This window comes from Onychostoma macrolepis, chromosome 05 (genome assembly GCF_012432095.1).
Source record: "Onychostoma macrolepis isolate SWU-2019 chromosome 05, ASM1243209v1, whole genome shotgun sequence".
Taxonomy (NCBI): Eukaryota; Metazoa; Chordata; class Actinopteri; order Cypriniformes; family Cyprinidae; genus Onychostoma; species Onychostoma macrolepis.
Genome location: NC_081159.1, coordinates 1,072,904 through 1,144,992, shown reverse-complemented (window position 1 = coordinate 1,144,992; position 72,089 = coordinate 1,072,904). Strand labels below are relative to the sequence as shown.

Sequence of the window (72,089 nt, the reverse complement as noted above, 5' to 3'; positions counted from 1 at the left end):
ATGGTGTAAAAAATAAATAAATACAAACTAAAGTACTAAAAAAAGTATAATTTTCATAATTCACAATGAATGAATATGGTGCCACAATAAATAAATAAATTCATTAATAATTGTTTGCAATTCAATTCACATTTATTTGCACTTTTCATGATACACTGCTGCGAAGCAGCTTCACAGAAAATGAACATTTCCACAGTACATTTAGTAGTTTACAGCACTTTTAATAATAAAAAAAATTGCACAGATTAATCTGTGATACCAAACAGGAACCCAGATATGACATGAACAAACTAAAAATGAGCTACCATGACCTGAATGATCCAGATTTACTAAACCACTGACTACTGCGTAATCTAAAACACCTTCAGCCAGCATCCAGTATAAAACACTCGTGCTTTTAAGCCAAACAGCTTCATATTTTTTTTTTTTTTAACTGACATCTGTAGGCTACATAAGTAGGGGAAAGTGGGGTGAGTTGTGCCAGTTTTTACTCAAAGTGACTGTAAAGTGAGGCCATGACAGTAATGCCTTCAACTTAAGAATGTACATATATTTCAGGATGTGGCGCATCCCTGAGAACAATAACTTTGGATCTGAAATAAATTGTTTCAGAAATATAGCTTTTGGGGAAAAAGTGGTCTTGTGGCACAACTTGCCCCTGGTGTGGGGTAAGTTGTGCCTTTGGGGAGAATACGTTGGGGTAAATTGTGCCAGTGATTTCTGAAGTAAAACAAAATATTTTAATGTTATGAACTGTAATGCTATATGAAAGCAAGACAAATGCAATACAAAATTACTCATTTAAGGTTTATTTAGATATTGTCACCCTATTAAACTGTTTTTGGGAAAACACAAAAAACTTAAATACACAATATATGATATTTGTGAATCATTTCAGGCAAAAGGCTTTGGCAATAGATGCCTGTTGACATACATAGAACGCTGTCTGTCAATTGTATAACATATAAGAATAAAGTTACTAGGCTAATTTCTAAACATCCTATTGTGACATAGGCCACTTAAAAACTGGCACAACTGAACCCAGGGCCAGTATAGACTCATTGTGTAGCCTGCTAAAGCACTAAAACATGTGTGAAATGTTTTCAAACTTGTCTGTAATTGTTCAGACACTACAATCAAAAAACCTTGATCATAGAAATGTTACTTTGAAAGGGCAAAAAAACAGTTTTTTGAGCTAAAATATGCTTATCTCTCATGCCATGTGTCTCCCTTCTTTGGAGGATGAGTAAAATGGATGGCTTTTCAAAATTATGTGGTCACATGACCAATTTCTTCTATGGTTTTCCAGAAACAAGGGGTGGAACTACTTCCCCCCTGGCACAAATCACCCCACTCTCCTCTACTAGCCTATTATCTTCACCATCTCTGATGAAATCGGCTTGACCGGCCTGATCGCAAAAAAAAAATCAATAAAAAAAACATGCTTCTTTTCATTTTTATAATGCAGGTCTATTGTTTTCATTAACATTTACTGATTCATATTAGTAATTATTATTTTATTACTCTGTGCTAGGGTGACCACCTGTCTTCATCAACGGAAAAACCCCACACCCCTAATCCTAACCATTGCGTATCATAAGCACACAAAAGTCCATTTCTGCCTATAAATAGAACGCCAAATACAAACAGAAATTTCTTGTATTGATACGCACTTTCATAACTTACGTTACATTTTAGTTAGATAGATACTTTATTTGTCATTTCTATGCATAGAAACGAAATTGTGTTTCACACGTCCACAGCTTACAGTTGTGTATTATATATATATTTCAATAAAATTATTTAAAATATTAAAACATAAATATTCTAGAATGTGTTAAAAAGAATTAACCACAATAAAGTCACAAACTCTGATTTAATAGCCTAATTGCTGTAAGAAGAAAGCTATTCCTTCTGGTTTTTATACTGCTGTATCTTTTTCCTGACTGCATCAATGTAAACAATCCATAAAATGGATGTGTGCAGTCCTTCAGGATGCTGCCAGCTCTCCGCACATAGTGCTTTGTGTAGATGTCCTGTAGCCGTGGCAGTGAGACACTAATAATTTTCTCTGCTGTTCTGAACCAGGACGAGATACTGTAGGTCAGTCAGCAGGCGCTCTACTGTCCCTCTGTAAAACAGGGTCATGACTGGGATGGGAAATTCCACCTTCTTCAGCATGCAAAGAAAGTGGAGGTGTTGTTGGGCCTTCTTGATAACAGCTGAGGTGTTATCTCTGGTAGTCAGCTTGTCTGTCAGATGGATCCCCAGGAACTTGGTGCTTTGGACCCTCTCCACCTCAGAGCTGTTTATGGTCAGAGGGAGATGGTGATGTTGGCCAGCCCCCCTGACGTCTATGACCATCTCCTTTGTCTTATTGGTGTTGAGGACCAAGTTGTCGTTGTGCATCAGGCTGTGAGTTTCACCACCTCTTTTTTTATCATTGTTGGTCGACAACAGTAGTACAGTATCATCCGCGAATTTGATGACATGGTGGCTGTTAAAACTGGCAGTGCAGTCATATGTTATACTGTAAAAAGTGCTAAGTTGACTTAACTTAAAAAAACTGAGGAAACCTGTTGCCTTAAAATTATTAAGTAAATAATAATAATAAAAAAAAAGTTAAGTGAACTTGACAATTCACTCAACTTATTTTTTAATTATCATTTACTTAAAAATATTAAGGCAACGTGTTTCCTCAATTTTTTTAAGTTAAGTCAACTTATCACTTTTTACAGTGTAGCAGCGTGAACAATAAAGGACTCAGAACACACCCTTGTGGTATACCTGTGATCACAGTTATTGTTTTAGATGTTAAACTGCCAACTCTGACTGTCTGTCGTCTCTCTGTGAGAAGGTTCATAATCCACCTGCACACTCCTGGGGCCTCATTTATAAAGCGTGCGTACGCTCAGATTTGATCTTAGGGTGTGCGTACACTTAAATCCACGCCAACGCTCATATTTGTAAAGACTGTGCTTAGCGTCACATCAGGGTCTGAGCAGACGTATGCACTTTTTTCTTGTCGGAGTATTGCAGGTTTTTGAAAATGTAAGCTGTTCTTGCAGCTCGCTGTTCTAAATTATGATGACTGGCGATCTTTTATATGTTAATGACATTAATTAGAAGTCATTTTCGAGGCAGAGAGCTGAAACCATTAATTTGCGCGCAAGTTCAAGATAATTTTCTATTCATAGATTTCACATCTGAAAGAGTACGCGTGTTTTCTGTACGTATGTTCATTTTATGAATCACACGTACGCATATTCAAGAAATGATCGTAAGATCAATTTTAGGATGGTTTCTGCGCAACATTTTATAAATGAGACCCCAGGTGTGTCAGTGTGAGGTGGAGCAGGGTAGAGATTGCATCCTCAGTAGAGAGGTTCGCTCTATATGCGAACTGAAGAGGGTCCAGATTTGTTGGGAGACAAGACCTGATATGACTCATCACTAGCCTCTCAAAACACTTCATGGCAATGGTGGTCGAGATTCATTTTGTAGAAGTACAATTAAAAATGTTTTCTGATGCCATAATTTCAAGATGACAGAATGCTTATTTTTTTGTGTTGACTATTCATTTAAGCAATATTCCTTTATTTCTTTAAATTAACGGTAAATGCTTCAGTAGAACAGGACACTGTAACAAACTACATTATTTATGTGTCAGGTCAAATCCATAGGCCAAGAGAACATGCAGTGCTCTCATTACGTTAAATGATTAGAGCCCGTTTTTACTTCTATCATTAGAGCAGGCATCTGTCAGCTGGTTTTCATGGTGGATTTGTGGAAATGTATGTATGACTAGAAAAATAGCTATTTACAATAAGATCAAACACCAAATGTCCAAATCCATCTCAAAATCTGAAAAAAAGGAATAAAATACAGAGCAAATATTTGTAGATGCTCTGCCAAATGTAACCATGTCAGTACAGTCTGCCATAGAGGAAAGCTGTAGTTTTGCTAAGCATTTACTAAGCTTTGCTTGGTTCCAGGGAAAAGATTTCCATTGCAAACGAGCTTTGTATTGTAAATGTTAAAAGAATAGTGCGTAAATAGTTCATTTTGTCATTATTTATTCTCCCTCATATCGCCCCACCCTGCATTAACTTCAATTATGACTTGTTTTTTGTTTTTTTTGTTTCCCCCCACCCCTGTGGAATACAGAATGAGAACATCTGAACAAACCAGATTTTTCACTGAAAACTCCCACCTCTGCTTCATTTTCAGATCTCATTCTTCATTTCAACTGGCCAGCCAGTTTTCAATGAAACAATAACAGCATGTGGGCCACCATGGCATGAATTTTTATTTTCAGGTGAACTATCTCTTTAAAACAGCTACAGCAGAGCAGCTTCAGACTTCACTAACTTCACACCCTAAATTTTAATTGCACACAATAATTCTGTAATCAAGGCCGATTCAGACCAAAACCTACTCATGTCAAGTTTGATTAATTGAGCTAGTTTGCCTGATAGCTGTGTTTATCTCTGGAGTGGCTGCTGTTGTGTAACAGATTGGGGGAAAAGCTTTTGTAAGTGCTCTTTTGACTCACCTTTCAACAGGAGAAATGAGAACCTTTTTGATTGCTGAGTGTGGTGCCTTTGTCTTGAACAGCAAGTGTACAGCTTGTGTACCCGTTTGTCAGCAAGGGCTACTGCACACCGAGCAGTTTATCTGACAGAGCGAGCTAAGTGAGAACCATAATCAAACCTGTGACCCCCCATGTAGAGAGACGGACTGAATCTTTAAATATGCTCACACAGCTGTAATGCAAAGGAAATGTGCATGCATACAGTAGTTATTGGAAAACTTTCCTTGTTATTTCTGATGAAAGACACAGTTGAATTAGTTGGAGGAATTCATCCTGAGTGTCTATCAAAAATAAAAATAAGAAGCAAGGTCACTTTGGCTATAGGGCATCTGCTGAAATGATTTTTGTGGCTGTGCTGATCCTTTAAAGCAATGAATCCTGCCAAACAGGCTTTTAGACTTAAGTCTAATACAATCCAATAAGATTTCATTTTAAAAAGGACAAAGAGGAAATTTTGAAGGCACATGGAAGGTGAAAGGTTTGTTCGATTCGTATACAGAGAGGTTTCTAAACAAGTAATTAAAGGGCAGAAAATAATCTGTCTGCAGGGCACACAATGCTTGGGAGCAGCAAGTATAATGAGTAATTTGTGTTATGTGGTGTCATTTGCACGGTAACTTTTTAACAAATGAGCATGCGTGCATTGTAATTTAACAATGTAATGCAAACTTTCAGTAATATTCTGAAACACAGCATACTATGCAGAATGGAACCGAAATAAGTAAAAACTCAAGGATTGCTGTGAAAAAAAAAAATTACAATTCATCCATTCATTCTCCATAGCTTATTCTCTAGAGTCACGGGTGTGAAATTTAGGATTAGAATACCTTACCTGCTTTGAACTTGTTGAGGTAACTCAAATAGACAAGTTGTTCATACAACATCACATTTCAAGTTCACTAAACAACACTTTATTAATTATTATTATTTTTTTTATTTACAGTGGAGCGTTAAATTGATGAATGCAAGAATGTCATAGCTACTTATGTTCAGAGCAAAACGGAAACACCAGAAACGAGTTGACTTATGGTTCAGTAAACCGCTTTGAAAATAAATTCTTCCGCAATGCTAAATTCAAAGGTGTGCAATAAACTAATACTGCTCTTAAACGGCTGTTGAGATAGTACTCTCATTCGTAATGTCTTGGATTTTGAAACAGTGACCAATACTTAACAAGGGCGAAAAATACCAGCAGTGCAGGACAATTGAGGAACAAACGACTCTTATGAATCAGTTCTTTTTAGTGAATCAAACATACAATGCTATCGGTGTAGTCCAATTTCAGAACAAATGACTCTTATGATCCAAACAGATATTTGAATCACAAACTCAATGAACCATCGGAGTGGCTAACCCTCTGGTATTGTTCATTTGGGAGTCACACTTGTGTTGCTTGTGGTCAAAACCGACTGATGTAAAAAAATATATGTAAAAAATATTATATAATTTTTCAATTAATTCAGTATTTAAGTTAAAAATAGAGTAAAAGTGTTTTAAAAAAAATACAGAAAATCATCTGTAATACCATGGTGTAGCCATAAGATGCCTGTATAGCCATATATTTTCAGAGCTGTGTATTCCTTAGTTACTGAGCAGTATTTTCAGGCATAATTGCTTAAGTTTTGTCACCCCTTGAATTTTTTTCTGCATTGTGTCTGATTTGTAGATTGTACACACAAAAACATCTGTGTTGTCATATGGGGGGCTGGGGGGTCACATAGCGACTGCCATAAAGGTCACCAAGTTTCATACCGTTCCAATGAAGCAGCGATTTAAAACATTTACAAACATTTTTTTTTTTTTTTTTTTTTTGGGGCTGAAATTTTTTCAGACCGAACAACACCAGACCAGAGGGTTAATGGACTAAGCTAATCTTTGTCTCACTTATCATTATTATTATTCATACTTAAAATGAACAGTTACTTAAAGCTCTAGCACAGGTCCCTTTCAGTCGGTCACTACGAGTCACGTCGGGTGACCGACGAACTGGGATCTCGCTTAGAGAGACCAATCCACTTCGAGTGTAACTAAACGAGCCAGTGCACATTGGCATGCGATTATTGCATCCAGCTGCCGCTGATCACAGCGTGAGTTTAAGTAGGCAGCAGGTGCAGCGCATATTCAGCTTTTCGCTTCGGAGCCAAGCGGTCTTATCGTTCTGCTCCTGACCTCTACTTACGAGTCAACACTCTCAAGGAAGCTCTTGTGCTGGTGCTACGGCGCTTCAGCGGTGGCGGTTCTTCCGTGTCGAGTGGATTGCACACATCAGGCTGCACTACCCCTTGTTTGTGTTGCAGGCGGCCATCTTCCCTGTGCTCTTCAGCACACTAAAAGAGCGAATTCTAAAAGAGCATTCACAGGTGGAACGTCTTTTTAAAGATGCCTTTCCACCCGTGTGTTTCTGGATGCGGTCATTACCTGGTGCCGGGTGATGGTCATGATCGCTGCCTTTCGTGTCTGGGCGTTAAGCGTACTGAGGTGGCTTTCGTGGACGAGTCATGCTCCCATTGCGGGAAAATGATCGTTGCGGAGTTGCGGACCAGACTCTGTTTCCTGCAAAGGGACAGGGTGCCCCTGCCTCTGCCTACATCTAGGGCTCTCCCTGGTGGCAGCCACCTGGCGTGGAAATCTGTTGCTCCCCTCCCGGGCCTCTAGGCACTCGTCAGCCCTGCTTCCGCCCTACACGCTATGGCATTGTTGCAGGTTCATCAGGCCAAGGCACTGAAGGACCTGCATGAGGGTGGGCACGACCCAGAAGTTCTCAAAGAGCTTCGTAACCGCTACTGACCTCGAGCTACAAGTACCGAAGGTCACTGCGCGGTCTCTGGGCCATGCGATGTCCACCATGGTGGTGCAGGAACGCCATCTCTGGCTGTGTCTGGCCGACATGAGGGAGACTGACAAGATGCAGTTCTTGAATGCCCCTGTGTCCCAGACCGGCCTTTTCGGCGACGCAGTGGAGAATTTCACCCAGCAGTTCTCCGCTGCACAGAAGCAGACTGAGGCCATCAGGCACCTCCTGCAGCTGCTGCCTCCACCCGGCCGCCCCGCTCCAGCGCAGCAAACGCAGCAGCCTCCAGCAAAGCAGCGCCGTGGAGCCGGTCACAGGGTGACCGCCTCGCCTGTCCAGGCCCCTGCCAAACCTGCCAGAACGCAGGTTAGTGTTGCACACACACTGACCCCGCTTCGGACCGGCAACGAAATTTCCACATGTCGATCCTTCCGTGCCACAGGCCATTCCTGTGGTTTGTGTTCAAAGGACAGGCATATCAGTACAGGGTCCGGCCCTTCAGGCTGTCCCTGTCGCCCTGTGTCTTCATGAAAGTTGCGGAGGCAGCCCTTGTTCCCCTGAGAGAACAGGGCGTTCGCATTCTCAACTACCTCGATGACTGGCTCATACTAGCTCAGTCTCAGGACCAGTTGTGCGAACACAGGGACTTGGTGCCAGTCGGGCCTTCGGGTCAATTGGGAAAAGAGTAAACTCTCCCCGAAGCAGAGGATCTCTTTTCTTGGTATGGAGTTGGATTCAGTCAATCAGACAGCATGCCTCACGCAGGAACATGCTCAGTCGGTGTTGAACTGCTTGAATACGTTCAAGAGCAGGACGACGGTCCCACTGAAACAATTTCAGAGGCTCCTGGGGCATATGGCAGCTGCAGCGGCAGTCACGCCGCTGGGGCTGCTTCATATGAGACCGCTTCAACACTGGCTCCATGGCCGAGTCCCGAGATGGGCGTGGCAACGCGGTAGTTGACACCATCACTTCGGCGAGAGCGCCGTCTACGAGACATGCTTATGCCTTGAAGTGGCACCTGTTCGTCGAATGGTGTTCTTCTCACCGAGAAGACCCCCGGAAGTGCCCGATCAGAGTCGTGCTGTCCTTCTTGCAGCAAGGGTTGGAGCGAAGGCTGTCTCCCTCCACCCTTAAAGTCTATGTGGCTGCGATTGCTACCAACCACGACCCCGTGGAAGGGAAAGTCGCTGGGGAAACATGACTTAAATCCTCCACAGCCCCCCTCTATACCCTCTTGGGACCTGTCTCTAGTGCTCAGAGCACTACAGCAGGGCCCAATTGAGCCTTTGCCGACAGTCAAGCTGAAGTGTCTTTCAATGAAGACTCTGGTCCTGCTTGCATTGGCTTCCTTCAAGAGGGTAGGGGACCTGCACACATTTTCGGTCAACGGTTCGTGCCTAGAGTTTGGGCTGGCTGACTCCCAGGTAATCCTGAGGCCCCGGCCCGGCTATGTGCCCAAGGTTCCCACTACTCCCTTCAGGGATCAGGTGGTGAGCCTGCAAGCCAGTGTTAATTTTGACAGCAGATTTTAATTTAGTTTTAGTCATAGTCTTCTGACTAAAATGCAATTTTAGTTTTAGTCATATTTTAGTCATCTGCTTTGTTTTAGTTTTAGTCTAGTTTTAGTCGACTAAATAGCATAAGATTTTAATCGAATAAATCTACTGTAGATTTAGTTGACTAAAATATATTGAGTTTAATTTAAGTGTAATTTAGTTAAACTATTGTAATATGTAAAATATTCCAACTTAAACCAAGTCTCATTAAATATATGGAATATAGCCTTTACATAAAAGATCAAAAATTAGATATGCATTGTTTATAACTTGCATATGACATTCTTCATTCTTTAAGGCAAGGCAAGGCAAGGCAAGGCAAGTTTATTTATATAGCACATTTCATACAAAATGGTAATTCAAAGTGCTTTACATAAAAGGAAGTGAAATAGTCATTAAAAATAATAAGAAATTAAAAATAATAAAAATAATAAGAAATTAAAAATAATAAAAATCAACAATAAAAACAAAGTGATTTAAAAATTGATTTTAAAATAATGTAAAACATTTAAGAATAGAAAGTGATTATACATAGTGCAATCAGTTCGGACGTAGCACAGTGCTCATTCAACAAAAGCACAGCTAAACAGATGAGTTTTGAGTCTGGATTTAAAAGTGGCTAATGTTTTAGCACATCTGATATCTTCTGGAAGCTGGTTCCAACTGCGGGCGGCATAATAGCTAAAAGAAGACTCCCCTTGTTTTGTGTGAACCCTTGGTATTTCTAACTGACTCGATCCTAATGATCTGAGTGGTCTGTTAGGTTTATATTCAGTGAGCATATCTCCAATGTATTTAGGTCCTAGGCCATTTAGAGACTTTAAAACGAGTAAAAGTACTTTAAAATCAATCCTAAATGTAACTGGAAGCCAGTGTAAGGACCTGAGGACTGGTGTAATATGCTCAAATTTTCTGGTTCTAGTCAGAATCCTGGCAGCAGCGTTCTGGATGAGCTGCAGCTGTCTAATGGTCTTCTTTGGAAGGCTGGTGAGGAGACCATTACAATAATCCACCCTGCTGGTGATAAAGGCATGAACCAGTTTCTCCAAGTCTTGACTGGAAACAAAACATCTAATTCTTGCAATGTTTTTGAGATGATAGTATGCTGATTTAGTTATTGCTTTGACATGACTACTAAAACTAAGGTCTGTCTCCAGAAACACCCCAAGATTTTTGACTTGGTTTTTAGTTGATTGACCCCTAGAGTCAAGGTATGCATTCACCTTGATAACTTCATCTTTGTTTCCAAATGCAATGACTTCAGTTTTCTCCTTATTTAACTGAAGAAAGTTCTGGGACATCCAACAGTTTATTTCATCAATGCATTGGCAGAGGGAGTCAATGGGGCTGTAGTCATTTGGAGATAAGGCTAGGTAAATCTGCGTATCATCAGCATAGCTGTGATAGGCAATTTGGTTCTTTCTCATTATTTGACTTAGTGGGAGCATATACAGGCTAAACAAGAGTGGTGCAAGAATTGAGCCTTGTTGGACTCCACATGTCATGGATGTCCACTTAGACTTATGCTCTCCTATACTCACGTAATAACCTCTCCCTTCTAAGTATGACCTGAACCATTTGAGTACCATCCCAGAAAGCCCGATCCAGTTTTCCAGTCTCTCTAGAAGTATGTTATGATCAACAGTGTCACTAAGATCTAGTAGTACCAGAACTGATATTTTGCCTGAATCAGAATTGAAGCGAATATCATTTATTATCTTAATAAGCACTGTCTCTGTGCTATGATGTGCTCGGAAACCAGATTGAAAATTGTCCAGGTATCCATTTAAGTTTAAGTAGTTGTTCAGCTGATTAAAAACTACCTTTTCAATAATCTTACCTATGAACGGAAAATTTGATATTGGTCTATAGTTTTTCAACATTGTGTTATCAAGATTGCACTTTTTCAGAAGGGGCTTAACAACTGCAGATTTCAGGGAGTTTGGAAAAGTCCCAGAAAGAAGTGAAGCGTTCACCACTTCTAAGAGATCTGCTTCCAAACAGTTAAGCACACTTTTGAAAAAAGATGTGGGAAGTGTGTCAAGATAGCAGGTTGATGATTTAAGGTGCTGTACTATTTCTTTCAAAATTTTGCAATCAATTGCTTCAAAAACAGACATAGTCACTTCTTTTTGAAATTGCGGTCGAATCTGTGTGACCTCTGCAAAAGTAGATATGCCAATCTCCTTTCTGATATTATTGATCTTCTCAGAAAAGAAGGAAGCAAACTCATTGCATTTACTGTCGGAGAGCATTTCACTGGGAATCTGACTTGGGGGGTTTGTCAGTCTCTCCACAGTAGCAAAAAGAGTGCGAGAGTTGTTTAAGTTACTGTTTATAAGGTTTGAGAAGTAGGTCTGTCTAGCTGTGGCTAGTTCCACATTGAAAGCATGAAGGCTGTCTTTATAGATGCTATAGTGAATTTCAAGTTTTGTCTTCCGCCACATCCGCTCAGCTTTTCTGCATTGTCTTTTCATACTCTGAACTGCTGTTGATTTTCTCCATGGTGATTTTTGTCTGCCATTCTTCTTGCAGACCCTTGCCGGAGCAATATCATCAATAACATTCTTAACTTTTGAGTTAAAGGAATCCAGGAGAAGATCAACAGAGTCTGCAGAAATGCTTGGTGTTAAAGCTATAGCCTTCATAAATAGCGCACTAGTGTTCTCATTAATGCATCTCTTTCTGACAGAGACAGATCTAGATTTAGTGGTAACAGAGATCAATATATCAAAGAAAATACAGAAGTGATCAGATAGTGCTACATCCTTAATAACAATGGATGAAATGTTTAGACCTCTAATGATGAGTAAATCTAGAGTGTGTCCACGATTGTGTGTGGGTTCATGCACATGCTGAATCAGATCAAAAGTGTTTAAAACAGTAATAATTTCTTTGACAGTTTTGATTTCTGCATTATCTATGTGAATATTAAAATCCCCTGCAATAGTAAAACAGTCAAACTCTGACAAAATCATTGATAACAGTTCTGTGAACTCTTCAACAAAGGCTGGAGAGTATTTTGGAGGCCTGTAAATAATGATAAACAGAATGCGTGGAGCACCTTTCAGCACAATACCTAGGTATTCAAAAGACAAATACTGACCAAATGACACTTGCTTGCATTGATAAACATCTTTAAATAGAGCAGCTACACCTCCACCTCTCCTAACAGTCCTGCAGACACTTGTAAAGTTAAAGTTAGGAGGGCTGTTTCATTGAGGACTGTTGCACTGCAGTTGTCTTCAAGCCATGTTTCATTTAGAAACATAAAATCCAGGTTGTTTGTGGTTATAAAATCATTGATCAGAAATTATTTATTTTTTAGTGAGCGAATGTTTAAAAATGCTAACTTGATGGAATTACATTTTGTCTCTTCAGCAATCTTAGATTGACGCATTACAGGCCGCAGATTAGATGGGTCAGCCGTACGGCTTGAGAAGGCCTTAGACTTTCTATCACGTGATAAAACAGAAATATAGAAGGCTACAGGCGCACTGGGTTCCCGCTTGTTCTGTGAACATTTGTGAGTGTTGCTGCTAATATAGCGGGGACCCGACACATATCACTGAGAGCTGTTATCAGTTGTTTTTGGTTCACCTACAGCCGATGGAGGAGGGTTTGGGCCTGGCGTTGTGGCAGCGGTCGGAGAGCTCTCACAGGAGGAGGAGGGAGAGCTGGGCCTGCTGTCTTTGGTGGTTGTGGGGCCCGCCGTTTTTTAGTTGATATCTGGGGGCTTGCAGCGAACGACTGGGAGAGTTTGGTCCCAGCATACACCAGTTCCTCCATTTTCTGTGAGAAGCTTAGAAGTGGAGATTCTGGAGAGAGGGATAGTGTGTCTGGCGAGCGGGGCTCTGGCTCTGGTGTTTCCGGTGGCTGTGATATGTTGTCCTGGCTTCCCTGGCTGTTTTCCAGATAGTTGTCCTTGGGTGCTGAGTCTTGGAGCTGTTGTAGTACGTCACAGTCTGTTTGTGATGAGCTCTGTGGGCAGGGCTCAGCCAGGATAGTCTCTGTGAGGAGAGCTTGTTTTGGCTGCGTGGTGTTATCAGTGTCCTTGTGGGATGTGTCAACCACAAGATGACTCTGAGGCTGACATGAAGTCCTGTGGTCACTCATATTCTGTCCAGGTGTGTGTGTGCCATTGAGGCCGAGTGGATTGGCACACACCACTGAAGGATGACGGAGGGAGAAATAGATATTGTCCTTTAGCACTCTCGCACCAAGTTTGTTTGGGTGGAAGCCGTCCAGTTTAAACAGTTGTCTATGGCCCCAGAAAATATTGAAGTTGTCGATGAAGTTGACTCCTTTTGTACTGCAGGTTCTTTGTAGCCATGTATTCAGCCCAAGCAGCCGTGAAAACATGTTAGTTCCTCTTGCTGGGAGTGGTCCACTGATGAACGACTGAACTTCACAAGTCTTTGAAGTGTTTCAAAGAGTTCACTGAAATCCTTCTTAAGCAGTTCTGACTGCTCTTTCCGAATATCGTTCTTCCCCACATGGATGATGATTCGATTTGCAGTCTTGTGCTTCATCAGAATGTTCCGAATTTCCTTGTTCACATCAGAGACGGTTGCTTGAGGAAAGCAGCATGTAGTTGTAGTCCTGCTACTGATGTTTCTGATAGTGCCGCTGTCTGCTCGACCTTGAGCGCCTGTTAGTAGCGATGTTAGCTGCTGGCTGATACGATCCATGTTTTGTCACATTTGGGGATTCCTCACCCACATTCATTAATGCTTCAAATCGGTTCTCAAGATGTATAGGGGGTTGTAAAATGCCAGTGTTTACAAGTCTTGTCATAGCCGTATCTGGGGTAGAGGATGCTACCGCAGCAATACGAAATACTTGTGACAATCTGATGTCTCGAGTGCCTTTGGGTCTCGCTCCCTGTTTGTCCCATCGATTAGTCTGTCGATCAGCTTGTTCTTCTACACTTTGTATAAACTGTTGAGATTCACTAGATTCATAGGACTCACCGGCTGTATGCCGCGGGGGTCCGTGATGACGATCTGCTGTGTGTTCCACCTGTTTTGGAGGTCCAGCAAGTAACTTTGTTTCAAGAACCACAATCCTTTGTAGAAGTCTGTGGCAGTTCATGCAGCAAGTAGATTCCACAAGGGGCATTTTCTTTCCCGTCTGTTTGAATGTAGGCAGCTGTGTTTTCCCGTCTCCGGAATGTAAACTGCTGGCAGTGGGAGACAAAGAGTCTTCCTTTTCTAAAAACTGTGTTGTTTGAGCACTGTGCTGATATGCTGAAGTTAAAATCTTAGAGAAATCTGAGAAAAGTGCATAAATAGGGAGTGAAGCGCAGAGCAATAAGCAGGAGCGTCCGAACAGTAGCGAAGCCGGAAGCTTAATAGCAAAAGTGCAACTCCAAAATATTTAAAAGAAAAACTGTATTTGGTAGTAATGCCATTGCAAATATGACCTGAAAAAATTACCTGAATCAACAGTTCTCTGTTAATAATAAACAGTTTATTTATATCATAAGGAATATGTTAAACAGCAAATGTACTGAAACAGCCCCTTCCTTCTTACACAAAATATTATTTTGGTGCTAATTCAATATTAAAATAAAAACTGCTAGGATACAGTGCCAACAATGCATGGAACTAAAAACAAACTCAACTTATTGTCAGCATTAACAGCAGAGGTCAATATCAAATTAAACTAACAGACCTGTAAACATACAATGAGAATGTTCATATTGTTGCTATAAGAAGTGGCAGTCAATACAACGGTTCTATTTGGTTCGATTAATTTTAAGGAAAGCACTTCGTGCCAATGTGACCCTTGCTTTATTGCGCCGACCTCTAGTGAGGTCACCTGTGACACTGAAAACCCTTTCTGCAAAGGCTTGAGAAGCTGGCATAGCCAACAGGTCTAAAGCAAAATGTTTCAATCGCTGATAAAAAGTGTTAATTTTTGCCAACCAAAAGTCAATTCCTGTTTCTTCAGTGATGGGTTGCTGTGAAAGCTCTTAAAAAGGCAGATTCGTTCACAAATGTAACATCACTATCTTATAAAAACAGTTTTCAAACGTGCACTCTTCATTTTGTTACATAACCGTTTCAATTTGAGGACAGCAACAAATACCATTTATTATCATTGGCATGTTAATAACTTTTAATGTGCGATCTAACGGAGTCACTTCTCTAGTTAGTACAGGTCAGTGAGAGGCTATACTGTTTCAGTTATGCAAAAGCACACCGACTCAGGTAAGCTGACAAAATAAAATTAGCAAAAATGTTGTGCTTACCTTTGCGTGAATTTCAGGATGATTCCCTTGCAGATGTCGCTTTAGAATTGTTGTGATTTTACCAGCGATTTCCGCTCCACACGGTTTACACAAATGTGAAATTGACCCATATATCTTCTCTTCTTTTTCTCCCAGCTGTTGCCATTTCATTATAGTTTAAGTCAGACAGACACCCAACGTATGCAAGATGATGTTGTGTTCTCACGCATCCCGCGTCGCCAGGTGGATCAGTAGGTTACTTTTCAAATGTGCGTGTGCGTCTTACCACACCACACACCAAGATTAATTCTGACTGAATCTTTTCCAAACGTCCCTCACTCACATTTTCGTCTAGTTTTTATTAGTTAACGAAAATGTCTATATATTTTAATTATAGTTTTTGTCATCATCACTTAATTTTTATTTAGTTATTGTCTTGTTTTCGTCAGTGAAAACTTGTCGTTGACGAAAATTATAATGAAAATATTTCATCAACGAAATTAACACTGCTGCAAGCGCTGCCCCCGGAGGAGGCAGACCCAGCCCTAGCTTTGCTTTGTCCCGTCCGAGCATTGAGATGCTACGTTGACAGGACGCAAAGCTTCAGGACCTCAGACCAGCTCTTCTTCTGTCATGGAGGCCGGCAGAAGGGGAATGCCGTCTCTAAGCAGAGGATGGCTACTCGATAGTGGACGCCATCACCCTGGCTTATCAGGCACAGGGTGTGCCCTGCTCGTTCAGCTGACTCTACTAGAAGTGTTGCATCCTCCTGGGCGCTGGCTCGTGGCACCTCGCTGGCAAATATTTGTAGAGCTGTGGGCTGGGCGACCCCTAACATGTTTGCAAGGTTCTATAGCCTTCGTGTGGAACCGGTTTCCTCCTGTGTTCTCACCTCAAACGGGTAGAAGCACTGAGAGGCTCCGGTTTCGGGTCGGCTTGCTAAAACTGCTCCAGAGAGTCCGTACTGTAGAGCCTGTCGAGCTCCTCCATCCCCTCGGCAGCCAGATGTGGCGGAGTGTCTGGCACCAGGCCCTCACTCGATGAATCCGTGAGAACCGGTAGAGGGCTGGGTTCCATATGTAGAGACCTAATGGGATCCCATATGTGTACGTCCACGGTATAGCCTCAGAGCCCGTGTTTCCCCGGCAGACCTTCTGCCATTACCAAGAGGCTACAATCTCCTCTAATCTTCCATATTCACCTAAACAGTTGTTCATATGTGCAAATGCTTCTGAACCTCCTTCGGGAAGGACAGGGCTTCCGCAGCGTTCCTGATCCAAGTGGAACGGTTACGTTTTCCCAGTGTTATCCAGTCTTACTGAGTGGGTAGTGCCTTAGCACAGTAACTGGTCTTCTTGTGGTAACCCGTGACCTGCGCCAAAAAGTAGGGGTGCAGGAGGCTTCCACAGGACACTGGAAGGGACAGTATCCATGGCCCTTTAGGGATCCCAATTCGTCGGTCACCCGACGTGACTCGGAGTGACCGACTAAAAGGGAACGTCTCGGTTATGTATGTAACCCACGTTCCCTGAAGGAGGGAACGGAGACGTCACGTCCCGTCGCCACGGCTGCTGTACCACCGCTGAGCAGCCGGGTCACCGGCTCAGCTCCTCAGCAAATACCTGAATATGCACTGCACCTGCTGCCTACTTATACTCACGCTGTGATCAGTGGCAGTTGGATGCAATAATCACATGCCAGTGTGCATTGGCTCATTTAGTTACACTCGAAGTGGATTGGTCTCGCAAAGCGAGATCCCAATTCGTCGGTCGCCCGACATGACGTCTCCGTTCCCTCTTTCAGGGAACTAGGGTTACATACGTAACCGAGACGTTTCTGTAATACATAGGCTACTCCACTAATCTTTGTTTCATTTATAAATTAGAACAAATCGTTTTATAGTGTAGGAGTATAACTAGGCTATATGTGATCCAGGAGCACAAAATAAGTCATAAGTAGCATAGATAGCCTATATTTGTAGCAATATCCAACAATACATTGAATGGGTCAAAATAATCGATTTTCGATATTAAGCAAAGATCTTTTCCATGAACATATTTTGTACATTTCCTACCGTAACTATATCAAAACTTTTTTTTGAATTTTATTTGTAATATGCATTGCTAAGGACTTAATTTCTTTTTTTTTTTCATTTCTTTTATTTATTTGAATAAGAAAAGTAAAGAATTACCCAAATGAAATATTTGGTCCAATATTTTAAGACGATGGGGATATGACATTGAATGACCAATAGACAGCGTTCTGAACGACTTATTAAAAGCTGAAAGAATTGCTGCTGGTGTTTGCAGATGACACAGTGGTGTCTCGCTCGATGCTGTGAGACAGTGGGAGCAGCAGACGAGAGACAGACGGCGCACGGAGGGGCTGAGAGAAGCTGTGAATATGATGGAAAGGATTCTCCTTGCGCTACTTGTTGACTCAGAGCTTCACTGGGAGCGCAGAGGATCGACGTGATCACCAGCCGTCCTTCAAGCTTTCTTAGCCACACTAATGCTTTTATGAACGTGGCGACAGAGGAATTCTATTGTATATCGCCTACATATTCAAGACATTCTGTGTTTTTAATAAAAAAAAAAAAGAAGAAGCTGCAGTTAAAAGTAGCATAAAGACGTTCAACTGCAGCGTGACACCAGTGCGCGGGAGCGAGAAGTGTGCAGTCCTCGTTTGCAGGTAAGTTTTATGACATATATTTTAACATAGGCTATATACAGATGACATGCAAATAACAGCCATCCATCCAGTATAGGTAAATTTCTTTTTTAATGGCTTGAGATATCGTTTGGGTATTCGTTTAAATGAATGAATAAAGAGGGATTTGATGGTTTTTTTGATGGTTTCACGTTCAAAAGTTGCAGTTGTGCTTGTTTGAGGTAAATTGTGCTCACAACTTTATTATTAGGCTACATGATTGCTCTGTCAAAATAAACTTTAACATAAGTCACCTAGGCTACGTGTTTATATATATATATATATATATATATATATGGCAATGAGGTTATTTGCCATCTGAAATATTCTTCTAAAATGAGCTTTTTTATCAGGCTCCTATATTTATGTTCAGTTATTTCACTTTAATTGCATAGAAAAAGACCTATACATTGCTATTAGACAAAAATTACTGAACCTAAACATAGCAGCCTGATAAAAATGCTCATTTTAGAAGAAAATTTCAGATGGCATTTAGAGGCTTTTGCATCTGAACTCTTCATATATATATATATATATATACACATACATATGATTGTGTTTATATTTTGATCTGAGCAGTATTATTATGACCAATACGTACTGATTATTTGACTGATATTCTGAACTAATTTTTATATCTACATTTATGCATTTGGCAGACGCTTTTGTTCAAAGTGACATACAGTAGCCTACACTATATTCACATTTGATCAGTTCTTGCGTGTCCTCTTGGGAATCGAACCCATGACCCAGTACGAACCTGTTTATAATGTCTGTTTTGCTAACACGCTGCATTTTGACACAATAATAACAATAATCTCATAAAAATAAGCTTGCCTGCTTTCGTGAAAGGCTGTTGTTGAATGCCTTTAAATAGTTTTATTTATCAGTCTAGACCCGATATTGAAGAGCAAATGAACACTGAAGTAGAAATATCGGTCAAAGTGATAGCTGCTGTCTCTTTAGCAGTGCAAACACAGCTGTCATTGGTGCATTTGGGTTTGAATTCCCTGTTATGAAAGCTTCCTCTGATGTCTGATCTAGTAGCCCTGCAATATTTGCATATTTACATATTTAATGAAATAGCTGTTCCACATGAGATATTTCAACATTATATTTAAAAAAAAAATCCTGCTCCTGTCTTTTATCTTTTGCTATAGTAGCTTGGACTGAAGATTAGAAAACATTTTTATTATAATTAGTTTGAAGATTACAGATAGGCAAGCAGTTTCATAAATGCAGGAAATGTAGCTAAAGTGTGGAGGAAAGCAGTGGAATGGTTCACAAACTGGTTGTCACATATTTCAGTAGAAGCTCTTTATATGTTGCCTTTTTTGGGGATATTTTTGTGTTCGAGCTCCAGGTTTGTCAGTCAGAACAAAAAGCATGTGTGTTCTTTGAAATATGTAATTTAGGTATTAGAGTCAGTGACATAACAAAGCCCTCATGCCATCGTAATTAGTGTCTTACATTTCATTTCCATGGGTTATTCTAAGCTATAAAGTGGTGGTCGGGGTGAAATTTGCTGGGTATCAATCTAAAGTCTGCAGAGAGCAATCTAAAGCACTTTATACAATGAAAAGAATGAATGTGTCTACAGTAATACATTTGCTTTCTTTTGAATATAAACTCAAAAAACACTAATTCCAGCTGGCAGAACTCGACACAACTTTCTAATAACAGGTGAGCTCCATCAATGAAATGTTTGGTGAGGTTGATAAACTCTACAATATCAGGCTGTCACAACCTGACACAATAAATACCTATGATTATTAGACAATAATTTAGATCCAATTTGTGGTTTGAGTGAGGGATATGCTTGAGTTGTGCATCGGTGAATTGATTCTGATAGAGGGAGCAGATGAACTTAGGAAAGAAATTTATATTGCAATTGATATCGCAGTCAGGATCTGCCAGACTAATCAAAAGATGCGAGATCTGCAAAGAGAAAGTGATACTCGAGCAGAGCTTTCGTACAAGTGGTCCTGGATTTGCTGTTTGAAATAAAAAATTTAAAAAAAAACAACATCACTGAAAAAACAAAATATAAACCAAAGTGTTAACCATCTCTGATTATTTAGATAAGTGTGTCATTAACATATGATACAGGCCTTGTCCACTGTCATTATAATACGGCCATCTGGTGTTCTGCATAATGTCTTAAACGCTAGAAAAATAGAGCGGAAACAGGGTTTTGGTCCAGCAAAGTACTCCATGCATCTTGTGATTCTGGCATAGAGTCCTTGGACCGCTATACAAATCTTGAGAGTATCAGACAGTTAGACTGGAAATCTGTACACATGTGCATAACTGTGGAAATGCTGAAGCAAAGGGGATTGCAGAATGACTCAGTGATAAACTATAGACCAGAAAATTATGTATAAACACACACACACACACACACACGTCTGGTTTGCTATCCTTGTGGGGACTCTCCATAGGCGTAATGCTTTTTCTACTGTACAGACCATATATTATATTGCCCTACACCTAAACCTACCCCTTACAGGAAACTTTCTGCATTTTTAGATTTTCAAAAAACTTAATTCTGTGTGATTTATTAGCTTGTTTACCTGTGGGGACCTCAATTTAGGTGCCCACCGTGACACGAGTCCCCATGAGTCTGTGTGTATTCAGGTTTAAGTCCCCATAATAGAAAAACAGGAACACACACACACAGCGAGTAGTGCGCTGCATAACCCATTCAAGTTCACACCACACACACACACACACACACACACACACTATGTAATTATTTACATACTCTTATCTTCACCAAGGAAACATTTGTTTGATCAAAAATACAGTAAAAACAGTAATACTGTGAAATATTAATACAATTTAAAACAACTTTATTTTTATTGTAATATACAACCCGAATTCCGGAAATGTGGGGACGTTTTTAAATTTGAATAAAATGAAAACTAAAAGACTTTCATATCACATGAGCCAATATTTTATTCACAATAGAACATAGAGAACATATCTCATCATCTACAGTGCATAAAATCATCAAAATATTCAGAGAAACTGGAGAAATCTCTGTGCGTAAAGGACAAGGCTGAAGACCTTTGTTGGATGCCCGTGGTCTTCGGGCCCTCAGACGACACTGCATCACTCATCGGCATGATTCTGTCATTGACATTGCTAAATGGGCCCAGGAATACTTCCAGAAACCACTGTCGGTAAACACAATCCGCCGTGCCATCTGCAGATTCCAACTAAAGCTCTATCATGCAAAAGGGAAGTCATATGTGAACATGGTGCAGAAGTGCCGTCGTGTCCTGTGGGCCAAGGCTCATTTAAAATGGACTGTTTCAAAGTGGAAAAGTGTTCTATGGTCAGAAGAGTCCAAATTTGACATTCTTGTTGGAAATCATGGACGCCGTGTCCTCTGGGCTAAAGAGGAGGGAGATCTTCCAGCGTGTTATCAGCATTCAGTTCAAAAGCCAGCATCTCTGATGGTATGGGGGTGCATATGTGCATACGGTATGGGCAACTTGCATGTTTTGGAAGGCACTAGGGCTGTCAAAATGGCTGAAAAACTAAATTCGAATTTTGTACTTAAATGTTATCAAAATTCGAATTATATTCGAATTTAAAAGGCATAATTTCAGTTAGGGGGAAAAAAGCTTTTGGCTTCTCTCCTGAGGCCACAAGAGGGCGCATCGAGCAAAATATTACTAATCCACGGTTCCTCAAAGCATAAAATAATAAAATGTGCATAATGTTTAAAATAATGTTTAACCTTATATAATTAAGTTGATTAAACAATTAGAAACAAAACAGCATCATGTGTACAAGTTTAATACAAAGCACGGAAAACCAATCACAAAGAGTAACTTTTTTTTTTTTCATTTAAAAACATGAGATGCAATGGAACGGGGAGAGACCCGTCCCGCCATAAAGTTTTGAGATGTTTTTTCAAAGTTGAACTTACAATAATTTTAAATGGCTTTCTAAATATCCGACTATCTTTTGCGAGACGCGAGTGCAACAGTGATAGATGTCTCTCTAGAAAATGCGATAAATATGCGTTCTGTGTGAACGGCTTGGTTCCAGTTTTGACATAAACAACATAATCTCCGCATTGATGTTCTCTTTTTCCACAGTATTTTAAATGAACAACGTATCCAGTGGGTTCAACTGGATAGGCTAAAAAAATTATACCTACCTACACCTTCATCGCATCTCGTGCGCCAGATAAGGCTGCCTGATGCACCCCGAAAATTAGAATGCAACGTTTTGCATTCGAATGTGGATTTTTATTTTAAATTCGACGAATATTCAAAATTCTATTTTTTTTTTTGACGGCCCTAGAAGGCACTATGAATGCTAAAAGGTATATAAAGGTTTTAGAGCAACATATGCTCCCCTCCAGACGACGTGTATTCAGCAGGACAATGCAAAACCTATTACAACAGCATGGCTTCATAGTAGAAGAGTCCGGGTGCTGAATTGGCCTGCCTGCAGTCCAGATCTTTCATCTATAGAGAATATTTGGCGCATCATTAAACGAAAAATACGTCAAAGACGACCACAATCTCTTCAGCAGCTGGAATATCAGGCAAGAATGGGACCAAATTCCAACACCCAAAACTCCAGAAACTCATAACCTCGATGCCCAGATGTCTTCAAACTGTTTTGAAAATAAGAGGAGATGCTACACCATGATAAACATGCCCCCGTCCCAACTATTTTGAGACCTGTAGCAGGCATCAAATTTGAAATGAGCTCATTTTGTGCATACAATTGTAAAATTCATCTGTTTAAACATTTGTTATGTTATCTATGCTCTATTGTGAATCAAATATTGGCTCATGTGATTTGAAATTGAAATTCCCCCAACATTTTCGGAATTTGGGTTGTATTTTAAAATGTAATTTATTCCTTGATGCAAAGCTGAATATGCTGTATCTATCTATATCTAATTTCTTATTATGAATGTTGAAAATAGCTACTTAATATTTTCTAGAAATTGTGACATACCACCAATTAAAATGTTAGTAGGATTTAAAAAAAGGACAGTTAAAAAAAAAAAGAAAAGATAATAATACTGTAAATCAGCAAGGACACATTAAATTGATGGTGACTTTTGTGTATTGGCTCACTCAAGCCTGCCGGCCGATCCTCAGTTAAGTCAGCCGGCTGTTGATCTGTCAAGCCCACCGGCCATTAGGGTTGGGTATCGTTTGGGGTTTTTTCGATACCGGTGCCAAATCGATACTTTTAAAACGGTACCGGTGCCTAAACGGTGCCTGAACCGATACTTAAAAATAATAAAAAATAAATAAAAATTACCAATTAATAATTGAATTGGCCATTAGCACTAAACACATGTCTTTTTCATTCATACTGGATGCCAGAGGGCGCCCTCGCACAAAAAATCCACATATCCAGTCACAGAAGTAGCGAACTCATGAAGCTCCAGGAAATCCCCAATATGGACAAATGCATTGCTATGGATGTAACGGAGTAAACAAGATATAAACGTTTTGAATGATAAAACAAATACAATAAACACTCGACTACGACAGTGTATAGTTTATCTGTGTTATTCAAGCCATCTCTGGTATTTTCATAATAATTAAGTATATTTATAATCCATTGCCAATCGATTTATTAGTAGCCTATGGAACATATTTTCTGCGTCATTCTGTGACAAGAAGCTACATCAGATTACAAAAGGAAGCATTTAACGGGTATTGTGGACTAAAAAGGTTATAGTGTTCTCTTTTGTTGGACAACAGGTTTAAAAACGTGAATACAAGATAATTTTAGCTTTAGGCATTTTAATTTAAGAATGTTTAGCTTAGCTAGTTAATGGAGGGCTACCTGCTGCCGTCAGAGCAAGTGTGCAACTGCATTCACGCGCTCCTCAGATGCTCTCATTTCCCGAGTTGTGCTTTTAAGTCGGAATGTGAAAACAGCACGCTCGCGTTACTACAAAGATTTGTTGGACTTGTATTATTAGAGATTTTCGACTTGAGTTCACATGCATTTTCTCAGTCGGGAAATTATTTTTCACGTGCGGTGCCGGTGATGATGCTTCTTACGTTCGTTTTGGAGAAACAAAGGAAAAATATTTAAATCGATCGCTCAGGCATGGCACCGAAATGAGGCACCGAAATCTCCGTTCTGATTCAGTTCTAGTACATACCGGTTACATAGGTACCGGTGCCATATTGGTATCGGGTTTCGGTACCCAACCCTACCGGCCATTGTTCACTCAAGTTTGCGGGCTACCGCTCGCTCAAGCCCGCCGGCCGCTCCAACGTCAAGCCCACCAGCTACGGCTCACTTCAGCCACGGAGTTCGCTCCCGTGTCGGCTCCAGCCCCGGAGTTCGCTCCAAGCCCCTGACCAGAGTCCAGTGCAGGCTGCAGCCCCTGACCAGAGTCAAGTCATATACCCTGAAGTATTGTCCACAGGAACAATTTTAGTCGGTCTTGTCAGTCTTGTCTTGTCTGTTGGGGTTCTTCAGAGGCAGGCTGCTTCTCCTGTCATGACCACGGAGGCCATTCCCAAGCCGCTTATTTGTTCTGTTGCCTCGATGGAAGCGGTTCCTGAGTTCACCCCTGAGAGGGCCCAGAAGGACACACACATTTATGAAAAACCTTTTTTTCATCAGGTGTGTGCTTTGTCCTAACTAGCAAGAGAGCAGTGATGAGCAACAGCCAATGAAATTGCATGAGGAGGGAAAAAGAAGCAGCAGGCAAAAAAAAAAACATCCAACTGATACCTTCATCTCCCCAAGCACTGTTTAATTCATATTCATTTTGGCGCTTATTCCTGTTCCTGCAAATCAGTGCAAATATCACCGCAGGCACAGCAGCAAAACAAAGCCTGTTTGATTTTAAGGTGCAAAAAGAAAATGGTCATAAAATGGTGCTAACATTTTAAGTGGACCCTTGGGAAAATAAAATGTATGATATGATCACTTTTTCATAATGTGGGTTCATAAGTTTCATAAGATATTCCAAATATCTAAATTCTCCCGACCTAATCCTCACAAGTCTTTTCAAGTAAACGGACAGCATCTCTTGAGCTATAGGCTATATCAACTCATTGCAGTTTCATTTTCAAGTAGAGATACAAGAATCCAAAACATGAATCATGTGAAAACAACTGAATCAAAACTTATCAAACGTTAGGTAACACTTGATTTTACAGTGTCCTTGTTACACATGTTAAATGTACTTACTATTATAATAACAATAAATTATGCATAATTACATGCAAGTAACCCTAAACCAAACCCTAACCCTAACCATATAGTAAGTACATGTAATATTACTTAGTACTTAAATGTATAGTTACACTGTAACAAAAATAAATAAATAAATAAACCTAGAAAAAAAATAATACCTTAAAATAAAGTAAAACCAAACTTTACAACCATACAAAAACAAGATTGGACAAATGAATGCAGGCACAAAAGAGCACAGACACAGTATATACATTGATAACAGGACTAATAAAACCAGATTCAGTTGGATAAATTCAAGAAATATGAATAGAAAAGAGCCAAAATAAGAGTCAAAATAACAGATACAAGGCCAGATCAACGCACATAGAACACAAAAAGCAGAGCAATAAATACCAACTTTGTTATACTGCTAGACATCACAAAGTGTTCTTTCTGCAAAAGCTCTCAAAAGTACAGAGCCCTTTACAGGACATTGTGGTGGGAAAAATTCGGGGTGAATGGAAAAAATTCAGGGTGGGAGGAAAACTTTTGCGTTCTAATGTGGCTCAAAGTTTCTCGAGGGAACGCAAAAGTTTTGCGAGAGAACGCAAAACATTTGAAAAAAGTTTTTTCCTCCCACCCTGAATTTTTTCCATTCACCCCGAATTTTTCCCACCACAATGTCCTGTAAAGGGCTCCGTACAAAAGGTATTCTATGAGTAAACAATTACATTCCTGAGCAAAACACTTTAAAGGCAGACTTTAAAACTGCAGTTTATGTTTAAACAATTTAGCAAAAAAAATTTTATAAATGAATAAAAAATATAACATTTAGCACATTCTTTTATACAAAGACACTTTTAAATTCCCCTCAATGGACTGATATGGTATACTTTGGGATAACAGGGCCGTGCTAACTAACCAAACCTCGATCCCTTGCCAGTAGCTCATAATCCAGTGTAGATGTTGACCAAGACTATAATAAAATACTAATTATATTGTCTTTCCACAAAAGGCCCAAGGCAAATGACATGCACCAAAGTTGTCAGTGTTTTATTTTGGTGCATTCAAGCGATGAAGAGCATCTAAATTAGAATAGATAATTGGCATATGCAGTTTTAATGTCAGCATTATGTCATTGTTCCACCAAAGCTCGTGCTTGTTCAGAATGGCAGGAACATTTTCATTAGTAATCAACGAAAAAAAAACATTTCAGCCTTATCATTAAATTCTGCATCGGTAGTAAGTAAAAAATGATATGTTAGGCATTTTCATGTGAGGAGGCATAATTTTTCCTTCGCTGACCTGAAAGGAAAGTGGTCACACACACACAAACACACACGCACACACACACACAAACACAAACACACACACACAAACACGCACACGCACACACACACACACACACACACACACACACACACACACACACACACACACACACAATTCAATTCAATTCAGAAAGCTTTATTGGCATGACAAAAACATACATTTTGTATTGCCAAAGCATTAAAACAACATAGAAAATGATTTAGAATATCTGAACATTTAGTAAAGCCTAGAGAAAATATTAGTAATAATGAAACTAAATAAAAAAGGCAATATTATATAAACACATGGCTAGATATAGCAAAAAATAAATAAAAAAATAGTATTAATAAAATAATATTAATAAAATAAATAAAGAATTATAATAATAAATAAAGGATTGTACTACAGAAATCATGTAACAGCTGAACTTAGAAATTTGAACATTGTATACATTATATAGATGTGTGTAAGTGTAATGGGTGTGTGTTTGGGCTGTGAGTGTGTGTGTTTGTTTCTCTCTGGCCGTCCCTCAGGAGATGACAAGATGCTACAAATCTTGCAGCTATATTACAACATTTGTCTTCTTCGCCAAGAATGAAACAGAGTTTTTGGGTTGGATTACAGGTGTTAAATCGGGGGAATATTTTATTAATTTTGGGGTAGTAGTGGTCTCTGATATCTTTATATTTTGTGCATTCTGTGAGGAAGTGCAGCTCCGTCTCCGTCGCTCCCAGGATGCAGTGTGAGCAGAGTCTGTCCTCATGTCTGTGTGCCGGCCCGTCTCTACGGCCAGACTGTGTTCACTGAGTGTGTGTGTGTGTGCCGGCCCGTCTCTACGGCCAGACTGTGTTCACTGAGTGTGTGTGTGTGTGTGCCGGCCCGTCTCTACGGCCAGACTGTGTTCACTGAGTGTGTGTGTGTGTGCCGGCCCGTCTCTACGGCCAGACTGTGTTCACTGAGTGTGTGTGTGTGTGTGCCGGCCCGTCTCTACGGCCAGACTGTGTTCACTGAGTGTGTGTGTGTGTATGTGCTGGCCCGTCTCTACGGCCAGACTGTGTTCACTGAGTGTGTGTGTGTGTGTGTGTGTGTGTGCCGGCCCGTCTCTACGGCCAGACTGTGTTCACTGAGTGTGTGTGTGTGTGTGCCGGCCCGTCTCTACGGCCAGACTGTGTTCACTGAGTGTGTGTGTGTGTGCCGGCCCGTCTCACGGCCAGACTGTGTTCACTGAGTGTGTGTGTGTGTGTGCCGGCCCGTCTCACGGCCAGACTGTGTTCACTGAGTGTGTGTGTGTGTGCCGGCCCGTCTCTACGGCCAGACTGTGTTCACTGAGTGTGTGTGTGTGTGTGCCGGCCCGTCTCTACGGCCAGACTGTGTTCACTGAGTGTGTGTGTGTGTGTGCCGGCCCGTCTCTCACGGCCAGACTGTGTTCACTGAGTGTGTGTGTGTGTATGTGCTGGCCCGTCTCACGGCCAGACTGTGTTCACTGAGTGTGTGTGTGTGTGCCGGCCCGTCTCTCACGGCCAGACTGTGTTCACTGAGTGTGTGTGTGTGTGTGCCGCCCGCCTCACGGCCAGACTGTGTTCACTGAGTGTGTGTGTGTGTGTGTGTGTGTGTGCCGGCCTGTCTCTCACGGCCAGACTGTGTTCACTGAGTGTGTGTGTGTGTGTGCCGGCCCGTCTCACGGCCAGACTGTGTTCACTGAGTGTGTGTGTGTGTGCTGGCCCGTCTCTCACGGCCAGACTGTGTTCACTGAGTGTGTGTGTGTGTGTGTGCCGGCCCGTCTCTGACCAGACTGTGTTCACTGAGTGTGTGTGTGTGTGTGTGTGTGTGTGCCGGCCCGTCTCACGGCCAGACTGTGTTCACTGAGTGTGTGTGTGTGTGTGTGTGCCGGCCCGTCTCTCACGGCCAGACTGTGTTCACTGAGTGTGTGTGTGTGTGTGCCGCCCGCCTCACGGCCAGACTGTGTTCACTGAGTGTGTGTGTGTGTGTGCCGCCCGTCTCACGGCCAGACTGTGTTCACTGAGTGTGTGTGTGTGTATGTGCCGCCCGTCTCACGGCCAGACTGTGTTCACTGAGTGTGTGTGTGTGTGTGCCGGCCCGTCTCTACGGCCAGACTGTGTTCACTGAGTGTGTGTGTGTGTGTGCCGGCCCGTCTCTACATCGTCTGTGGTTTCCCGAGTCTCACGTCACTCACGGCACTCGGGTAGATTCTCAATTTAGGGCCGAATAACATTCCAGTTTGTGCTGGTTTTTAATGGTGTTTGTCCAATGGGTGATGTACTTGTCTTTTTCTGTGTTTATAATGTGTGTGGGCCGAATGTGTGTGAGTGTGTGTGTGTCCTAAGGCTGGCTGATCTCAGTCAGTCTCAGCAGCAGCTGGCACAGGGGACTCTTACTTACGCTCAGCTCTTGGTGTTTTAGGGCTTTGTAGTGGCATGTGTTGGGGTCGCTTGTTTTTAGATGTTTCCAGAAATTCAGGGCTCTTTTTTGGATATTTAGAAGGAGAGGGTATTAGCCTAATTCTGCCCTGCATTCGTTGTTTGGAGTTATTCTTTGGACTTTGAGTATTCTTTTACAGAAATCTAAATGTAGGCTTTCGATCGGGTGTTTTTCCCAAATTAAGAAGTCAAATTTTATAGAAGGACCCCACACTTCACTGCCATATAAAACAATTGGTTCAATTATAGATTTGAATAGTTTGAGCCAGATTTGGATTGGGATGTCAATTTTAATGGATCTTTTTACGGCATAGAAAGCCCTTTGAGCTTTCTCTTTGAGTTCATTCACAGCCAAAGTAAAGTTACCGGTTGGAGTTATTTCAGGCCGAGGTAAGTGTATGTTTTTGTGGTTTCAATGGTTCTGTGTGATAGTGTGAATGTGTGTGTTGGTCCCTGAGATCTGGAGCGTTTCTGGAACATCATTACTCTAGTTTTTTGGAGGTTGACCGTCAGGGCCCAGGTCTGACAGTAATCCTCCAGCAGATTCAGGCTGTCCTGAAGCCCCTCTTCAGCGGGCGACAGGAGGACCAGGTCATCTGCGTAGAGAAGACACTTTATCTCGGTGTCGTGTAGAGTGAGACCTTGAATGGGGGCGTGTTCTAATATGTAAGCCAATTGGTTGATGTAATGCATCCCTGTCTCACTCCGCGCCCCTGGGGGAAGAATTCGGTTCTTTGGTTTCCAATTTTAACCGCACAATGGCTGGCTGTGTACACTGATTTGATCAAATTGTAGAATTTCCCCCTTATTCCACTGTCGATACGTTTTAGGTATAATCCTTCATGCCAGATTGAATCGAATGCTTTCTTGAAATCAACAAAACAAGCAAAAAAATGTCCTTTGTTTTGATGTACATATTTGTCAATTAGTGTTTGTAATGTAAAAATGTGATCGGATGTGCAACAGTTTGGAAGAAAACCAATTTGGCATTTGCTCAAGGCATTGTGCTTCGTGAGGAGGTGTAACAGTCTGGTGTTTAAGATGCTGCAGAGAACCGTCCCCAGGTTACTGTTCACACAGATGCCTCTGTAGTTGTTTGGGTCTAGTTTGTCTCCGTTCTTGTGAATGGGGCTGATGAGGCGCTGGTTCCAGATCTCAGGGAAGAACCCGACACACAGAACATCATTGAACAGTTTCAGGATGGCCAGTTTGAAGCTTTGGTCAGTGTGTTTCAGCGTCTCGTTCAGGATGCTGTCGACACCACAGGCTTTCTTGGGCTCGAGGACCCGTAGTTTGTCTTCCAATTCTTTCATTGTTATGGGGAAATCTAAGGGGTTTTGATTCGCTTTAATCGATCTCTCTAAATTGTCTAGTTTATTAATTATTTCATTTTGATTAGAATTTTGAATTTCGGTTGGTCTATATAATTCTTGGAAATGAGTTTTCCACATCTCCCCATCTTGGATGGCCAAAATTTCTTGATTTGGTTTGTATAATCATTTCCATTTATCCCAAAATTTGTGTGAATTTATAGATTTTTCAATTTCTTCAAACTGGTTTTGCAAAAACTGTGCTTTTTTCCGCCGGAGTGTGGCTTTATATTGTTTTAGTGTCTCACAGTAATGAAGGCGGAGGTCCGGATTATCTGGTTGTCTGTGTTTTCATTTGATAAATTTCTGATGTTTTTTCTCAGAGCCTTACAGTCAAAATCAAACCATTTGTCAGTGTCTAAACATTTTTTCTTTGGTTTAACAATGGTCAAATTACTTTTTTGTGCTGTTTTGTATAATATATTGTTTAGATCTCGTACTTCCTGATTGATGCCGAATAGATTTTTAGGGTACGCCTGTGTTTGGAATGAGTGTAAGATTCAACAGCATTGATGTAATTAGTGGCGCTGTCTTCTGTCCATTTGAGTGACATAATTTTGATCATTTGATATGGTGTCCTAATTGGTGTGGGTGATGTTTCAGCTTGCTTTAGAGTGTGATTTGACTGTGGTCTGAGAAAGGTTTCAGGGGTTTGACTGTGAATGCTCTCAAAGAGGAAAGGTGGAGATCTGTGATGATATAATCTACGGTGCTGTTACCGAGAGCTGAGCTGTAGGTGTATCGGCCGTCTTCCGTTGCCGATGTACAGAGCCAGTCCTCGGCAGAGCTGCAGCAGCTGCCGTCCGTGAGCGTTCACTGTCTGATCAGTTTTCTCTGGCGGGGTATGAAGGGTACAAGTCGTTATTGCCAGTGATGAATCTGGTACCGTGTAATTCTAAGAAATCTAATTCTTCTCCGGTTCTAGCGTTTAAATCACCCATAAGCAGTACATTTCCCTGGGCCTGGAAATGGCTGATTTCTTGTTCAATGTTTTGAAAGGTTTCCTCTTGGAAGTACGGAGACTCGAGGGGGGGTATATATATGGCACAAAGGAAAACAGGCTGAGATGCTGATATTATTCCTTTTTGTATTTTCAGCCACAGGTGGTATTGATCTCTTTTATCTAATTCTATAGCCAGTTCAGATTTAATCCAGATGATCATCCCTCCCGAGTCTCTCCCCTGTGTGACTGATGTGAGTTTGACTGATGGTAATATTATCTCTCTGTATCCCGAGGGACAGTGAACACATCTCCTCTACACCAGGTTTCCTGTAAGATGATGACATCTATGTCTTTAAGTTCTTTCATGAAGTCAGAATGTCTACTTTTTAGGCCAAAGACTGAGGAGTTTAGACCTTGAATATTCCATGTAGAAAAAATAAGTGAGCTAACTTTTAAAATAATTGGTATGGTTTGTTTGCCATTTTGAGAAAAGAGAATGATACAAAAAATACAATAGAATTTTTTAAATAATGAATGATGGAAGTAATGTTATGGTAGGAACTTAAAAACATCAACAAATCCATTTTAAGTTACATGTACACTTACACTAACAATGTGGATTGGTAAAAGGTTTTTAAAAAAAAATGTATTAATGTTTTTTTTGTTTTTTTTAGCACTGTCTACTGTGTGTGAGTTGGTGAGAGCAGATGATACACAGCATGTGTTGGATGTCGTGGAGTTCAGCATTAGCTCGGCTCGCTCCTCCGCTGACAGCTTGGGCGTAGCTCGGTCTGTCTGGCTGGGCCGGGCTCTGCTGTGGACGGGCTTCAGCCGCTGGAGCGTTGGGGCTGTTATAGGACAGTCTCTGTCCGTACGGATCCTCTCTGGGTGCTGAAGCTCTGTGTGGACCCCTGGGAGGTGAGGCTGTGGGCGCAGAAGGTCTGGGCGGTGCTCTGGTCGGGGCTCTAGATGAGGTGTTGGCTGGGATGTAATTTCCTGAAGTGTGTCTCGTTGGGTTGGCTGGGTTAGGGCTGGTTCTGCTTGTCTGGTTGGTCCTGTTTAGAGCGACGTCTTTGAGCCTCTTTGCAAAAATATGTACCAGGTTCTTATAAAGGTGGACATGGTCATATAGGCAGTCGGTGTCCAGGTCTGGATGGTGGGCAAAGTGTACGTTGGGCAGGAGGGCACAGTGTCTGGAGATGCTAGAGTTAATTTTATTAATTGTTTTGGGATGGAAATCTTTTCTCTGGAGTAGAGTGGACAGGGTGATTTTTGAGTTGGGGAAGGTTTCTCTACCTTTTTCCATGATGGCTCTGAGGGAGTCAGACACTCGTTCCTGTTGGCTCCGCAGATCATTGGTGCCCGTGTGGATTATGATGTGGCTGGGCCGGCCTAGCTGGGATTCTGTCAGGAGCTCCAGGGCTTTGTCAGTGGTGGGACACCAGAATTTTTCTTTAAAAGTTTCTTTATATCAATGAATTTGCCGTTTGAATCGATGAGTAGAGCTACTTCAGGTTCCTCTGTGCTGGTTTGTGCTGGGCTGCTGTGAGACGAGGGCTGATGTTGTTGTGCTGGGGAGCCTGACAAGGGGCGCTGTGATGGCTGTGAGCTGTCTGGGTCAGGTCTCTCTGAGTCTGCGCTGAGCGGTGGGTGTTGACTCCCTGTGTTAGGTGACTTTGGGGTGGAGGGCAGTGTTTGATCTCTGTGGGTCTGCGCTGGTTCTTCTCTGGCCAGGAGGAGTTCCCTTAGCTGCTCTTTCAGGGCTTGGATCTCACTGTTCAGCTGTTCTCTCTCCTCTCACACACACACTCTCTCTCTCTCTCTCACACACACACACGCATGCATGCACACACAATCTCTCTCTCTCTCACACACACACACACACACACTGTACTGTCGGTGAAAATGCTACTCACCACCTCTGGCGATGCCACAAGCCATTATGGCCATTCATTATTCTCACCTCCATAATTTCAAGCTTTTTACCTTTTTTTTTACCTTAAAAAAAAAAAAAATAGATTAAATATTTTTTTAGCTATTACTTCAGATAATTCTGAGAATGAAATGGGTCACAGAGAAGCTTTAAAGACATCTGGAGGCACCCGAAATCTATTACCCTCCTTTCCACCTGCAAGCTTTGTGAATCAAATTCCCAATGGAGTTCTGCCTTGAAATTTGACTTTTTTAATTTATTTTTTATACAATAACTACCAAAAGATGCCTATTTGCAGAGTCAAGGTAATGGGATTGAGGTTGTAAACAGCATTTATGAGATTTAGTCATTTGCAAAACGTATACTTTCAAATAATCCAAAGTTTAAGCAATTCATGTACTGGAACTAGAAATATCCCCTCTGTTATACAGTAATGGCTACTGAACTGGACAACAACCCCAGTCAATTAACTATAGAGCTATATAAAGTGTGTGCTGAGGACTTGAGGACTGAGAAGTTAGTTTAATTACGAACTAGTAGCTGAAATGCAACAACAACAACAACAAAAAAAAGAGTGTTTATGTTTTTTTTTTTTTAACAGTTTCATCAACAAAAATGTGAAAAATAGCATTTTTTGTTTTCTTTGTTTGTTTGTTTAGTTTTTTTCTGCAGGTTTTATGAAGGCCAATTTAAGACTTTTTAAAAACCTTTTTAAGACAAATTTAGTATAGCTTCAGACTTTACATCTTCATTTTGGATGAACTGACTTTAACTGAAAAATTGACTGTTTACTGTTGCCCTCTTTTAAGAGCTGCTTTAATTTTGTTTGCATTACTGACACACTTCCTGTTTATTACTATAAAGCTGCTTTGACACAATCTGTGTTGTATAAGGTGTTATATAAGGAAAGGTAAAGGTGACTTGGCCCACAGAAACCCTACATTTAAATGTGCAAAAAGTGGAGTGACTTTTAATGCAAATAATTTGAAAAGTGTGCTCTGCAAATCAGATGGAATTTATAATACAACAGATTTATTATTTACTTTTAGAAATGTTATCAGAAGTTATTATACTGTATTAAATTACCACCATACAAACATTTGACTCCATAACAACAGGCGAACGAACCGAAATACTAATCCAGAGAATTAATTCACTTTTGACAAGAAACAACACTTTCCTTTCCCATGAATGTGGTTCGTAAATGGCTCTGACCAACACTGATGAGAGGTGGCTTGAGTCAACGCATGAATCCAATTTTCATTGTATTGTAGTATTCCTTTGAACTAAGGTCAAGCAGTGCATGATGGTTGTGGCTTTGTGTGAACACTTGTAGCAATTTTGTTCAATTTCAAAGATATGTTCCAAAAGTGAACATTTACTCACCTTCACACTGTTCTGAAATTTCTTCCTTCTGTGAAACACAAAAGAAGATGTTTTGAAAAATATTCTGGTCACTTTGCCACACAATTATAATGAATCAGAAAAAAAAAAAAACATTTAAAAAAATCATAAAAGGTGAAAAGAGTTCACAACCAGATTTCAAAACAGTTTGAAAAAAACCTTTAATTTCAATTACAGCCTTTTAAAGTTGGATTTAGTAATAATATACACATGAAGATTGCTATGAGTGTCTTGTCCTTACTCTCTAAAAGCAGGGCCATAAAAACAAGGCACATCTGAAGCCTTACAACAGAACCTGCTTTTGTTTGTGCAGAATGAAACTCGGATCTCAAATGAGCCTCTGTAAAGTCATACAGCATATTTAATAAACTCAAGCCTATCTAAGAAAAAAAAAATGCTCTTAGCCTCCATTTGGCTATAGTTGAAAACGAGATCAAAAGAGGTTTGACACAAAGACACTCACGTTAAAACCTGTTAGTGAACTTGGAAAAGCATGATGTTTTCTAAACATGTTGTTGCAGCAACATATAAACCTCTCCATTTTTGGTACAACTGAGCGTCTCTTTCACAAACTCTTGTGTATTCCCTTTACGTCCTTTTCCCGTTCAATGCGATCAGGTTGAGACTTGAACAGGCAGATAGATTTTGTACTAAATACAATCAAAAATGCTATATGCATCATGATACAACATATCGCAAAACAATATGTCCAGATGAAAAGATGCCCATACCCCCCACGTTTAGAAATGTTTCACTTTTCTCCTAACTTTTAATGGCAAATTTGAAGAGACTTTGATTCTTTTAGGTTTGAGTGCAACAGGTTTGTCTTTTATGTGAGGCCAGCCATCAAAGAAATTAAAAAAAGAAGACTTTATAATCTGGAAATAGGACTATTAAATGATGTACCTGTTAAAATCTGCAATAAATACTGAACATATTTCAGTTTTAGGTCACCAACAACAAATAAGCAGGCTATAAACAAGCCTGTGCAGCAACACGCTTCTTTAAGTCTGACTCGGTGTTGATTCCAGAACTGTTTTATTTCATCCGTTGCTCCACAGCATCATAATGGGAAATGCATTGTAATGTCTGTAAAGTCAACATAAAGGTTTGTTTTTATGACCTGTATATAAAAGTGCTCTTGTGCATTGGTCCTCTAGGCAGTCTCATGTTGCCTCCTGTACAGGTGGCCCTATATTTGTGTATTTTTTTAAAGAAAGCTTTCCAAAGTTGCTCTGGGGGAGCCATGACAAAACAGTGGCAACTCCCTAGGAACCTAGAGTCCAGTCCTGCAGGCTTTCTTCTCAAAGTAGCCCCCCGACAGCTCTATCAGAAGTCGAAATCATGAAGTGACATTTTATACAGCAGTTCTAATGCTCTCTGCTAACATTTGAGACTCAGACTTTCAGAACTTCGAATCCCCAAAAGCCTGATGTGATGCGTCTTGCTGTGCATTCTTTGACAAATCCGATTATTTATTTTTTTTTGACAGCCTTGAGTGCAGCATTACTAATGCTGGGCATCTTGCTGTTTATTATATTCTGGGTGGTTTTCAACACCAGTAAGTCTGAAGCATTTCCTATGAATCACAAAGCAAAATAGAAAACAGACTGCATGACAATTCACCGCTCGCTAAGTTGATTGATCAAATGGTCAGAAGATTGCAATCAGTCGGTGCTCAAAGACTTTTTGGTAAAGTAAAGAACAAAGAGTGTGCTTCACAATAATATTTGTACAGTCAGTTCTGGCCTTTCCAGTGAACTTTTGCAAGACAATGAAGTGAACTTAGTTCGTACAAATTAGGGGGCCATTAGATACAATAGAAAAGTGTTGACACTTTACGGTCAGTGTTCTTTTAATTAACCAGTAAATTACACTGAACAGATTACATAAAATCAGCAGCCAGATATGGAGAGGTAATACTATAAACAGGTGTGTTGTAGCTGATACTTAAAAAAAAAAAGAGGCTTATTGTAAGTGAATTCCATCATCTGGTTTAATTTGCTTCTGAAAAGGCATTTTATTCTTTCTTTTCTGTTTTCTCTGTGATGGCAGCTTTAGACGTATACCTCTCATGATGAGGAATTTGACTTAGGATGCATCAATAAATGCATCATAACACAGCCTGATTGTCTGGAAAATCTCGCTTCATGCTGATTAACTTATGTAAATTGGCTACTGATATGAGAAAACATATCAACATTTCAAAGAAAACTGATTTTGTGTTTCCAGGTTTTTGCTCTATAGATGTGGCACTTGAAACCAGCCAAAGACATTTTCAAGCCAAACTGAAGAACAAACAAAAAGTTACATTTGCACAGCACAGAAAAAAAGCATACAAATATATACAATTGTTACATTGTTTCAAATGTAAATCCTTGGACATCATGCGTCACTTTTGAGTTAGTATGAGATTATATTGTGATTTCTTACCAGAACTGCTTTCCAGCTTTCTCAGTCAGTGTTACACAATCTTTCAGATCCTGGAGATATTTACTGTAACTTTCCATCAGTGTCTCAGCAATGGATGCTCTGCAGTGAATGGGTGCCGTCAGAACGAGAGTCCAAACAGCTGATAAAAACATCACAATAATCCGGACCACTCCAGTCCATCAGTTAACATCTGGAGAAGACAAAAGCTGCTTGTGTGCAATAAACAAATCTATCACGATGAGTTTAACTTCAAATTGTTGAAGTCCACTATCCATAATATTCAAGATTCAAGATCCTTTACTGTCACTATACAAAGTACAGTGAAATTAGATGCAGTCTATACACACAAAACAAGTATGGTCAAGGTGGTAGTGTAAAATAAGCCAGTTACTGCACAGTGATGTATAAAGTACCAAATTAGTGTGGTGCATTGAGTATTGCTCACAGTTAAACATATAACAGAAGAGCAGTAACTGTTGCATTGTTTTGCATATTAATGGCATTAGTAGTGATCAGTTAATAAATCTTGCACAGATCTTTGTTAGCAGATCGTAGAGATAGTTATTGCACTGGGTAAGGTATTGCTCACAATGGATTGCTTTATACAGTGAAAAAGTTGTCTGAATCAAGAGAGAGATCTGCACAGATCAAGCATTGTTTACAAGCAAAAACATAAATATAGCAGTACACTGTAAAAAAAAAAAAAAAGTTGAGCTAACTTAAAATTAAGGCAATAAGCTTCAGCAGATTTTTGAGTTTTCTCAACTTGTCGTTTTAAGTTTATACAACAAAAATTTGAGAATCTCCCACAAAAATAAATTGAGCAAACTCAAAAATCGGCTGAAGCTGGTTGCCTTAAAATTTTAAGTTGGCTCAACTTTTTCTTTTTTTTTACAGTGTAGATTTGAGAGGACAACAGAGGATGGATTTTCACTGGAGGAAAGGTTATTATGGGTTGTGAACTTGTATTTTAGCCAAAAGCAAGTAATTTGTTGCCTTACATCCTTACATTGCCCCATAGTCTCTCTTTGAAAGTCCATTAATACCTCTTTAATAATTTTACCAACTGATTGATTATTTTATAGGTTGCACCAAATGATAAGTTGATGAAAATAATAAAAGCGTGGTAAACAAATCACACGATACTTGAGAATGCCTGGAAACAGATCCATCTTCCGTTATTTTCTGCTACTAATGGAATTAATGACTGCCAGCCGTTCACAATCTCATGCTGAATGACATAATTCTGTTGTTTCCACTGTATTTGCATTTCTGATTACACTTAAAGGGAGGTTAAAATGAATTTGTATGATTAAAATAATTAATGTGGTTTGAAGCGGAATTAATTGTTCTTTGACCAAATGAGACGTGCAAACACTGGCATGCTTATGCATTTAAAATCAACAGTGGCAAATATCTATGCATTTCACTTTATATATATATATATTTCTTTAATTTCCCAGCTGTCGGTGAGGCTTTTAGACTGAGGGACTCAGAGCTCTTTACACTGCTCATATTTCAAAAACGTCACAGATGAAAAAAACAATCAAAGCTGTTCGGACAAGGCAAGATCGAGAGAGTCAACTGAATCTTAATTGAATCTGAATTGCAATATCTGCTAAATAAGACAGATCAATTCAATTATGCCATTAAATGTCTCTATTAATAGAGGATATTCAGTGCATGCTGTGAGGATTTTTAATTTTATTTTTTTTTCTAAGGTTGGACAGAATACTGGAGCTTTAAACTGAAAAAAATGAGAATATCTATTTAGTCATTTACAGCGACCTTGTGGACAGTGTATCCTTAACCACACAGACAAGCCTTCAGTTCTAGCTAAAACAGAGATAGATACAGAACACGGAGGGTATTTACTTTCTCACGTCTCAGCATGTCTCCCTCGATTGTTTTATGACTTGCAGCATACTCAACAGCTTTGCACCACAGGACACAACTCCGGCTCCAACATGCAGATTTCTGGACCTTAATGACTGGAGAAATTGAGACCTTGTGTGTGGTATCAAATCTGTTTTATTCACAGCTGAGCTCGAGAGTTTAATTACAAGTACATACAAAACTTCACGGTGTGCTCATGAAGTCTTTGTGCTCTGTATTCATGTTGGTCAGTCTGTGGTTAGACAATTATGTTGTATTGTAATGTTTCATTGTTTTGCCCCAAGCATAGATGTAGTTCTCCTGATCCTTCCTATAAGGCAGACGATAGGACCGGGCTCTACACAGAGAAGGTCAACTACTGTTGTTGCTTGGACAACCCAGACAGTAGGACTTGGATAACACTGGGAAGCGTGCCCTTCCATTTGGAAGAGGCACACTGCGGAGTCACCTCCTCCCCGAGGGGTTAAGTGGCATTTAGACATGTGAAGTAACCCCGTAGGGCCCTATTGCACATGGAAGTCTCTGAGATGGCACAGGCTGCATCATTAGAGATGGCAGAACGTGGTCTGCCAGGGGAAACACGGCTCTAATAAGCATACCGTGGAATACACATATGGGATCCCGGCAGGGTCTCTCATATGGGCACTAGCCTCACATCAGATTTCAAGAATTCATTGACTGAAAGGCCTGGCGCCGGACGCTCCGCCACATCCGGACGCCGGAGTGCTGGAGGACTCGACAGGGTTTGCCTGGTTAAGGAACTCTATGGAGAATTAGGTGAAAGAACGCCGCAAGCCGACTCTGAGCCGGGTCTTTCAGTGCCACTACCCGTTTGAGGTGAGAACACAGGAGGAAACCGGTTCGACGCGTAGGCTATAAAACCTAGCGAACGTGTTAGGAGTCGCCCAACCCGCAGCTCTACAGATGTCTGCTAGCGAGGCACCACGAGCCAGCACCCAGGACGATGCGACACCCCTAGTGGAGTGAGCACGCAACCTGAGCGGGCAGGGCACACCTTGTGCTCCATAGGCCCGTCTTGTGGACGGTGCTCGTGCTGAAGCGATAGTGAGAGTTACCTCCTGGGGCAGATCACCTAGAACCTCCGCGTCCCATCCAGGGACCACACATGGAGTTTCCACAAGTCTGGACGCGGGTGCCAGAGGGTGCTCCGTCTCTGAGAAAGCAGATCCTTCCTCAGAGGAATCGGCCAGGGAGGGGCTGTCGCGAGGAGCATGAGTTCCGGGAACCAGGTCCTGTTGGGCCAATATGGAGCCACTAACAAGACCTGCTCCTCGTCCTCCCTGATCTTGCACAGTGTCTGTGCTAGCAGGCTCACTGGGGGGAATGCATATTTGCGGAAGCCCTGGGGCCAGCTGTGTGCCAGTGCGTCCGTGCCGAGAGTTGCCTCGGACAGGGAGTAGAACCACTGGCAGTGGGTGGTTTCTGGAGATGCAAACAGGTCTACCTGAGCAACTCCGAACCGACTCCAAATCAGCTGGACCGCCTGGGGATGGAGTCTCCACTCCTCAGGGAGTGCCGCTCGAGACAGCTCGTCGGCCGCCTGATTGAACACTCCTAGGATGTAGATGGGACGAAGGGACCTCAGATGCTTCTGACTCCAGAGGAGGTGGTGGTGGGCGAGTTGCGACATGCGACGGGAGCGTAAACCGCCTTGCCAGTTGATATATGCAACGGTCGCAGTGTTGTCCGTACGGACCAGAACGTCCTTGCCCCGAAGGCGCCCTCTGAGGCGACTCAAGGCAAGGCGTACTGCAAGCAACTCGCAATTGATATGCCAACGCAGTTGGGGACCCGTCCACACCCCTGACACTGCGTGCCCGTTGTACGTGGCTCCCCAGCCGGTGGCCGAGGCATCTGTGAATACGACAGCATGCCTGGATACCTGCTCCAAGGGCTCTAACTCGCAGATCCAAGATCGGTCGTAACCCACCGCTTTTCTTGGGCGCAATGAAGTAAGGGCTGTAAAAACCGGCTCTATCGCGTCCTTCGCCAGCAGGACTGCAATTTCCGCACGTAAGACAGGGGCATCGACGGCCTTGACTGAAGTGAACCGGATGCCCCCGAACTTGGGGGGACGCCGGGCGAACTGAATCACGTAGCCGAGTCTGATGGTCCGCAGGAGCCACCGAGACGGACTGGGGAGCGCTAGCCAGGCTCCGAGAGACCGTACCAGGGGGACCAACGGGGCCACCGACATACCCGCGGTGGGGCAGCGAGGTGGAACACAGGGACCCGGCCCGGAGCCTTTGACGGCTTGGCCTGTGATGGCGGGGGGCGGGGTCTGGGTGTGCAGTGTAACACTCACCTTATTCCTCCTCGTGAGGGAGGAAACACAGGAACCCGGCTTGAGGCTTGTGACAGCCTGGCGTGTGACGACTTGAAGCGGGGACTCGAGTGCTACCGCCCTTACCTGGTTCCACGAATGGGCAGGAGGGGTGCTCTTGGGCAACCCACTACTGCCTGCTGGCGAGAGAGGAGAAGGGAAGTGATCCCGTGATGCACGGTTCACCACTCTCCTCCTCTTGAGACCCAGAGATTGAACAAAAACAAAACAAAACAAAAGATTCTCCACCCGGCCCTCCTCGGGGGAGGGAGTGGTGCGGTCACCATCTCCCGACAAGCAGTCTCCACCATCTCTGGGTCGCCCGTCTCAGGGCCTCTTGCACTTGCGCTTGCCGCCAGGTTTGGCGGGGGTCTGGACAGGCTGGGCGTCCTGCCTGCGACCGGCTCCACGACGCTGCCTGGTGGAAGGCTGCTGCGGCTGCGTGGGAGCGGGGGCAGCCGAAGGGGGGCGCCCACGGCGACGAGCAGGCTGAGGGGCTGCAGCCGGAGTGGAAGCAGCCGGTTTCCCCAGCGCATGATGTGTTTGATCGTCTCAGTCTGCTTCTGGGCTGCCGAGAATGGCTGGGCAAAGCTCTCGACAGCGTCGCCGAAAAGGCCGGTCTGCGACACGGGAGCATTCAGGAACTGTACCTTCTCCTGCTCCTTCATGTCAGCAAGACACAGCCAGAGATGGCGCTCCTGGACCACTAACGTGGACATCGCACGACCCAGAGATTGTGCGGTCACCTTCGTCGCTCGAAGCGCGAGGTCTGTCGCAGCACGCAGCTCATGTAGAACCGCCAGGTCATGACCACCCCAGTGCAGGTCTTTCAGGGCTTTGGCCTGGTGGACCTGCAGTAACGCCATGGCGTGAAGGGCAGAAGCCGCCTCCCCACAGGCTCTATAAGCACTGCCAGTTAGACCTGACGAATACTTACAGGCCCGCGAGAGACACGGGTCACCCCGCAGAGTGGTAGCGGCTGTTGGACATAGTTGCATGGCCACAGACCGCTCCACAGAGGGGATGCGCGCGTACCCCAAAGTGGCTACACCATCGAGGGTGGTGAGGGGGGAGGAGCCACAGGATTTGTTTCGGGCAGTGAAAGGTGCCTTCCACGATCTTGTGAGCTCCTCATGCACTTCCGGAAGAATGGCACCGGAGGGCGCTGAGAACCAGCACGACCCCGCCGAGAAACCACTCGTCCAGCCTCGAAGGATCGGGACGGTGGAGGATTCCACACGAGCCCGACATTCTCGGCGCCCGGAAAGCATAGCCGTCATCTCTGGGTCTGGCTCGGACAACGCTACCACACCCGAAGAGCAACACAGCCGGTCGTCATCCCGGAGAGAGGACTCGCCCTCCGATGCAGCGATCGACATCTGGTCGTCAGAGGGGCACCGAAGGAAACGCGTGGTGCACTCTGTCCAGCAGAGGGCCCAGCGCTCCTTCGGCAGCTCCACCGGCTGCGGAGTGCTTGAGGGTGAGTAACTCCTCTTGGGGAATCCCTCACTGTCACCCTCAGATCACCTCTGACTCCATCGGATACAGCGCCGCCCGGGAACGAACGCTGGATCGCGGCAGAGGCAGAGGACTCCGCCATGTTTGACATAGCGGAGTCTATTATGTAACTCGAGATGGTCATGTCCCCACAAGAAGAACATGAACCATCACAGCTTCCTCAGCGTGCTGAATGCCCAGACACGTGAGGCAGCGATTGTGACCGTCCTGAGGCGCCAGGAAACGACCACACCCAGAAACGCACGGGTGATAAGACATCTTTAAAAAGATGCGATCACCCGTGTTGCTCTTTTAGAGAAATTTGCTCTTTATTAAGTGCTGAAGCACGCAGGGGAGCTGGCCACCACACACTCCTAGTGTGACTGTCCTCACGGGAATCGACCTCTTCTCCCATGAGACCGCGACCACCTCTGCTGCGCTGTAACGTCCACACTCGCTCGCTCTTCTCACTCGCAGGATAGGAGAGCAGCAGTGATTCACCGCTGCTCGACTCCGAAGCGAAAGGATGCAGTGCACCTGCTGCCTCTTATACTCACGCTGTGATCAGCGGCAGCTGGATGCAATGATCGCATGCCAATGTCCATTGGCTCGTTTAGTTACACTCGAAGTGGATTGGTCTCTCTGGCGAGATCCCAATTCGTCGGTCATCCTACGTGACTCGGAGTGACCGACTGAAAGGGAACCACCATTCTATAACTTTAACTATACAACTAATTGAATTATTTCAAACCAGCGAATGTTCAGACTCAATATTTTTTTTAATTAATTTTAATTAAAATATTTTATCTTGTTGGATATAAATACAAAAGCAAAACTTTCTGCAATGTAAAACCATCTACATAAGCATGTGAATTTCACTTCATCTTGTCTTTCTTGTTTCCGAATTAAACGAGACATGTTGGTGAAACCAAAACCTAAACCAACCTTTGAGTAAGCTATTAAAACCTAAGCATACTGCAAATTGTCTTTTTTTTCTCACTATTGGCAACTTTTTGTAAACGTAAACCGCTCCAAAATGTGTACGATTTATGCATCAGAAATAGTGCTGTCAAATGATTAATCGCATCCAAAATAAACGTTTTTGTTTATTTAATATATGTGTGAGTACTGTGTATATATTCTATGTATATATATATATATATATATATACACACACACACACACACACAGTATATACTGTAATTTGAAAACATTTACATGCATTTACATGTATATATTTATATGCATATACACAATAAAATACACAGTACACCCACATATATTATGTAAACAAAAACTTATTTTGGATGTGATTAATCACGATGAATCAATTGTCAGCACTAATGCCAAGAAGAATGCCAAGAACTTGTATAAAAATATATAGTATATTTATATTCCTGTTATAGAAGACAATCAGTTTGGAGAATAGATGGATGGATATAATGACATTATTAATTGTATGTTTATATTTTTAAACATGATTAAATACAGTTTTTTACATTAAACACATTTTTTTTCTGCCTTGGAAGCTCTGCCGGTTTCTTCTGGAAATGCAAATGTAGTCGTTCATGTGTCTATTGCACGTTTCCTAAGCAATTTTTGTCCATACAGTATGTACATTTTCACAACAGCATGAATTGTTTTAAACTCACTATGCATAAAATCTGAACAGAAAGCCTGAGCAATGAACAGTCTTTTAGACACGCATCAGATGCATCCTGCAGAAACTGACTGCACATTCCCATTAGCCTGATGCACTCTGGTGCCCAAATTCTTTGCATGAATGCATTTCAAAAGTCATCTTTGTCTCCATTTTGACAGTATTGATTTGAATCGGCTCTGCTGTGGTGTGTGTGTGATTTGTATTCAGGTGCATTGCAAGAGGGATCCAGGACAGCAGAAATGGAAATGTTGCAGGAGCTTTCTGCGCTTTATTTGAACAGCAGCCTCCAGAATGATTACGCAAACAACAGTAACGTCACCAACCACACCAGTATCATCTACTACCCTTACTACCAGCACTCTTTAGCTGTGGCTGCCGCCCTGACCGTGGCCTACCTCTTCATCTTTCTGCTGTGCATGGTGGGAAATGGCTTGGTTTGTCTGATTGTGTTGGAGAACCGGCGGATGAGAACGGTCACCAACCTCTTCATCCTCAACCTTGCTGTGAGCGACCTTCTGGTGGGCGTTTTCTGTATCCCAACAACCCTGGTGGACAACCTCATTACAGGTAACACACACAGAAAAAATGAATGCGAGAGAGAGAGACAGAGAGTGAAAAAAACAGTCTTAATCTTTTGCCTTGGCTATAAACCTTCCCCAGCACTCATGTCAAAAAGCACATCTCTCTTATTACTGCGCTGAACCCAAGGAAAGTTTGCTCTTACCCACTGCATTACAGAGGCTTGTACATCAATCCCACACTTCATGCAGCATCGACCTATTCTGACATTCACTGGTGGCAGCACATATGTCAGTTCTTATGTTTGCTCTTGCTATTGGACTTTGGCTCTATAGAACAAAAGGCTCTAATCAAATACTGGATTTGGGTCAGAACAGCAAACGCTCTTTCAATTTCTGGCTCAGAGCATCCTTGCTCGTTCTGAGCAACTTTCTCACAATGAGGACAAAAGCATGCTTTCTTCTGTCATGCTTGCAAAAATTGTCTGTGTTAACTAGGCTGTTTTCTGGAGCATAGCCCAGAACAGTGTGCCTGGCCTTTATAGTTCAATGAAAAATTAAAAATTTACACCTCATGTCGTTCCAAACAAGTCTTTCTGCTGCAGGAAATACTTTGAACAGTGTTTCAATGAAAGTCAATGGGGTCCAAACTGGACATTATAGTGTTTTTGATAACACTTTACAATAAGGTTCATTAGTTAACATTAGTTAACTACAATACTTCTACAGCATTTATTAATATTAGTTAATGTTAAGTTCAGCATTTACTAATGCCTTATTAAAATCACAAGTTGTGCTTGTTAACATGAGTAAATGCACTGTGAACTAACATGAACTAACAATGAACGACTCTATTTTTATTAACTAACATTAGTAAAGATTAATAAATACTGTAATAAATGTATTGTTCATTGTTTGTTCATGTTAGTTAATACATTAAGTAATGTTAACAAATGACACTATTGTAAAGTGTTACCGTGTTTTTAGTTTTTGTTGTTGTTAACTGAAACTAAAACTGAAATTAAAATAATTTAAAGCTAAATTAATAAAAATGACAAACGTGCTTAATAAAATGATTAAAACTTCAGCTAAAATTAATACAAAAACTGAAAGTAGTAAATTAAAATAAATTAAAAAATATTAATGAATACTATAATAGAATATAAATAATACTACTAGCTGATGAAAACATACACAGTGGATTAATGGATTAAGATTAATACAATTTTACAAATTTAAGTGGATTGAATGCATTGAAATTAAAATGTGAAATATATTATAGTACATATGTGACCCTGGACCACAAAACCAGTCTTAAGTGTCAATTTTTCGAAATTGAGATTTATACATCATCTTAAAGCTGAAAAAATAAGATTTCCATTGATGTATGGTTTGTTAGGATCGGACAATATTTGGCTGAGATACAACTATTTGAAAATCTGGAATCTGAGGGTGCAAAAAAATCCAAATATTGAGAAAATTGCCTTTAAAGTTGTCCAAATGAAGGTCTTAGCAATGCATATTACTAATCAAAAATTAAGTTTTGATATATTTATGGTAAGAAATTTACAAAATATCTTCATGGAACATGATCTTTAATTAATATCCTAATGATTTTTGGCATAAAATAAAAATGTATAATTTTGACCCATACAATGTATTTTTGGCTAGTGCTACAAATATACCCCAGCGACTTTTTTGGTCCTGGGTCACATATTAGTTTTACTAAAAAACTAAAATATTTTGTTTTATTTTAAACACAAAAAATTATTGCTAATAGGTTATCCATAAAGAGCTGATGCAAACCAGTAACAGTGAGTAGTATATTTTCAATGTATTCTTGAACCACACAAAACTTAAATGCAGTTGAATTGCAGTGAGCAAAATCACCTCTGATTATTCAATGAAATGCAGCAGCCAGGAAAATATCAAGCCTTCTTTTTTTAAACTGTTAGCAGTCTGGGAGGATTTTCACGGCTCTTGCCAACTGTAAATAAACAGGGGAAATGTAATTACCAGAATACCATCTTGCACGTAATACCAGATAAATTATCATTAGCTGCAGAAGCTGTTCAACAAGCTAACTTCATTCAAAACACAAAATGCACTGATGGCCAGCTACTGTCTTTAAAAGCATATAAACACAGTTCTTTGAATGAAACAGGTGGCGATTATGTAGTCATCAACTTTTCTGTTGCATGCTGGCGTTTGCACTGGAAACATTACAGCAGACACTGGCCTTTAAATCTCTGCTAGTGCACTTAGGACTGAAAGAACATAAACTTGCTTAGTGTGGAGTCTCTTTCTGTCTTTTTTTTTTATTTTTTATAACAACCCATTTAGTTTACTCAAAATGTTCTTGTTAAACTGTACCCAGTTTTTTTTTTTTCTAATGAAACTACTGCCAAACATATTTAATATTGATGTCTCCATGCACCTGTTTTTCTCTGAAAGAGCTGTTTGTTTGTTTGTTTGCCTGCTGTGATCTGGAAGCAAAGATTACATTCTCTCTCATGCTGGTACATTGTTTATAATATCCAAATTTATTATGTGCAATTTTGAATACTTCTGATTGGTCCATTCAGCAGACCATTGTCTATGGCAGCACTGGCCATTCTTTATAAAACTCCTGATTCTCTGTAGTCTGTCCAATTCAGACAATGAAAAGAATTCAACTCAAATGGATACTTCATGTCCAATTAGTTAAGTAGCCAATTAATAAGAAAGATAATGCACAGCCAGACAATCATTATACCAGAAAATTGGTTTCAGGATAATACAAAATCCCGATTACTCTGGGTTGGTTTTTGCAATAATGACTGCACATTGTCCTTCACATTTCCTTCATCAACCATCTGTTAAAGCTTCACCTGCGCGCTCTTATAAAGAACTGAGAGCTGCATGATTGAACATGACTCACCAAAGTGTCCATTGCGATAAGCTTGCATGCAGCATCTCTGATTGCTTTAGAGATGGTCCCTTCCTACAATGGATATAAAAATAACACTTTTTCCCTGAAGTAGCAAACACACAAAAATCTCGTATTGTACACAATTACTGCAAAAAAAAAGCGCACAAGTACAGCTTCAGGCTCTAAATATGCTCCAAGATAAAATGTCTCTTTCAGTAATCTGAAGTTGTTTTTTTCTAGCGACATGTACATTTATGCATTTGGCAGGTGCTTTTATGCAAAGCGACTTGCATTGCATTGAATTCGAGGTACAAGGTACTTATCAATGAATCATCATTTCTGGTTGAAAACATTGTGCATGCCTATTGGACTATGATTTATGTTTATTCTGGACTATGATTGCATCCTTCTCCTCTCATGAATGTCCTCCAGTAAGAACAGAACTGGAAGTATTGATCGCTTTCTTTATAAGCACGCAATCGCTGTGGGCTACTGACGCTTCACAGAGAGACCTCGGGGCACAAGAGCTCATTGGTCACTGGCCTCTCTTTTTATTTTTCTCTGTCCAGTCCAGATGTCTTAATGTCAAGGTGTCTTCAAACCATCTGTCCTGGCTGTCCAAAATCTGCACGTTATGTTGCTGGAATAGGCCCACACAGAATCTGTCAACACAGTGGTTTAAAAATAAAAAGAGTCAGTAAAGACTATTACATTGTTACAAAAAAAAAAAAAATCTATTTCAAATGAATGCTGTTCTTTTGAACTTTTGGTAACAATTTATTTTAAGTTTTCCTTGTTACAGGTTTGCATGTATTTACTATTATAATAACAATAACTTATGCATAATTACATGCAAGTAACTATATAGTAAGTATATGTAGTTAATTAATATTACTGTGTACAGTAACAAGGACACCTTAAAATAAAGTGTAACCAAATTTTCTATTCATCAAAGAATTAATGAATAGAAAAAAATGTTAGCACTTTATTTTACGGTCCTTGTCCGCCTGTATATACTATGTACCTATTATATAGTAATTACAATAACTGGGTAATAACTATGTAGTAACCCTGAATCTACCCCTAAACCTATCCTTAACCTTTGTAGTTACCTTATATTACAAGTATTTTCTTAGGTAAGTACACTGTACGTACATGTACGTAAGCATACTGTAAACATAATGTGCATGATCATGTGCATCAATGTGCAAAACATGATGCTGGTTTAACTTTCACAAACCTCAAGTAGGTATTAAGTATGTTTAATTTCAAGTATGATATGACTGAAAGCAATGATTTTAGCTTAGTATGTGAATCATATGTTTCTTTGCTTTTAGTTTAGACTCATTCAAACTAATGATCTCTGTGCAATTCAATAAAATTGGCCGGTTAGAGTCATTTTCTTTTGTTAAGAAAAACTAACTAAATAAAAAACCATCAACTATTTATTATTCTATTATTATTCTGCAAGGATGCATTCAACTGATCTGACAAGACCTCTATATGGTGCAAAATACAGTATTTCTGTTTCAGCAAATGCTGTTATTTTGCAATTTCTATTCATGAAGGATTCCTGAAAAAAAGTTTCCACAGCACATATGTTTTCATAATAATTCATAATACTCAGAAATGTTTCTTGAGCAGCAAATCAGAATATTAGAATGATTTCTGAAGGATCATGTGACACTGAAGACTGCAGTAATGATGCTGAAATTTCAGCTTTTAGTAAATTACATTATAAAATACACATATATATTTACACATATATTTTATATAAAATACATATATATATTTAAATTGTAATAGTATCTCACAATGTTGCTGTTTTTGCTGTAGTTTTATCAAATAAACGCAGCCTTCAAGAACATGAAAAAATAGGCTTACAGAACCCAGACACACTCATTGCTGCGATGTTAGATAATAATGGTCATGTGTCCTTGTGCAATTCCATAACGCGTTCAGCAGATTGCAAATCCATTATACCCCAGGTTAAACACATCTGAATAGTGCTAAAGTGTCAGTTTATTCCTACTCCATCTGGCCAGTATAGGAATTTACAGGAGTCAGTGATAGTACAGTTTCCCGGGAATGCAAGAGAAAATGAGAGAATAAGTACCTTGAATTATTGGAAAAAAACGTCTGATGAATGCATTACTGCTAATAACTGCTAAAATAACAGCTGTCCTTAAAAATGTCAATGCAACTTGATTATGTCCATAGCCAATCACATTGCAATATTATTTCTGCTTCTCCACAGGATTATTAAAGATCATTTCACAGAGTATAAATATGCTGAATGACTTGAGTCATTACTTTTATAAGTGAGACACTGCCCACTGAGTCATTAGCAATATAAGTGAACAGATCTATTAATGTTAGCAGAGTATTGTGAGGCAAGGCCAGGAAAAAGGTGGGCAACTAGCTTTTGTTCTTGGCCTGGGCTTGAGAGAGACCTTGTTGTGAAGTAAGAAAAACAAACCCTGCATCTTCCTGCCAAGCAGAAGTTTTTGCAAGCAAAGATTGAGGAGAATCTTCTTTAACTCCTCTGATATTACAGTTGCAGCGTTCATCTCAGACATCCTGCTGATAAAACCAGAAGAATTTTTCACTCTCTGCAACTCTTCAGCAATCTCTCACCGAAAAGATGTGTGTGTGTGTGTGTGTGTGTGTGTGTTTTGAGGGGGATTTGTGTGGCACAATTTACCCTGTCAGTCATTTCATCTTTTTCTTGTCCTCCAAGGTTGGCCATTCACAAACACAGTCTGTAAGATGAGTGGTCTGGTGCAAGGCATGTCTGTCTCTGCCTCTGTGTTCACGCTGGTGGCCATCGCAGTGGACAGGTCAGTGCATCTCACAAAACATTTATAAAAAAAAAAAAAACATTTCAAAAGCCAAATTCAAAGAAAGAAAGAAAGAAATAAGAAAGAATGAATGCTTCTACTTATTTTTTATTTGTAACATTATTTTCATGACATTTAGGTACATTTCACTTTTGATATTTTATATAAAAACATATATCTGACCCTGGAGCACAAAACCAGTCATAAGGGTAAATTTTTTGAAATTGAGATTTAAAATAAGCCTTCCATTGATGTATGGTTTGTTAGGATCAGACAATATTTGGCTGAGATACAACTATTTGAAAATCTGGAATCTGAGGGTGCAAAAAAATCTAAACATTAAGAAAGTCACCTTTAAAGTTGTTCAAATGAAGTTCTTAGCAATGCATATTACTAATCAAAAATGAAGATTTGATATATTTACGGTAGGAAATTTACAAAATATCTTCATGGAATATGATCTTTACTTAAAGTCCTTTTGGCATAAAAGAAAAATCTATAATTTTGACCCATACAATGTAGGGTCCCTTTACTGTACCCTACTTTACTGCTGCCCTTTACCACTGTACTAATTTGTTTATCGAAGTTGAGAAACGAATCAAATGTAACCCCAAGATTTCTTATAGGGTTGAACACTAGCGGAAAGGGACCCTAAATTAAAATCGGATGAAGTTCTAGAGTGACCTAAAATCAAAATTTCACTTTTGCTTTCATTTAACTGTAGAAAATTATCAGCCATCCAAACTTTTATCTCCTCAAGACAATCGTACAGCACATCCAAAGAGCCACCGCCGTCAGTTTTTGCTGGAAGATAAAACTGTGCATCGTCAGCATAACAGTGGCAGGAGATCTTATATTTCTTAAAAATGGCACCCAAAAGAAGCATGTATAGTGAAAAAAGAAGAGGGCCTAAGATGGAACCTTGGGGCACGCCACATGACAAAGGCTTCCCAATACTCACTGAGAAGGTTCTATCTTTAAGATAAGAGGCCAACCACTGCAGAGCGACACCCTGAATACCCACCAACTTTTCCAGCCGCTGTAACAGAATACTATGATCAATTGTGTCGAATGCCGCACTAAGATCCAACAAAACAAGTACCGCATAAGAACCAGTGTCAAGAGCTTGCAGAAGGTCATTGCTGACTTTCAACAATGCAGTTTCAGTGCTGTGTAGTGATCTAAAACCCGGAAAGTGTCTAGAACATTCTAATGTAGGAATCCAACTGACTGTAGACAACTCTCTCTAACAGTTTTGAGAATTACTGAAAATAGAAAGGTCAAGATGAGGTTTCTTTAGCAGAGGATGAACTATAGCATGTTTAAAACTAGCCGGTACAACTCCACTTTCCAAAGAGTTATTAATGATAGCTGTTACAGCCGGACTCAAGGTTGCAAACACTTCCTTAAGTAGACGACTTACCTTAGAAACAATGCCAGCTAGCTGTACAGAGGAAATGGGTTGAAAACAGGTTATCAACTCTGTAGGTGAACAGCTCAATGGAGGATCAAATATTGATGGCTTAATAGAAGCTCTGATATCCTGTACTTTATTGTCAAAAAATTTTAAAAAGTTCTCACAGGTCTCCCGAGACAGATGAAGAGACCGGGCAGGTACGGGATTTAGTACCAAATCAAAACAGCATCCTTGGCCGGTTCACTTTTTCAGTAATAAGTTTAGAAAGGAATTCAGACTTAGCCTCTTTGACTGATTTTTGGTAACTAGCTAAGCATGCTCTTAGACACTGATATGAGACTTGGAGTTTCTCCCTTTTCCATTTTCGCTCTAACTTACGACACTCCTGTCTGAGAGCACGGCTGTTAGCATTTAACCAAGGCAGCGTAATGTTGTTTCTCTTCACTTTCCTTGGCTTAAGGGTCCCAAATTGTGAGTAGGGCTAGACACAAATTGTGACAGATTCAAGGAATCAATAAGGTGTAAAAACTCTTTCACCAGGGGTTTGGATGGACATCAGAGGTGAATATTAAAATCTCCTAGAATCAACAGTCTATCACAGCGAGACACGATATCAGCAAGAAACTCTGAGAATCGTTGAATAAAGTCTTTGTTGTATTTTGGAGGCCTGTAAACCAGTGCACATAACATGCCTTGGAGTGCTAAAAAATTCACAGTCCGGAGGAGCAAGTTCACCAAGAGATAAAAAATTGTTCTGTTGCAGCCATGTCTCAGTCACAAAAAAAAGTCAAGCGACTTTGTGATGAAAAAGTCATTTAAAATAAATGATTTGCTTGATAAGGACCTCGCATTTAACAAGGCCATCTTCACCGCTAGCAAATACTGCGACGAGATCCTCGGTGGACATATCGAGGACGGCGCAGAATTTCCAAGGAAGCACAAGATTTAAAAATGTCCGCGGGAAGAGGATATGAACAATTCAAATTATGCAAATCCAAGGATGAATAGAAAAGAGTCATAACTACCCAAGTATAATAACCAAAATCCGAAGCAACAAGGTAGAGAGAATGCACCATACTAGAGCAGTGAGTAAGAGAGACTTCATCATTGTAATATTACCAGAGTCAGCACTGACTGGACAAGAAATCCAGCCGAGAGCAGTGTCCAGGACCGCCGCGATTCAAGCCTCACTACACCCAGCGGCACACCAACCAGCCGAGAGCAATATAGGGCCGTCGCGAGTCGAACCTCACCGCAACCAGCGGCACAGTCAAGTCAAGTCACCTTTATTTATATAGAACTTTTAACAATACAGATTGTGTCAAAGCACTTAACAGTATCAAATTGGAGGATAGAGTGTCAGTAATGTATAATGATAAGATTAAACACTCAATTTTCAATTAAAGGCATTTCATTATTGAATTCAGAGATGTCATTGTCTAGCTCAGTTTAGTTTAAATTGTATCTGTGCAATCAAATCGGCGATAATCGCTAGAAATTAAGTGTCCCCAACTGAGCAAGCCAGAGGCGACAGCGGCAAGGAACCAAAACTCCCTCCGAGACAGAATGGAGAAAAAAAAAAACCTCGGGAGAAACCAGGCTCAGTCGGGGGGGCCAGTTCTCCTCTGACCAGATGAAACCCGCAGTTCAAAAGTTTATATTTCTATTTTAATTTTGTTGCAAGTTCTAACAATAGTAGTATTATGTAGTTAGGTATTTTATTATATTTTTAGTTATTTTGTTAAATTTTTTAGTTTTAATGTATTTTAATCTAGGTTTTCGCTGGGGATATGTCTCTGGGGGTCATCTGGGTGTCCTGGTCTCCGCTGACGATCAGGGCTGTAGACATCATCTCTTGGTGCTGATCCACCATCTGATTGGATACGAACTGAGAAACAGAATAGAAACAGACAAATATTAGCGTAGATGCCATTCTTCTTACGATGTAACAAGTACATCGTGTGTTATGGGGAGTGTTCCCGGTTCCGGTTGATCTAATTAATGCAGCCTAACAACCCTTTAACGGATTTGAATTATAGAAGTGTATTAGTGTGTTATGTGTACGCCAGGATAAAGAGATGGGTCTTTAATCTAGATTTGAACTGACAGAGTGTGTCTGCCTCCCGAACAGTGATGGGTAGATTGTTCCAGAGTTTGGGTGCTAAATAGGAAAAGGATCTGCCGCCCGCAGTCGATTTTGATATTCTAGGTATTATCAAACGGCCAGAGTTTTGAGAACGCAGCGAACGTGGAGGACTATAATGCGATAAGAGCTCGCTCAAGTACTGAGGAGCTAAACCATTCAGGGCTTTATAAGTAATTAACAAGATTTTAAAATCTATCCGATGTTTGATAGGGAGCCAGTGCAGTGTTGACAGAACCGGGCTAAAATGGTCATATTTCCTGGTTCTAGTAAGGACTCTAGCTGCTGCATTTTGGACCAACTGTAGTTTGTTGATCAAGTGTGCAGAACAACCACCCAATAAAGCATTACAATAGTCTAACCTTGAGGTCATAAACGCATGAACTAACATTTCTGCATTTGACGTTGAGAGCATAGGTCGCAATTTAGATATGTTTTTGAGATGAAAAAACGCAGTTTTACAGATGCTAAAAACATGGCTTTCAAATGAAAGATTGCTATCGAACAGCACACCTAGGTTCCTGACTGATGAAGAAGAATTTACAGAGCAGCCATCGAGTGTTAGATAATGTTCTAGGTTATTACATGTGGGGTTTTTAGGTCCGATAATTAACACCTCTGTTTTTTTTCAGAATTTAGCAGTAAAAAATTACTTGTCATCCAGTTTTTTATATCGACTATGCATTCCGTTAGTTTCTCAATTTGGTGTGTTTCACCGGGCCGCGAAGAAATATAGAGCTGAGTATCATCAGCATAACAGTGAAAGCTAACACCATGTCTCCTGATAATATCTCACAAGGGTAACATGTAAAGCGTGAAAAGTAACGGCCCTAGTACTGAGCCTTGAGGTACTCCATACTGCACTTGTGATCGATATGATACCTCTTCATTCACTGCTACGAACAGTGTCCAGCCAAGAGCAGTAGATCCCGAGCCGTCGTGCATCGAACCTCACAAACCCCGTCGCGATTTTGAACCCCACCGCAGCCAGCGGCACACCAGCCAAACGAGAGCAGTATCCAAGGCCGTCGTAGTTTAACCACTTTCATGTCGTTCCAAGACTGCTTGACACAGCCTATACGTCCACATAAATCAGGTTACCAGCTGGAACTCACAGGACGAATTGGCGTTGGACAAATAATAAAGGTTCCGGTCGGTGCTAAAATGAATAGAAATCAGTAATAAGTTCAGAGGCGCTGAGTGAACATGACATTTAGTTCTAGACTAATGTGTGACTAATAATCACTTATTACACTTTTTTGTCACTTGTCGCTTTATTATTATTTTTTTTTTATTAAATGTGGCGACTAATAATGACCTATTTCACTTTTGGTGTGAAAGGGCCTACACATTTGCCAAAAATAAAAAAAAATTAATTTAAAAGCAAATAAGCAAGCCCAGTCCAGATGAGAAAAAAGTAATGCGAAAGTAACATAACGTCTCGGTTACGTATGTAACCCTTGTTCCCTGAAAGAGGGAACGGAAACGTCACGTCGGGTGACCGACGAATTGGGATCTCGCTTAGAGAGACCAATCCACTTCGAGTGTAACTAAACGAGCCAATGCACATTGGTATGCGATTATTGCATCCAGCTGCTGCTGATCACAGCGTGAGTATAAGTAGGCAGCAGGTGCAGCACATATTCAGGTTTTCGGTGAGGAGCCGAGCCGGTGACCCGGCCGCTCAGCGGTGGTACAGCAGCCGTGGCGACGGGACGTGACGTCTCCATTCCCTCCTTCAGGGAACGAGGGTTACATACGTAACCGAGACGTTCCCTTTCAGTCCGTCACTCCGAGTCACGTCGGGTGACCGACGAATTGCCTCCCTACCAAAGGGCCACGGATACCGCCCCTTCCAGTGTCTTGTGGGAGCCTCCTGCGCCCCTACTTTTTGGCGTAGGTCAGGGCTCACCACAAGAAGACCAGCTACTGTTGCTATGGCACTACCCACTCAGTAAGACTGGATAACACTGGGAAAACGTACCCGTTCCACTTGGAACAGGAACGCTGCGGAAGCCCAACCTTCCCGAAGGAGGTTCAGAAGCACTTACACATATAGCAACCGTTTAGGTGAATATGGAAGATTAGAGGTGACTGTAGCCTCTTGGGTAATGGCAGGAAGTCTGCCGGGGAAACACAAGCTCTGAGGCTATACCGTGGACTTACACATATGGGATCCAATTAGGTCTCTACATATGGAACCCAGCCCTCTACCGGTTCTCACGGATTCATCGAGTGAGGGCCTGGCGCCAGACGTTCCGCCACGTCTGGCTACCGAGGGGACAGAGGAGCTCGACAGGGTCTACCAGTGGACTCTCTGGAGCAGTTTTAGCAAGCCGACCCGAAACCGGAGCCTCTCAGTGCTTCTACCCATTTGAGGTGAGAACAGAGGAGGAAACCAGTTCCACACGGAGGCTATAGAATCTAGCAAACGTGTTAGGGGTCGCCCATCCCGCAGCTCTACAAATGTCTGCCAGCGAGGCGCCACGAGCCAGCGCCCAGGAGGATGCAACACTGCTAGTAGAGTGAGCTCTAAACCTGAACGGGCAGGGCACACCCTGTGCCTGATAAGCCAGGGTGATGGCGTCCACTATCCAGTGGGCCATCCTCTGCTTAGAGACGGCATTCCCCTTCTGCCGGCCTCCGTGACAAACAAAGAGCTGGTCTGAGGTCCTGAAGCTTTGCGTCCTGTCAACATAGCATCTCAATGCCCGGACGGGACAAAGCAAAGCTAGGGCTGGGTCTGCCTCTTCCGAGGGCAGCGCTTGCAGGCTCACCACCTGTTCCCTGAAGGGAGTAGTGGGAACCTTGGGCACATAGCCAGGCCGGGCCCTCAGGATTACCTGGGAGTCAGCCGGCCCAAACTCTAGGCATGAATCGTCGACCGAAAATGAATGCAGGTCCCCTACCCTCTTGATGGAGGCCAATGCAAGCATTCATTGAAAGAAACTTCAGCTCGACTGTCTGCAAAGGCTCGAATGGGCCCTGCTGTAGTGCTCTGAGCACTAGAGACAGGTCCCAAGAGGGTATAGAGGGGGGCCGTGGGGGATTTAACCTTCCCGCCCCCCTAAGGAACCTGATGACCAAGTCATGCTTCCCCACCGACTTCCCTTCCACGGGGTCATGGTTGGCAGCAATCGCAGCCACATAGACTTTAAGGATGGAGGGAGACAGCCTTCGCTCCAACCCTTGCTGCAAGAAGGACAGCACGACTCTGATCGGGCACTTCCGGGGGTCTTCTTGGTGAGAAGAACACCATTCGACGAACAGGTTCCAATTCAAGGCGTAAACATGTCTTGTAGACGGTGCTCTCGCCGAAGTGATGGTGTCAACTACCTCCTGGGGTAGGTCACCTAGAACCTCCGCGTCCCGTCCAGGGACCAGACATGAAGTTTCCAGAGGTCTGGACATGGGTGCCATAAGGTGCCCCATCTCTGAGTCTTCTTCTCAGAGGAATCTGCCAAGGAGGGGCTGTCATGAGGAGCATCAGTTTTGCCACGAGCAGGACCTGCTCCTCGTCCTTCCTGATCTTGCACAGTGTCTGTGCGAGAAGGCTCACTGGGGGAAACGCATACTTGCGAAGGCCCCGCGGTCAGCTGTGTGCCAGTGCGTCTGTGCCGAGTGTTCCCTCGGTCAGGGAGTAAAACAACTGGCAATGAGAGGTCTCTAGAGAAGCAAACAGGTCTACCTGAGCGAGTCCGAAACGTCTCTAAATCCGCTGGACCGTCTGGGGAAGGAGTCTCCACTCTCCGGGGAGCACAGCTCGTGACAGCTCGTCGGCTGCCCGGTTGAGCAAGCCCGGAATGTGAATGGCACGAAGCAACCTCAGATGCTTCTGACTCCAGAGGAGGAGGTGGCGGGCGAGTTGCAACATGCGACGGGAGCGCAGACCACCTTGTCGGTTGATGTGCGCAACGGTCACAGTGTTGTCCGTGCGGATGAGCACGTGCTTGCCTCGTAAGCGCCTCTTGAGACGGTTCAAGGCCAGGCGTACTGCCAGCAACTCTAGGCAATTGATGTGCCAGTGCAGTTGGGGGCCCGTCCAAACCCCTGATTTTTTTGTAGGATGAAGTCAGCTAAAATGGGCCAAATAAGGTTGTAGCATCATATTTCTTTACATTTTTACAGACAATCACAATAACTGATCTTGCATTGTTGCTTCAACACTTGTTGACATGTAACAATTTTTATTGGTCTGAGTTTTTTTAAGGCAGGCAGAGTGTTACATGAAGCTTGTCAGAGAAATTGTAAGGTAATTAAAGAAAATTTCATTAATCACTAATAAGGGTAATAAGGGTACTAAAGCAATTATAAGTAAGCTTACCAACAAAGCAAAGGTTTATGAACAATGTTTTGACATGCTCTTTCAAATAAAAAAAGTAAAATTTATAAAAGAAACTATGATTTTTGTGAAAAAGGTCATTTTAGGTAGAAATGGCTGGTTAAGCTAAAATGGGCCACAATTTTCAGCTAAAATGGGCTGCATACACACACACACTTTTAGACAGAAATTGAGGGTGAAAATAGGTTTATAGGCCTAGATATGTATCCATACAAAACCTTAACAGTCTTTTAAAAAAATTGCATTGCAGACAGTATGGCAGGAGAAAGGAAAGAAAGGAAACAAGCAAACAAGCAAAGAAAGGAAACAGAGATGAGAAGAGAAAGGGAAAGAAAGGAAGATGTCAGTAAAATGGGCTGCATACACACACACTTTTAGACAGAAATTGAGGGTGGAAATAGGTTTATAGGCCTACTGTAGATATGTATCCATACAAAATCTTAACAGTCTTTAAAAAAAATACAAGCATACACACATGCATGCACACACAAGACACCAATGCACAGAAACACACACCTATACAACATAATCAGTTCATTTTTAATTGCATTGTTTAATTAAATATTCATTCAACTTTCTATTTAATGAAATACATTTATAGTGTTGCTATGGCAAACTAAAGACAATAGTGTCAATTTACTGTTAAAAATAAAATGATTTAAGCTGAAATTACCTGTGTTGTTCTCTTTTTATATTGGCCCATTTTAACTGAACAGCTGGCCCATTTTACCTGATTGTTGTGCCATGGCTCAAGATGGTACCTGCTGATAAGCTAACTCTCATAATTTTAAAACATTTATACTTTTTCACATTTAAAAAATATAAATATATTTATATTAGAGTCCCATGCTAATTTATAAGAATATTATTAGATCTCATGCATAGCTTATTTGATGGTATTATAAGTCATTTCCCAAAACGTGGCCCATTTTAGCTGACTTCACCATCATTTAATTACAGTTACTTCTTATGTAATTGAACTTAATACTGTGTATAGACTGTAGAACATTTATACACGATACAATACAGTAGTGGATTTAACATCAAACTTTAAAGTCTAATCTTAAAATGCATGCTTTTTATGTACTAGAGCCTGACATTTTTTCGGGAATCCCACGGGTCACAAACAAAATCGCTACGAATCACGTGATTGGGACGGGACAGGAAAAAAATCAGCGGGAGTGGGCGGGATCGGGAATAGTAATGATACCCAACTTTATACACAAATATATATTTTATATAAATAAACTATAAACTGTATATGCTGTATATGCTTGTAACCTGAAGGTTGCTGGTTTGATTCTCGCGCCGGCAGGAATTGAAGGTGGGGATTGTGAATGAACAGCACTCGCTCCACCTTCGATACCATGACTAAGGTGCCCTTGAGCAAGGCACCGAACCCCTAATTGCTCCCTGGGCGCTGGAGCAAGGCTGCCTGCTGCTCCGGGTGTGTGTTCACTGTGTGTGTGTGTGTGTGTGTGTGTGTGTGTGTGTGTGTGTTCACTACTCACTGCTGTGTGTGTGCACTTGGATGGGTTAAATGCAGAGCACCATTTTGAGTATGGGTCACCATACTTGACAATACATCACGACTTAACTTAACTTAACTATATTTTAATTCTGAACTCAATTCTAGTTGCCCTGTCTCACTCTCCTCCTGTTTGCTTTGGTGTGGATGGTTAAGTGAATGACGCAGTCCGTGACGGACAGATCGTTAACGGCTGGTCTATGTGGTAATACACACTATCATTCATCGACCTCAAATATGGCTTTTCATCTGAAAGATGTACAGTATATAGTAGCAACTTTATATGGCCGCTCAATATGATGTTAACGTAGAGAAATGTGCGCTATTGAAGTGTTTGTGTGGAGAGTGGAGCTGAATAGCGCTCGCTGCAGGACAGGCGCCGGTGCGCTCACTTGCTCTTAAAATCTCCATAATTTTTGGTCATACAGATAAAAGTAGCTTAATACATCTTTCGAATCTGTACAGACTTGTTTATTTGTGTACACTCAGAATAACATCAAAACGTTGCGCTTTAAAGCAAACAGGGTGCGCGTTAGGTCTCTGAGCGAGAAACTTCGAAACTCCGTCTTTGAAAAATATATCTATAGTGAAATGTCTACTTTCAAATGAAAAAAATAAATTCAAATAGAAAACGTGTGTGTTAGCATGGATGATTTACATAAAATGTAATGTGTGCAATGTAGCCTACACTTTGCATAAACTGGCTTTCAGTTCAATATAATAACAAAAAATTACATTTTGGGTTTTTATTCAACTAAGGTGGGCACGCTGTGATCTGTACTATATTTTTACTGTAACTGACAGATTTCGGCCCAAAAAAAAATTAATACAAAAATAAAAATAAAAAAACGGAAATGGGAGGGAATGGGAGTAATTCTTCCGGGAGTGGAACGAGATGGGATTTTCCCCCAGTTTTTTCGTGGGATTGGGACGGGAGAGGTTTGAAAATGCACTCCCCTGTCACCCTCTATTATGTACCCTTCTCACTTTAAATACTTTGATGAGTTAATAAGAATATTGGTAACACTTTAGTAATAGTTCTCACTGTCCTTGTTACACACGTTACATGTACTTACTATTATAATAACAATAAATTATGCATAATTACATGCAAGTAACCCTAAGCCAAACCCTAACCATATAGTAGCCATTAGTAATACTCAGTACTTAATTACACTGTAACAAGGACACCTTAAAATAAAGTGTAACCGTAATTTCCCCAACACTGTTTATAATGATGTGAGAGGAAGAAAATAATTACAGTAAAAGGCAGAGGATTAACTCAGGGCTCTGTTCCAATCTCCTGCAGGTTCCGTTGCATTGTGTACCCCTTCCATCCCAAACTGACCCTGCTGGTGGCCAAAGTGACCATAGTGATGATCTGGGTGCTCGCGGTGGTGATTATGTGTCCGTCGGCGGTGACATTAACCGTGAAGAGAGTGGAGCATCACTACATGGTCCACAATGAAGATTACAACCACACATACCCATTGTTCTCCTGCTTCGAGAACTGGGCCAGCCCACAGATGAGGAAAATCTACACCACCATTCTGTTCGCCCACATTTATCTCATTCCTCTCACCTTGATCACAGTCATGTACGGACGCATCGGGATCAAACTCTACACCACATCTGTGATCTCTGGGAGCGATCAGCAGGAAAGCAGACAGTCTCACGGAGCCCAGCAGGAAGGAAGGCCAATCATTTCCCAAAAGAAGATCAAAGTGATTAAGATGTTGAGTGTGGTGGCACTTTTATTCACGCTCTCCTGGCTGCCTCTGTGGACTCTGATGCTCCTCACGGATTACGGAGGTCTACATGATGACGAGATGGATCTTCTGAGTGGCTATGTCTTCCCGTTTGCTCACTGGCTGGCTTTTTCTAATTCGAGCGTCAACCCTATTATTTATGGCTACTATAATGAGAACTTTAAGAGGGGATTTCAGGCGGTGTGCAGAACGCATTCAAGCTGCTGTGATGGGATGAAGGCGAGAAGCAGACCGCAACGGAACTCCAGAGGAGATGCGAGAGATCCTGTGGTCAATTCCAACCCCTTGGCTTTTGGTGGAAGGAACCGGGTTTACACTGACGGCGATGTGAAGGACTCCAGAACGTGTCTGGAGTTGGAGCACAGGAGAACCGGTCGGCTTTGTAATAACTCGGTCTGCTCGAATGACACGGGATCCAGCGTGGGTTCTGGGATAAAAGGGGTCACGAACCAAAAAGTGTTTCAGATGGAGGAAGCAGAGAAAATAAGTCCTGTCAGGGTGGGTATAAATCAAGCCTGGGACCAATAGATGGATTATTCATGCCAACAAATGACTCAGGCTTTTAAGACTCCACAGATCTTTAACTAGATCAAGTCAGTCCTAAGCACTTCAGAGAATTTCTGCGAAAACACTGGGACATCATTTCCTTCTCAAAGCCTGAAGAAACTACTTTTCTACAAGAATTAGAATTTGAGCTCAAAATTCATCTTTTTTTGTTTTTTCACAAAGTGCAAATGAGCGGCATTGAAAGAAGCTGAAGTTGTGTATAAAGAAATATTTATTCAGAGAATTTCTGCGAAAACACTGGAACATCATTTCCTTCTCAAAAGTCTGAATCAACTAGTTTTTCTACAAGAATTAAATTTTGAGCTCAAAATTCCCAATTTTGTTTTTCCGCAAAGTGCAAACGAGCTACGTCAAAAGAGGCAGAAGTCGTGTATGAAGAAATATTGTATATGAAACCATGTGTTTACAGAGATTCTACTGTATATAGCCCAACTGTGCCACTGGTTTCATCCACATTAAACTTTGACTTTTCAACTTAAATTTATTTAATTACACTCTCTGAAAAAAAAAAGTACAAAACGTAAAAATTTTTTTTTTTTTACCTTATTTATGCCTAAAGGGTGCATATGAATACCTTGAAGGTACATATTAGTACCTAAAGTTTTAGTATCAAATATTAGTATCAAATTGGTTCAAATTACTCCCTTTTGAAAGCTGCCCCAGCGACAGCTTTTGTACCTTTTTTTCTGAGAATTTATGCATAAATGTCACACATTTAAAATCCACCTGTAGCCTAAACATTCAACAGGACAATCTGTGGGCTAATTGGTGAAGGACTCCATTTTAAACATTTTAATCTTGTTGATATTTGAATCTGAGTTTGTGAAATAACGTTTAAGCCAAACCATTTTTCTCAGATCAGGCAGCAAGCTGCGCTCACCAAATGGGCCGTGTTTATCTTTTCTCAAGACGGTATTGCGCAGTTGCACAAATGTATGCATTTGTATTGTGTATATTGTATTTGTATTTGTCCACTGTTTGTAAATGTGAAAACCAATAGAGTTTATGGTAAATACCAAAGTGGACAGATGCTGTCTACTGTAGAGGGTGAACAGAACAGCAGCGTGGTGAGGATCTTTGATTATGACTCAAATGTTTATATTTTAGTGTTCACTCTGTGTCCTAATTGGTCTGCGCCAAGTGGTTTATGTAAGACCTGGCTTTTGCTTTAGCGTGCATTGATGTCTTATTCTATACGTAATGCTGTAATAGCAGGATGAATGTACTTTAATGGACTGTAAAGAGAATGAATGTAACCAGTTCGTTCTATTACCTCTCTAAAAATGTAAATGAATAGCCATTACATCTAACTGTGTTCTTGGGCCTTGAGAACGGTCACACACAACACCTCTTAGTTTATCACAGCACTGAAGACAAGCTTAGATCAACAAAGACCAGAACACTTGAGCAAGCCAGCACTAATACGAGAGACAATCTTATACACATGCAGGGAGGAGCAGAAGTTTAAGAATAGGATTTCCTTCGGTTCATGAGTTTGAAATGAATTGGCTGAGCCCCACAGGGCACTGAATTGGATTTTGAACTGGAACGACAGGAAGAGGAATTTATTCTGCAACTTAAAGAAACACTGAAAAAAATGAAAGGTAAAAAAAAATTTAAGGTAAGTGGTTGCAATCAATTTATTTTAGCTACATTTAAATAAACACATTTAGTTGACTAACTTTCAGCTAAATTTGTTTATTTAAATGTAGCTAAAAAAAAATTGATAATAGAGGAACTGCATAAAATAAGTGTTTATTTATTTAATAAAATAAGATTTTATTTTCTAAATACATTAATACTTTTATTTAGCAAGGATGCATTAAATTGATCAAAAGTTACAGCATTCCAAATAAATGCTGTTATTTTTAACTTTCTGTTTATCAAAGAATCCTGAAAAAAAAAAAAGTCACGGTTCCACAATTGGTTTTCAACATTGATAATAATAATAATAATAATACTAAATGTTTCTTGAGCAGCATATTAGAATGATTTCTGAAGGATCATGTGACACTAAAGAAGCTGCTAAAAATCCAGCACAGGAATAAATTACATTTTATAATATATTCAGATAGAAAACAGTTATTTTAAATTGTAATATTATTTCACAGTAGTGCTATTTTAGTGTATTTTAATCAAATAAATGCAGTCGTGAGCATAAGAGAATGAACGTTTAAAAAAAATACAAATAAAATCTTACTGTGCCCAAAGTGAAAAAAAATAGCTCATTAACACTTTAAAGAAATAACATAGTGACAGCTGTGTCTGAACGATTGACTGCCATCATCATCATCATCTTATTTATTTATTAATTTATATATATATATATATATATATATATATATATATATTCAAGCAGTTGGGTTCACCTTGGGCCTTAAGATTTTTTAAATTGCTTTTATTGATTTCATGACACTGGGAAACTGGTATATGTACTGCAGCAATGCAGCAATGCCTTTTTTTTTTTTTTTAGAATTTGCTACAAATGCCCAGGTTTGAATCGATTCATTGCATTCAGGTGTCAGAACATTGATGACAAAAAAGCAAAGCTCGTTTTTATACAAATATTTTGTTCTGACAAAAAAGAAAGCTCTTTTTCTAAAAATATTTTCTCAGCAAACTCAGAAAGAAATTACATTTGTCAAGTGTATTTAGAGTAAGCATGCATATTAAAAACATTTGCAATGCTAATGAAGCACATAATTAATTACAAATCGAGCTTCACCAGCAGAATTTTTTTGTGTTGAATTATCAGAAATTGAATCAAAGTGGGCAGCATTAATAGACTCCTTACCATTTAAAAAAAAAGAAAGAAAATAAATACACCACAGCTAGCTTACTATCACACACACAAAAACGATTATTTAATGACTCAGTCATGGCAAGAAAAAAAAAAAAAAAAACTGTGAGCCTGTGAAATAAAACATTATCCAGATTTTATCAGGTTTGTTTTCATGTGGCTTCATTAAATTTTCTCAATGAGTTTTGACCACTCCTGTCATCTCTCTGCTGCCTTGAATCTATAGAAAAACACACAAATGTAATACACATCATCATTTGTTTAAATACTCAGCTTGTCTCTGAGTAGGAAGCCTAGTAATTCTTTATAGTTTGAACTAATTAACAGAGATTTCCCATGACAAAGTCAGTCAGTATAATATACCAAGACAAACAGAATATAACAAGAAGAATTAAGGTCTTCGCTCTCTGACAGTGCACAGTTAATAAAAACAAAGTCTCTGCGATAAGCTCAATAAGAACTTGCATCAGTTTTATATACAGTAATTATAAAATATAGGGCTGTCTACAATAACAGCAAACGTTGCAGTTATATGTGCTTTAAGAAGTAAGCTCTTCTGTATTTTGCTCCGTCTTTTGGCTTTACAGAGTAAATCAAATTACAAAATATTATGATCTCGTAGTATTTCATTTCACTTACTACAAATATGGTACAAAATTGGCACTAGAACTCTGAAAAAAAATTACGTAAAATAAATTTTAGTCTAAATTACTTTTAAGCAAATTGTTTTTACTTTTAAGTACTAGCTAGTTCATAACCAGGTGTTGATTTTACATTACATACATTGTGGTTGGTTATCACATCAGAAAATATCATGTACGCCTTCAAATGACACCAAAGGAAAGTACATCTAATTTAGAATCAAGAATTCAGTATTTAGTGACTATCAGAGATACACTAACAAACTTACACTGAGTGGTGTCCTCCTTTACTGCTGTTCTTTCACTAGATCGGTCACCTTATATTTAAAAGCTCAATGTGGAAAAAATGTATGCCTATTGCTAATTATGCTCAGTTGATATTTAAGAGTTGTCCGTTTCTTCTGTTTGGTGTCTTTCTCTTTGTGTAAATAGATTAATTAATCAGTGTTTGACATTGACAAGTTGTGTCCTTTGAAATGTGATTAGACTGTGGATGTGTGTCTCTCCTTTGACTGAAAATAACACCTTTGTTTTGTTACAGAACTCACAAACATTCCTTAAAAATCAGATGAAAATCCACTTTTATGTCTTATTTGACCTTTAATGTATTTAGTTGTTCGTACTGCATTCTGAACAAATGAATCCAGTGTTATCACTAGCATGTAACAGTGCAGACCATTTGTCGTTAATATAAAATTGGATTTGAAAATCAAAATGGAATTGGGTGCTGTGATCAAAGCCATGTCATATACAGTATTACTGTTTCTGCAGTATGTGAAACGTCTGTATCCAACATGGCAGGGTGACATAAAAAAGCACAAAAAATTGCCTTCTTCATTTCCAAGCTGAAAACTAGATGGTTGTTCTCCATAAAGAAATTAACTGCAATTTAAAATCCATTTCACTTCCTGAATTGAAGTTGACATGAAGATGTAGATGATTTTCTTTCTTCGTCAGATTTGCATCAGTGTCTCAGCAGTGGATGCTCTGCAGTGAATGGGTGCCGTCAGAATGAGAGTCCAAACAGCTGATAAAAACATCACAATAATCCACACCACTCCAGTCCATCAGTTGATTTGTGAAATGAAAACTGCATCATCAAGACGTTTTTAAAATCTAAACCATTGCTTCCTAAAGTGGCTAAAAAGAGTCCTCTATCCATAATAACGCTTTCACAAGTGAAAAAGTGGTCTGGTCTGAATCGGGAGAGAAATCTGCACAGATCAAGGACTGTTTACATACGAAAACAGTCCAAAACAGTAAACAAATATATTGGTGGATTTTGAAGTGAGAGGACAGCAGGAGATGGACTTTTCGCTGAGGAAGCGTTTTTATGCTCATATCGGATTTGTATTTTGGCCAGTAGCAACAGTTTAAAGCTGAAATGTCTTTTAACTTTTAGTTTTTCACTTCTCCAGATGTTAACTGAAGGACTGGATTATTGTGATGTTTTTATCAGCTGTTTGGACTCTCATTCTGACGGCACCCATTCACTGCAGAGCATCCATTGCTGAGACACTGATGCGTCGATACACTGCCGCTCAAAAGTTTGGGATCAGTAAGATATTTAATATTTCTTAAAGAAGTTTCTTCTGCTCATCAAGGTTGTATCTATTTGATCAAAAATACAGAAAAAACTGTTATTTTGTGAAATATTACTGCAATTTAAAATAACACTTTTCTATTTGAATATACTTTAAAATGTAATTTATTTCTGTGATGCAGCGCTGTATTTTCAGCATCATTACTCCAGTCTTCTGTGTCACATGATCCTTCAGAAATCATTCTAATATGCTGATTTATAATCAATGTTGGAAACCGCTGTGCTGCTTCATATTTTTGGGGGACCTGTGATATTTTTTTTAGGATTCTTTGATTAATAAAAAGTAAAAAAAACAAAAAAAACAGCATTTATTTAAAAAAATTAATTTTGTGTTAGAATATACAATGCTATTCAAAAGTTTGGGGTCAGTACATTCTTTCTTTCTTTTTATTTTTTGAAAGAAATTAATACTTTTATTCAGGAGGGATGTGTTCAATGAATAATATAATTATTTTTGATTGAATAAATACAGCCTTGATGAGCAGAAGAGACTCCCGTAAAAAACATAAAAAATCATACTGATCCTAAAATTTTGAGCAGCAGTGTACATTTCTCCAAATCTTGGGTGATCTTAGGGTGAATACATTTTCAGCAAATTTTCAGTTTTAGGTAAACTACAAATTAAAGGTTGCAAATGGGATGCAGAGCAATTGCGATTTTAATTTGAATATACAGTACATGTTATACAACTAACATGTTGTAGAGATGAGGTCATGTGCGAATGTAGCATATGGGAAATGTTTATTGTGGAATCATGTTCCACATCCTTTTATTAAAAAACAGTAGGTGACATATATTGTACAGTATTCAGAAAAGAAGTCGGCATTCTGTACTGAACAGACCCCATGCGATCAGAGGAAGAATCATTTGCTCAAAGCAAAGCTCACCATTAAATGTAAAAAATGAAAAGAAAAAAACAGCAAATGTTGTTGATGTTAATTATTATTATATAATTTATTAGCCTCGTGGCTCATTTACCTGATGTTGTGCTGTAAAGCTTACAAAAAATGTCTAGTGGCTATGCAATTAGTTTTCTTTGTGAGATTTGACTGAGCTGGATTCCAGCCGTGCAACACTATAAATGTGTGATATGATTTGTTTAGTGTTTTATAACATTCATTTTTAGTGGAAGAAATGCCTTCTTGTGATCTGAAAGTGTTTTCATTGGTGTAGAGCAGCAAGGTCAGGAGAGAGCTTTTACTGCATTGGTTCAGTTAAAGCAAAACTATCTGCTTACTCTTCAAGAGTCCATCTCATGAGGATTTCCATTTAGACTATGTACATTATCTAGACTATATACATTTAGAAAAGTTGCATTTAGAAAAGTTGCCATAAATGCTGCTGTTCAACTCAAATCCATCAGCGGATGAATTCAATTCAGTGTTTGAAAATGCTAAATTAGAGCTTAGTAACCTGGCAACGTCACACTAAAACACAGTTCAGCATCAGGTTTTGTGTAAGAGCAAAGTATGTTTCCTTTCATTTCTGTTCTGTTGTTAATCCGGCAAATGCTACACTGTACAATTTGTTACGAAAAGCGTTCAGCTGCTATTTGTAAGCCTACATTGTTTCTTGTTGCTTTGTTTCTCGGCTTTACTTTGAAAATAAAGAGAATTTTGTCTCATAAACATTTGGAATCCATTTACTGCAAATCATGAAAAACACTAATTAAACATGGCTTGCTTCTTAGCCTGCATTCACAATAGCAAATGTGACAAATAACATGAATGGAAGGCGAGGATGAGAAAAAAAATTAAAATCCTTAAAGCGCAATTTATTTACTATTTCTGTTACATACAGCAGGGTCCCGTTATGTCAGAGCCTCTCTGAATTATCAAGGTCTGTTTTCAGCATTCTCTCTCAGTGGGTTTCAATAAATCAAGCACTTCTATCTGACTCTCCCTTCAGTCCACAGCTCGGCTATTCATCACTCCAATCATTTGAAATGAACTATTATTAGTCAAACTGTTTCAGGAACTGAAGCTGTGAGCAAGAATGATGATGACAGATCTGAAATGACTGATTTTAATCACCATGGACAACCACAAGACTGTAGATATTTGTAGAGTCTTTATTTTTTTAAAGGGCAGACACTGCAGGCAAAAACACTTTTTTCATGCACCTGTCAAGTTTGAGATTTTGGGCTTTTTGGTTTTTCATAAAGTGTTTTTTTTTCAAACTAGTGGAAAGAAAACATCCAAAAGACACTGTTAAGTGTTTCTTTTATAGCACATTTTTTGTGTCCATAGATTTCAATTGCAATACTTTTTTTTCTCAAAATAAGTTTTTTTCCTCCTACACTGAGCCATAAATCTCCACTTATAGCACTTACTGTCAGTCCTGTCTTGTGTTTCCCCTCCTCTCGTGCCCATATTTGGTTTGTTCCTTTTCCTGTGATTATTAGTTAATTAGTCCCCAGCCGTGTGTGATTGTTCCCCACCTGTTTCAGTTCTCCTCCCTTGATTTCTGTGTGTTTATAAGCCCTGTGTTTCCCTGTCTCCACGTCGGTTGTTAATTGTTACTCGTGTGTAATTGGTGTCCTGCTTTCCTTTGTTCCTGAGTACATATTAAAGTCTATGTTGGAAGAAACTCCTGGTCCCCGCGTTTCCCTGGCCGTGACACTTACACATCTACATCCTGAAGGTTTTTACAGAGGATTTGTTCATATATTCTTTGCTTAATTATATACAACATTTGAATCCCCCCAAAATTGTGAAAATAGGGTTTTCTGTCCGTTCTAAGCATTTTCTGAATTATGGAGTGACAAAAATGAGAGACCCAAAATTCCCTCTGTAAAAACTTTTGACTCAAATGTCAAAAAATTTTTTGAAACTGATCCACTCATCCAGTGTTTAGATTTTTGTACTAGAAATGTATGCAAATTAGCGCATAATGACTAATTTGCATATTTAAACCTGACATTTTAGAAAACTTGTAATACAAAAATGTTTGCAATTATCAATGTAATCAATCAGCTGGGTAAGTAAGGCGATAACTATTCGTTTTTGTTTGTTTTCTTTTATTTATATATATATATATATATATATATATATATATATATACAGTGAGGAAAATAAGTATTTGAACACCCTGCTATTTTGCAAGTTCTCCCACTTAGAAATCATGGAGGGGTCTGAAATTGTCATCGAGGTGCATGTCCACTGTGAGAGACATAATCTAAAAAAAAATCCAGAAATCACAATGTATGATTTTTAACTATTTATTTGTATGATACAGCTGCAAATAAGTATTTGAACACCTGAGAAAATCAATGTTAATATTTGGTACAGTAGCCTTTGTTTGCAATTACAGAGGTCAAACGCTTTCCTGTAGTTTTTCACCAGGTTTGCACACACTGCAGGAGGGATTTTGGCCCACCTCCACACAGATCTTCTCTAGATCAGTCAGGTTTCTGGCCTGTCGCTGAGAAACACGGAGTTTGAGCTCCTCCAAAGATTCTCTATTGGGTTTAGGTCTGAGACTGGCTAGGCCACGCCAGAACCTTGATATGCTTCTTACAGAGCCACTCCTTGGTTATCCTGGCTGTGTGCTTCGGTCATTGGAAGTCATGTTGGAAGACCCAGCCTCGACCCATCTTCAATGCTCTAACTGAGGGAAGGAGGTTGTTCCCCAAAATCTCGCAATACATGGCCCCGGTCATCCTCTCCTTAATACAGTGCAGTCGCCTGTCCCATGTGCAGAAAACACCCCAAAGATGATGCTACCACCCCATGCTTCACAGTAGGGATGGTGTTCTTGGATGGTACTCATCATTCTTCTTCCTCCAAACACGTTTAGTGGAATTATGACCAAAAGTTCTATTTTGGTCTCATCTGACCACATGACTTTCTCCCATGACTCCTCTGGATCATCCAAATGGTCATTGGCAAACTTAAGTCGGGCTGGACATGTGCTGGTTTAAGCAGGGGAACCTTCCGTGCCATGCATGATTTCAAACCATGACGCCTTAGTGTATTACCAACAGTAACCTTGGAAACGGTGGTCCCAGCTCTTTTCAGGTCATTGACCAGCTCCTCCCGTGTAGTTCTGGGCTGATTTCTCACCTTTCTTAGGATCATTGAGACCCCACGAGGTGAGATCTTGCATGGAGCCCCAGTCCGAGGGAGATTGACAGTCATGTTTAGCTTCTTCCATTTTCTAATGATTGCTCCAACAGTGGACCTTTTTTCACCAAGCTGCTTGGCAATTTCCCGTAGCCCTTTCCAGCCTTGTGGAGGTGTACAATTTTGTCTCTAGTGTCTTTGGACAGCTCTTGGTCTTGGCCATGTTAGTAGTTGGATTCTTACTGATTGTATGGGGTGGACAGGTGTCTTTATGCAGCTAACGACCTCAAACAGGTGCATCTAATTTAGGATAATAAATGGAGTGGAGGTGGACATTTTAAAGGCAGACTAACAGGTCTTTGAGGGTCAGAATTCTAGCTGATAGACAGGTGTTCAAATACTTATTTGCAGCTGTATCATACAAATAAATAGTTAAAAATCATACATTGTGATTTCTGGATTTTTTTTTTAGATTGTCTCTCACAGTGGACATGCACCTACGATGACAATTTCAGACCCTCCATTATTTTTTAAAGGGCAGACACTGCAGGCAAAAACACTTTTTCATGCACCTGTCAAGTTTGAGATTTTGGGCTTTTGGTTTTCATAAAGTGTTTTTTTCAAACTAGTGGAAAGAA

The 72,089-nt window shown here is 40.6% G+C and overlaps 1 protein-coding gene across 1 annotated transcript; it reads left to right on the top strand.

Moving 5' to 3' along the window:
* Positions 1 to 17,644: 17,644 nt before the first annotated feature.
* npffr1l2 (neuropeptide FF receptor 1 like 2) lies at positions 17,645 to 63,702 on the top strand. Its single transcript, XM_058776390.1, has 4 exons — positions 17,645 to 17,870; positions 44,516 to 44,875; positions 50,478 to 50,577; positions 61,317 to 63,702. The coding sequence occupies exons 2-4, from the start codon at positions 44,548 to 44,550 to the stop codon at positions 62,302 to 62,304; spliced, it is 1,416 nt and encodes a 471-aa protein (XP_058632373.1). The 5' UTR covers positions 17,645 to 17,870; positions 44,516 to 44,547; the 3' UTR covers positions 62,305 to 63,702.
* The last annotated feature ends 8,387 nt before the right edge of the window (positions 63,703 to 72,089 follow it).

Excerpts from the sequence above, each read along its gene's own strand:
- npffr1l2 (XM_058776390.1), top strand. The coding sequence starts at position 44,548 with ATGGAAATGTTGCAGGAGCTTTCTGCGCTTTATTTGAACAGCAGCCTC. Across the intron at positions 44,876-50,477 it reads GGTGGACAACCTCATTACAG|GTTGGCCATTCACAAACACA; the intron begins GTAACACACACA and ends TTGTCCTCCAAG. Across the intron at positions 50,578-61,316 it reads GTGGCCATCGCAGTGGACAG|GTTCCGTTGCATTGTGTACC; the intron begins GTCAGTGCATCT and ends AATCTCCTGCAG.